The sequence below is a fragment of the Polyodon spathula genome, chromosome 8, assembly GCF_017654505.1.
Source record: "Polyodon spathula isolate WHYD16114869_AA chromosome 8, ASM1765450v1, whole genome shotgun sequence".
NCBI lineage: Eukaryota > Metazoa > Chordata > Actinopteri > Acipenseriformes > Polyodontidae > Polyodon > Polyodon spathula.
Genome location: NC_054541.1, coordinates 42,732,155 through 42,804,243, shown reverse-complemented (window position 1 = coordinate 42,804,243; position 72,089 = coordinate 42,732,155). Strand labels below are relative to the sequence as shown.

At 36.4% G+C, this 72,089-nt stretch overlaps 1 protein-coding gene across 2 annotated transcripts; it reads left to right on the top strand.

Moving 5' to 3' along the window:
* The first annotated feature begins 28,689 nt into the window (after window positions 1-28,689).
* On the top strand, window positions 28,690-61,923 carry LOC121319988 (sodium-coupled neutral amino acid transporter 4-like). 2 transcript variants are annotated; one of them, XM_041258034.1, is made up of 16 exons: window positions 28,690-28,796; window positions 41,200-41,450; window positions 41,991-42,084; window positions 42,168-42,283; window positions 46,797-46,870; window positions 46,982-47,074; window positions 48,054-48,135; window positions 49,443-49,525; window positions 49,627-49,685; window positions 52,084-52,344; window positions 52,440-52,519; window positions 53,362-53,462; window positions 55,464-55,588; window positions 58,913-59,057; window positions 59,902-59,999; window positions 61,296-61,923. In XM_041258034.1, exons 2-16 carry the CDS (start codon window positions 41,332-41,334, stop codon window positions 61,395-61,397), a joined length of 1,632 nt encoding a protein of 543 aa, XP_041113968.1. In that variant the 5' UTR covers window positions 28,690-28,796; window positions 41,200-41,331; the 3' UTR covers window positions 61,398-61,923. The 2 variants fall into 2 exon arrangements, with proteins under 2 accessions (XP_041113968.1, XP_041113967.1); XM_041258033.1 differs by lacking the exon at window positions 28,690-28,796 and adding an exon at window positions 38,811-38,934.
* Window positions 61,924-72,089: the final 10,166 nt, after the last annotated feature.

Sequence of the window (72,089 nt, the reverse complement as noted above, 5' to 3'; positions counted from 1 at the left end):
TATCATCTTTTAAAATAAAAATACAAGTTTGCTATAGCATGTGATTCTTTCAAAACTGGGCCTTATATAACGAACCGCAGACTTATAGAAAGGATCGAAGGACACAGAATGTAAGAGGTAAGGAATTATTTTGTCAGCTACGCTCACTTTAAACACTTAAAAAATATAAATTTTAAAATTCTGTTGTTTTTAAACCATATAGATATTTGCACTTTTACATATCAAAAATGTAATTAACCAAGTCAGCATTTGTCAGTTAATGTGCTTTTATGTTGATCGGAAGCGTGCTGTTTTATTCTGTGTCCCCCATTCATAGTTTTAGTACTACTTGTCGTCTAGCCTTAAAGCCTTAAGAGTAAGTATATGAGTTGGACAAGAGCTCCCTCTATTGGGTAATAATGATATTAATATATCCTCTTCAGTCCCTTTGTGCACAATTTATTGAACAATGTTAAGTTTTCTATCTATGTATCTATTTTTTTTAATGAATATATGTTTGTTCAAAGTTATGGCTGGGCAACTTCTCAAACTTCATCGAGTTCACACAGACTGTTTTAAAATTTCTAAAAGCGTAATAAAAAGAAAACTGTGATTGCTTAATATGTAATACATCTTTAAAACCTGTCATGACATGAAAGGCAATATCAAAACAAAGTTGTTGCTGTTATTCATGTGGAAATGAAATGCTTGTAATTAAAATCATTTCAAAGGATGAAGGCTGGAATGTATTCCCCTCTGCATTGGTCTCATTAATGTCTAGCTGACCGTGTATTGTAATATGCTGCAACGATTGCCCTAATTGGCACCAGTTTGCGACTCCCAGCAGTGTTTAAAAGCTCCACCAATTAGACTATAATTAGTATGAAATGGTTGAAATGTTGAAATGTATTTTCATGTTTTACATCCCTACTGCCATATTCCAGGTGCTCTTCATAAAAATGAATGCTGATCACACCTCAAGGGAGAAGTCCCTTGTATACTGTATGAGTATATAAGGCATGAGGTTGAGGGCAGCACCTCATTTCCAGTAGCAGTACCTGCATTGAGTCAAGTAAGCTTTATGTCATTTATTTATTTATTTATTTATTGGCTTATTAGGCATAGTATTTTTTATTTGATAACTGAGATTGTGTGGTTCTTCTTTTTTTTTTTTTTTGTCCTAGGAGGGGTGAAATGACTAAATAACAATATCTTGCTTCAGGGTCGTGGTTTCGAATTGCCTTGGGGAAATACAGCTCTTTCTCACACTTGCAAGGATGGCGACTCCTTTATTAACATTTTTTAAATGCACCAGATGGGACTAATTATTGACTTGTAAAAAAAAAAAAAAAAAAGAGAGAGAGAGAAAAGAGAGGATGCACAGAAAACTGGATCTCTTTTTATCATGTGGATTTGTCTCTTGCAAACCACTCCATCTCGAATGAAGTATCAAACATTTTTATGTTTGTGTCTCTGACCCTGGAATGCAATGTATTTAGGGGCAACAGAAAAATTTAAAAGCACAATTTAGGTTGAATGGATTGTTTTCCTATATTATGAATGACATTGTGAATGGGCCATTTGTAACCTTAAGCCTAACCCTAACCCAAACCCTAACCCTTGGCTGATGTCTTGCTCTGCCAGTGATTGACCCAAAACAACACCCTAACGCAATAACAGAAAAATACAGGGGTAAGCAGACCAATGCACATAACCACACCCAAATAATATTTCCAGAATAGCTTGATATATATTAAACTATCTATAGATTCCTCCCCATTCTGATTTACCTGCAGTATCAGAATTGTATATACAAAAAAAGGATTGTCAAATTCACTGGCATACGTGACATATACAGTGCTTTCTTTTTTTAATGGTCCACTAGATGGCATTCCAGTCAAGTTTCTTTGTACATGTGATCAGACTAGGATGTGGTAATATCGTATTGAAATTAGTATGAACATTAAGACTGATATAAAAAACAGCATGATGTATCCAGAGTTTTTCCAGAAATGCAAGTGAGGCTAAATTCTGTCAGAATGTGTAAGTGTATGTTCTTGAAACTGAAGGAGAGGAGATGGAATTTTTTTTATAGTGGGGGGGTGCTGAAAGCCATTGAACAAAACTATAACCCCCAGCACCCCTAGCTCCAGCGCCCCTGCTAAAGGAACTGAGAGAGAGAGAGAGAGAGAGAGAGAGAGAGAGAGAGAGAGAGAGAGAGAGAGAGAGAGAGAGAGAGAGAGAGAGAAAGAGAGATTGTACTATGCTTAAGGGCTAGCTGGCAGTGAGCACACAACAGCCAATGAATATGAGAACATAGTCTGGTGCTGTTAGGGCCTGTCAGTCTTTTCAAAGAAGGAAGACTTCAGGCTCTCATCGAGCAAACAGTGTATAATTTAGAGCAAAAATGTTTCTGTCTCATGGGAGTTTTCAGAACACTTATCTGTGCCCCTGGTGTTGTTGCTGTTTGATCCGCCCGTACTGAATCAGCAGTGACCATGCCCAGTGCTGCTTCTACTTGTGTGTGCAACCACAGTACTGCCCCTTTGTTTCTGGTCTGATTCTGAAAACAATACGTGTGATTTTTACTTTACGTTAAGCTACCAGCATGTTCTGACTGCTGTGCTGCAGGTACCTGACAGGTTGTGCCACTGAACGCTGGCATTGCCTACAAAATGGCAATGCCAGCGCTCACTTTTAATTGTGACCAAGCCACCTTAATTAAGTTCCTGTGTCATGAAGTCAACTGGGATCTAACCCAAATAAAAAACTTTTTCATGTTTTTGCTGCAAAAATTAGGGATGCTTTTCAATTTGCCGTTGTACCCGATTGAGCGAGCTGCTATTTCACATTTTACAACAGCAGGAGCTCTAAAACAGAGGATACTGGGGAGGAGCAGTAACCTGCTCTTCCTCATGGCTCTGAACAAGGACTTGTTTGGGGCTGTACATACATTTACATGGACTGAAAACACAAGGGAACAACCAAGATATAAACAAAAAGTGCTTACTTAACCAGGAAAGCACAATTCAGGTATGAGCAAGACAATCTGATGTCGAGTCACAAGAGTAAAAGTACCCAAATGAACACTTACAAACTTTTTACTTAATTCCAACTGACAAGCTTTATATAATATTTGTATGTAGTATTTCTTGTGTTGTGTTTCTAATCCTTGGCATCCAGCAGCCTATCCTTGAAGTGCAATGGAAACACATTGAGCGCTTATGAATAGGTGTTGCTTGTAACACAAGGCAGCACCAGTCCATAGTAAATCACTAATTAGATTTTCTGGTCCAATATCTTGTTTTCAGGTCCTGAAGGAGCTGTCCTCAATTGAGGAGTGACCTCCAACATTGGTCAGAGTTGGAGGACAACCAACCTCCCAGAGAATGGAGATACAGTTGCAAAGTAGGCAGTGGAGTGGCAGTGAAGAAATGCTTCCAGAACATTTTGTGAAAGGTTGGCTTGGTCTTTATAGGATTGGTTTGCCACACTCTTAGAGTTACAACAAGCCTCCAAAATAAATCTTCAAAGTAGGCATGCAAACAGCGAATAATGTTTCCCAAGGGGAAAGGCATGTGTCTTTTAAAAGAGAATATTTACCATTGGGCTTCCAGGTGCAGGCTTGAAATGTTCTCATTCATGTATTTTATTTTACAATTGTCTTGATAAACACTAACGTGTTCATGAGTGGGCAAAACTATGACTATCAGTTTGATAAACATAATGTACCTGTTTGAAAAAGCTTTAATGGAATATAAATAAAGTACAGTTTTCAACACTGTGCGAGGAGATAAAGCACTATCAGATAAATCAGCCCTAAACTCAATTTGTACTGTGACTGATGCTTAATGAACAGCTAATGACAAGCTGCCAGTGATACATTCTTTGTTTCCGGTATTGGAAAAAAGAGCAGTACAGGTTCTAAAATCAACACCGGAAAATTTGAGTGGATAGATATAAACATCAGAGGAAGGAAACGTGTGTTGTTATTGGTAACATCCTCGCCAAATAGAATGTCATGATAGGAGGCTTGGTGGAGTTATGGGTTAATAGATTTGCATTTAACTTTTGGAGGCTTGAGTTCAAATCTTGTTTAGTGAGGTAAATTGGTTGTTTCTGTCCACTGAGGGGTACCACAGAACAAGAAACAATAGGATTTGGCACATACTGGACACAGGATTGCATGGGCATGCAGAATGAACTGCTCCCTCGCATCCTAATGGAAGGGTTGTCAAATTCATAGAGAAATGTAGTCCTTTTTTGCGCACTTTTGGTGGGTTCTGCACCCTAATTGGGAAACAAGGAGACACTTATACCAGCTGTGCTTATGTGGTAAGGTGTTGGATGCTAGTCGAACAGGGGCAGCAGTTACAAAGAACAAGCACAAGTTCCAGAGCTGGACTGGGAGTTTAGGGCCACCACAGAAGAAAGGGATTAAACACGTTAGTTATTGCTTTTTCTTTGGTTTACTTTGTCTTCATTTTCCTGCCACACCCAAAAAGTATATCCTTGCATTAATGCTTCAGGAAAATGACACCAAATGTTGAAATGGCTCCACTGCTGGTTGTCTCATTCATTGTCACTATAACATAAAAGCACTGGCAAAAAAGAAATCCTAGCCGCAGCTCGGAATAGCTTGTTTGCAGTTTCCACATGTTTTCATGTCTTCATTATTGTGCACAGGTGTAAAAAACAGGGATTATGCAATGGTCCTTGGGATATCAACTAGGATAAGAACAAGTGTTTCCAAATATTTGGTTTTAACATTAAACAATACCGTATTGTTTAAAATTTTCTTGGTATATTTATATTTTTCAGCCTCTCAAATCAAGTGGCTAGTAGGTGTTTATATGAGGCATACAATCTAAAAACAGAGGAAGATATACGGCTGTTATCTTTTACTAACAGCTGCAAGGCCTTGTCTTGCAACCTATTTATTTTTAGTAATTTGCTCACATTAGACTTAAGCCTGGTGATATTTAACACCAGTGTGTCATGGCAGTGCATAGCTGGTGTGGGATGGTTTTCTTGAGCTCCAAACACTCTGTGTAGAAAATTCCATCTCTTTATATTAGTGTTAAAATTATTTTTTACAGTAATTAATTTCTAGTTTACCAATCAGTGTCAAGTTTGCTCGATGAAGACAGTATTCATTAATACAGCTAATCGTGTTTACTGATTTTAGTTGGATCACTTCATAAACAAATGTCTGCTTTTATTTTGAGACAACAGGTCTCGATTGGTGCCTAACAAATCGTTTGATGCCTTTCAGATGTACCATTTCAGATCTTCCATTTCTCACCAGTTACCTCTTTTGGAATCAAAATCATGTGGTTTATGCAATGAAAACAGAGCTATGTTGTTTTTAGAGAAGATTGGGTTGATATTTATTGTTTAAAATCTGCCAACATTTTATAGAAGGCTTTGTCACACACCCCAATAAAAAAACTGGTTTTGGATTATCCCTAATAATGCAGTTTTGCATAACATACCATTGTCTGGAGATATACTTACTTTATTTTTTAAGGATTCCATATAAAGTGGCCACCACCAACAAATTCATAAAGATCGATATAACCACCAACTGGATTTGCATCTTCAAGCTTCTGTTAAATGAATAACTGAACAAAATCAAATAGGGGAGGTTAGCTCAGTGCCAACCTACACAAAAGCATTTTAGCACCGCAAATTCATCTCCCATGATAATATGTCAAGATTTCATATGCCAGCTGAGAAAGCCTGTGGGTCATTATCATCAATAATGAAAAGGACTGGCTGGAGTGTGCTCGGGGTAAACCAGTACACGCTGCTAAGAATTAACAGGCACATACTTTGGATGAGCATGCAGCTGCTTTCCTCATCTTTTACTCTTTCAGATGTCTCCAGTAGCCATTAGAGTTTGAAGTATGTTATGATTGAGAATATTGGCCACAAACTGTAAACTTGACTTAAGGCTAGTGATCTAATAGTTCATACATCAATGATGTGTATATCTGTACAAAACCAATCATTAAATCTACTAGCTTGTTTTATAACAACAATCCTGTTTGTTCCATTTTTACAGAACAGATGCACAGCGTAGTTGATAAAAAAAGACATTCTCCAGGCTTAAACTGGGTCCCTTAGCTGGCAAATAAGCTTTTTGGAAGAATGTATTTGCTCTGAACTGATTCATAAAAACATCATGAAATTGGGTAATTGTGCAACAAGTTTTAGAACATGTGCATAACTCTTTGAACAAACAATTATGAACCCTACAAAGTCTTCTGTTTGTGTGTATTTGCATATTATTTGCTAACGTGATTTTGCCTGTTCTGTAATTTGTTGATTTTATCATTTATCATGAACACCTAGGATCAGGGGTTATCAACCTGGGGGTTGGCAGGACACCCTGGGGGTCACAAAATGGCTTCTGGGGGATAATGAAATGACTGCCGAACAAACAGGCCAGCTCCCTTTAATAGTTGTTAATTTTTGCAAATATAAGAAACAAGCATGGCTGTGATTCATATCCCCCTACATAAATAAAATATATTTTATTTAATATTGTATTCAATACAACAATGTTTTAAATGTGCCCATTTAAAATATACAAAATACAGTTCTAAATATGTTAAAGATTATGTTTTATATACAGTATGTAACATAACAATATATATTTAGCTTTTTAATTCTATGTAAATATGCATTCTTACCATTTGCTACTAAGAGCTACTAATTTGCTTTGTATACTTCTATAATATGTACTGAAGGGTAAACATTCCTTTAATTATCTTCCCATAATTACCCACTCTGATCTACATACAATTTGGTTGTTTCATAGCCATCCTCAAGCAATTACACTGTGAGGTTTAACTTAGCTTTATTATACATAATTGTTAGCAATTAATAACAGCTAAGACCATGCTTTGTGATGCTCATAGGGATATATTACTTCATGATTAGCGCCCTGCAAAATTCACAGGAGAATTAAAACGGCAGTATTAACTTGCAATTCTGTTCGAAACCTCTAGATGTCCATGTAGCCACTTCAGCTAAACTGATTAAAAGAATAAGGAATCAACACATTCAATTTGGAATAATTAGAAAATACCCCATAATCACAAGGGACCATTGTGGCTGTTCTAGAAATGGATTCATTTAAAGAAAAAGCCTACCTCGACACTTGCTGTTTTAGAAAAATTGATGCACCAACAAAATCAAAAAGCATTTCTTTGAAAGATTGCACGCAGCAATATCCATCAATATCCATCTTGTGTCTAAACTCTCTTTGATTGCAACACATAGTTAAGGGACTAATGGATCTTTTAAAACAGTTTGTAGGTCATAACATTAGACTTTACCAAACTTATAATAAAGTTGCAGAAATAATGAATACATACATTGAATGAATACAGCAGTGTGTTAAAACTTTTTATAAAGTTTATGGAAAATTAACGAGCTACCTCAACCCTGATCAATGCAGAACAAAACCACTTTTTATTTAACAAGCTCACAACTTTCTGAAGGCAGAAAGGATTTTTGACCCACAACATGTTTGCAGTTTGGATAAAGAAACCCTCCAGTCTGATTCTATTACAGGGTTTGATGTTTACTGTGAATTAGAAATGGAGGGATATCAGCTATATGCAACGGGAAACAGTAGTGCAATTTATTTGACCGAATTTTGGAGAAATGCACATTAACTCCCAATTTAGCAAGAAAAGCTAAAAGATGTTTGTCAGCTGTTACCAATTCTGTGGCTGCTGAAAGAAGTGTTTCTTCACGTGGATACATTTGCACAGAGCAACGTCAATCCAGGAAAGAAGACACGATTAAAGACACGATTAAACTTAAGCATTTAAACAAATGCTTAAGTTTAACAAGCTTAAGTTAACAATTAATATATTATATATAGAATATTATATATATATATTATATATATATATATATATATAATATATATATATATATATAATTCCTGCAAACATAAGTAACACTTTGTAGTAATGGGATGAGCAATTCAAATGGTTAAGGTAATGTAATGAGATGATTGTTTAATGATGTGGCTTACTGTGGAGGCTATATCGACACTGTGTGGCACAGAGGACTGATTTAACGATCAGTTAAAAAAACAAGTCATCCCCGAGGGGTGCACGTCGGACCTGCAGGTCCTACGTGGATATAGCGGAACTATCGCCTGGGGTCCCTTCGGTGGTTCGAGTCCAGGGAGTTCGAGTTCCCGGGGGGCAGCACAGGCCAGGGTGTCCTCAGGTCATCGCGAACCAGCGACCCTGGAGTCTGATCGGGTGCCTGCAGGCTTGCCTGTAAGCTGCCCAGAGCTTCGTTGTCCTCCGATGCTGTAGCTCTGAGGTGGCTGCATGGTGAGTCTGCAGAGTGAAAAGAAGTGGTCGGCTGAAGGCACACGCTTCGGAGGACAACATGTCTTTTTCTTCAACACTCCCTAGTCAGCGAGGGGGTGGTAGAAGTGAGCTGAGCCTAAAAAATAATTGGATACTCCAAATTGGGAGAAAATAATAAAAAATAATTGGAGACTACTAAATTTTTATAAAAAGAAAAAAAAGAAGTTGTGAAAAACACAGGGTCCTACTCATGATGAACCACCCCTATTGTTGCATATTTCTTAAGTAGAAGGCTTGAATAAGAAATACTGTATACAGTAAATTCAAATGCTGCAGGGTCTTCTGGTTTTTGTTTCAACTGAGCTCTCAATTACATAAGAAAACAAATGATTAGCTCAATTAGTCAAGATTAACAGATGTTCCAGATCTTTAGCCTTTAGCCACCTATAAAGCCTGCAGAATTGGGGCTCTTCGGGATTCTTAATTTATTCATCATGCTTGGACATAAATGCTGTGTCAGATGTTTTAATCAGATGTAGTTTGATCTGCTTATACTTCTCCTGTGTGTTTATGCAATCATGGGGTTGGATGTGTTCTGACTGCAAAGTGGTGACCGTGCTCCAGGCTATTTGGAGATGGTGAGTTGATGATGCAATTGATTATCCTGCCAATGTACTAGAGGTAAATATAACATGTTCTCTAATGTCTCCCTTTACAATAGAAGGACAGTTAGCAATGGAAAACAAACACCTGTATTTGTCTGCATATTACAAAGTACAAAATCCAAGCTAGGCAAACCAAAATATCTTTGGCGGAAGAAAAAGGGAACCAGTGATAATGTTTTTCCATGCTAAACAAAAGTAAAGGATATGAGTTTCACTTAGTTATAGTCCTTTAAATTTACTGTAATGTACTAAAATAAGCTTTATGCTAAAGATGCATGTGTGTTGTAGTCACTGACCTTTGTAAATGTGTGCCTATTCAGTACTGTATAATCGTAGAACCTACATGTGGGAATTTTTGAATCACAGAAGATCCTTATTCATCATCTATTCTAGATGTATATGGCAGATTGCAAGACCTTGCAAGTAACATTAAATGGGGCAAAATCTCACCAAGCTTAATGAGCTCTTATCAACTTCACCCTTGTACTGAGGTTGTTTTTTTTTCTCCATTACAGTGTGAAATATTTTTACTTTGCCTGAAAGAATTTTCTGACTGTGGTTTTGTATTGTTTCCCCACATCAGAGTAACCGACCTCCTGCTGCCTGAACTACCCTACTCCTCCATCCCTCCGGTGGGTTCATGTTCAAGGGTTACTGGGTCAGTTCCACATCCCCTTCCTTTTGTTTCCTTCGCCCATGTTTAGGTATACTTTTCTAAAGGGCCTGATACAGAAGTTTTGGCTTGTAAGGAGGGTGCATATCTGAAACACTTGTTAAGTTTAAATTAATCATTGTATTTCCAAGGACAGTTTCTTGCTGAACCAAATGTCCAATGCCAAGAGTAGAAAACTGTTAGCTTATGTGATAACAGTTAATGATTAGAACATATGACATGGGAATTTTGCTCTGTATAGTCATGTTGCAGAATTTCTGTCATAGATCTGTGTAACCTGGCATTAGCAGTGAATTATTTAAAGGACACACAATGGAAAATAAAAAGTAACAGTTTCTCATACTGTTCAATATAAAAAATAAACATTATAAACAAGACTCATTTTCTATATTTAACCTATACTGTTTTTTTTTTGTTTTTTTGTTTTGTTTTGTTTTTTCACATTTGTACACCTAAAGGGGTTATCATGGATTAATTATGCTTACTGACTTCAAGACCTTCAACATTAAAAGTTACTTTCTAGGAAGGATTATGAAAGCTTAGCTCAAACATACATAAAGTACATACAGTATACATACAATACTGTGCAAAAGTTTTAGGCAGGTGTGAAAAAAATGTAGTAAAGTAAGAATGCTTTCAAAAATAGACATGTTAATAGTTTATATTTATCAATTAACTAAATGCAAAGTGAGTGAACAGAAGAAAAATCTACATCAAATCAATATTTGGTGTGACCATCTTTTGCCTTCAAAACAGCATCAATTCTTCTAGGTACACTTGCACAAAGTCAGGGATTTTGTAGGCATATAGTCAGGTGTACAATTAAACAATTATACCAAACAGGTACTAATGATCATCAATTCAATATGAACGTTGAAACACAATCATTAACTGAAACAGAAACTGTAGGAGGAATAAAACTGGGTGAGGAACAGCCAAACTCAGCTAACAAGGTGAGGTTGCTGAAGACAGTTTACTGTCATACACCATGGCAAGACTGAGCACAGCAACAAGACACAAGGTAGTTATACTGCATCAGCAAGGTCTCTCCCAGGCAGAAATTTCAAGGCAGACAGGGGTTTCCATGTGCTGTCCAAGCTCTTTTGAAAAAGCACAAAGAAACGGGCATCGTTGAGGACCGTAGACGCAGTGGTCGGCCATGGAAACTTACTGCAGCAGATGAAAGACACATCATGATTACTTCCCTTCACAATCAGAAGATATCCAGCAATGCCATCAGCTCAGAATTGGCAGAAAACAGTGGGACCCTGGTACACCCATCTACTGTCCGGAGAAGTCTGGTCAGAAGTGGCCTTCATGGAAGACTTGCGGCCAAAAAGCCATATCTCCGACGTGGAAACAAGGCCAAGCGACTCAACTATGCACGAAAACACAGGAACTGGGGTGCAGAAAGATGGCAGCAGGTGCTCTGGACTGATGAGTCAAAATTTGAAATATTTAGCTGTAGCAGAAGACAGTGTGTTCGCCGAAGGACTGGAGAGCAGTACACGAATGAGTGTCTGCAGGCAACAGTGAAGCATGGTTGAGGTTCCTTGCAAGTCTGGGGCTGCAAATGGAGTTGGGGATTTGGTCAGAATTAATGGTCTCCTCAATGCTGAGAAGTACAGGCAGATACTTATCCATCATGCAATACCATCAGGGAGGCATCTGATTGGCCCCAAATTTATTCTGCAGCATGACAACGACCCCAAACATACAGCAAAAGTCATTAAGAACTATCTTCAGAGTAAAGAAGAACAAGGAGTCCTGGAAGTGATGGTATGGCCCCCACAGAACCCTGATCTCAACATCATCGAGTCTGTCTGGGATAACATGAAGAGAGAGAAGCAACTGAGGCTGCCTAAATCCACAGAAGAACTGTGGTTAGTTCTCCAAGATGTTTGGGCCAACCTACCTGCCAAGTTCCTTCAAAAACTGTGTGCAAGTGTACCTAGAAGAATTGATGCTGTTTTGAAGGCAAAGGGTGGTCACACCAAATATTGATTTGATGTAGATTTTTCTTCTGTTCACTCACTTTGCATTTTGTTAGTTGATAAATATAAACTATTAACATGTCTATTTTTGAAAGCATTCTTACTTTACAGCATTTTTTCACACCTGCCTAAAACTTTTGCACAGTACTGTATATATATATATATATATATATATATATATATATATATATATATATATATATATATATATATATATATATATATATTTTTCTTTTTTTTTTTTTTTGTTGTTGTTGTTGTCAGTGACTCAGAGTTTCATGCATTTAAATGAGGATTTTTTTCCACATATCTACACATCATACTTCACACTCTCCAAATAGCCTTCACAATAAATACTTCACAAGTTTTTATTGAGAAAAAAATGATGTATTCAAAATACAAAACTGAAAGATCATAATTGGATAAGTCTCCACCCCCCTGAGTTAATACTTGGTGGAAGCACAATTACAGCTGTGAGTCTGTTGGGATAGGTCTCTACCAACTTAGACCTAGATTTCACAATATTTGAACATTCTTTTTTACAAAACTATTCAAGCTCTGTCACGTTCCTTGGGAGCATTGATGGACAGCAATCTTCAAGTCATGCCACAAATTTTCGATTGAATTTAGGTCAGGGCTCTGACTGGGCTACTCAAGGACATTTACCTTTTTGTTCCTTAGCCACTCCAATGTAGCTTTGGCTGTGTGCTTTGGGTTGTTGTCTCATAAAATGGCTTGTGAAAATGACCAAAGATTGGCTGAGTGTGTTACATCAACTCTTAAAGCAAACTAGATCATGTAAATTCAAAATAAATACATATTGAAAAATATTTTAAAAAAACGTACATTTAATGAAACAAAACACCAAATAAAACCAGCTTCTCTCATCTCGCTGTAACTGCATTCAGCATTCCAATGTCACCTCTAAAAATATCACTTTCTCTGCTGCTGCATAAATAAAGCATTCCTATGATGCTCTATTTTGTCTGAGCTGTGATGCTGCAGTGATCATGGGATCCCCCTCTGTGCCCTAGATGCAGCTTGCTTAGTGAAAATTTCCACTGTTCATTCTGACACCAGAAAGTGTAGATAGAGGCGTTTCTTTACCTATTTAATTAAAAAACACATTTGACCAAGTGGCACTGTGGTTTTAACCGATGCATGTCTGTAACATTAAATCACATAATGCTTCTTAACATACTATATAGGAATCTCATAGCTAACATACAGGTCATATTTCAACATTGTTTTATAAATGGCATTCTGTCCAGTCTGTCATAAACTGCAGAGCCGCGTGTGCTTCCAGGCTGCACTTCAAAATAGTAATTTAGATTTCCTTTGTGTTCTGGGCTCTGTTGAATTGGGAGGCTAATTATAAACGTGTGTAAAGTACACAGCTCCAGGCAGACAGGACAGTATAAATTGGCAATCAGTGTCTAAGATCATCAGCTGTTCTAAGCGCCAGCCAGTCCAAGGGCCACAAGTCCAAGGGCAGTCTGAGCTGTGGCAGTCTGAACGCTGACAGGTGGAGCGAGGACTTTTTCCAAATCCCTCCAGATGGCTACTAGAGGCCTCATTCCTTCCTCGACACCTAACGTCAGGATCCCCTGGACAAAGCGTGCACACTCATTCTCCACTCCCAGAATGAACACCGGTAAGTATATGCTCCTCATACCCTTATTAACTGCTTCTCCCCATACGCTGCCTGTTACAAACTTGAAAATCTCCTTTTTCAATTGTCGTTCCCTGACATTTCTGCTTCTCAACGAACTCTGTCTAGCTGAAACCTGGCACTGTAATGTCATGCACTGGTTGCATCTAGCCACCTCAAAGGGCTATTCCCTCTTTCACAAACTTCTACTCTGGCTTGGTTCATGAGGGCATCAGGTTTGCCCGAGTTACACTGGTATTCAAAAATCCCTCCCTTGACCCAGCTGACTTCTCCGTCCCATCTCCAATCTCTCTTTTCTCTCAAAAACTCTCAAAAGGGCTGTAGCTGATGAAATATCTTATGGACAACAATCTGCTTGAATCTCTACAGTCTGGTTTCCGGCCGCATCACAGTACTGAAACGGCTCTGCTCCAGACTGTGAATGATTTCCTGTTCAATGCTGATGCTGGTTCTCCCTCTGTCCTTGTCCTTCTTGACCTAACAGCTGCTTTTGACACAATAGGTCATGGCATTCTTCTTGATCGCCTTCAAAAATATGTTGGAATCTGTGGAACCTGTCTCTCCTGGATGTCCTGTTTTTGTTTTTTAAGCTAGAAGCAGAGATGTTTCAAACCCAGTCGCTTGTGGTGTCCCCCAAGGATCTGTTCTTGGGCCCCTTCTCGAGGCCTGGGAGTTTATCAGTTTTCTTCAACTGAACACTAACAAATCTGAACTCCTTCTAGTAGGATCTAAAACTCAATTTAAGAATCTAGATATAGCTGCCCTGAACTCTGGCCTGCTTGTTATCCTCAAGCAAAATTGCGTCACGCTTGGAGAACGCTCGTTTAGCTTTAGCTGCACTTTCCTCTGTATTTAATATATTATGCTTTTTTTCCCCCTGTATATCATGTATTGTGCATTTCTCTGTATTTAAAGTATTATGGATTATTATGTTACTTCATCTTGTAAAGCACTTTGTGATGGTGGTCCACTATGAAAGGCGTTATATAAAACAGAGATTGATTGATTGATTGTTTATCTTTGCAACTGAACCTCTTTATCAATGTGCCCTCTGTAGTGCTTGTACTCTATGCATCGGTACTCTTAAATAACATCTCCAGTCTTTATAATTATTATAATTAAGCATAGAATTATGAAAAAATCTACAACAGCAAAGCTAACCCCTCCCACCCCCCAAACACATTGATGGTCAGAAACCACTGGAAGTAAAGTAACTGACTGGGTTGTAAGCAGTCAGGTTAGCTGATTTTCAGGAACATTGATTCGTGTGCACAAAACACATTGTAAACTACTGCACTGCAAGCACCTACTGCTTTCTGCCCACTTCAGAAGCACAATGCTGCCAATCCTGAATCTTAGCAGCCTGCAAAACACAGACTAACATCATATGGAAGCAGGTAGTGGTCCTTTTAACTTTTCATTAACAGACTTCTGTATCACAAATAGGTTACTATGCAGATTTTACAGATGAAGCTCAGAGGCTAGAGGTATCATGCTTATGTCAGTATGATAAAAGTCCCTTTTAAACTTGGTACTGATTCACTGTGAGGTAGATTCAATAAAACAAGACAGCACCTCAGTTATTTCTTTGTTCTATGACAGCATTCTTTCTAGCTCCACTGTATGCATGTCTTTGACATATGACATTTTGACTCTTGTTATAGTAAGTGGTGTCCCTTACAAAGGTTTACCACAGTGCATTTTCACAGTATTTCCCCATGCTTTTCCCATGGGTATACTATGCATTTATTATAGCTGGCCTTGGTTTGCCATGTTTTTTCATATGCTATTTTATTGTTCTCTGGGATTTACAATTCTTACCTATGCATTACAATGCCTTCGCTATGCTGTATTGGACTTTTCTATGCTTTTACTATCTTTTATAAGTGGTATTTGGAAGATTTCTCCTATGCAACTGATTCAATCAAACACTACATGGCACCATTAAATCAAATGTCATAGGAGAACACGTCCCAAACAACCTGTGTTAAATCTCTTCATTTATAATATATATATATATATATATATATATATATATATATATATATATATATATATATATATATATATACACACACACACACACACACACACACCAGGTCTTATGGAATTTTTTTCAATTAATCTACTAAAAGAGTTGAAGCATGTAACAACATAGTAATCAGGCACCCAGGAATGGTTTGATTTAGGGTTACAATATGATTGGGAGATGCTGCAGGTTTAGAAGGTGGGTCCCCAGGGTAGGGAGGAGTGTGGGGAAGATCACACCTGATCTGTGGGAACAGTCATGGACGTCAGTCTCTAGAACCATCAACACAACACTTTACAATACAAATAAGTGATCGAGTCATAAACGTCAAGGAGAGATAACATGTTAAGATGTGCCTTCTCTTGTATCCTCCCAATATTTCCATGGCTTTCTCACTCATCTTTTTTTTTGAGAATTACCAGGCACATATCCAATAACAGCAAGCCAAGCTGTAGAGTGAACAGCATTGCTCTAGAGCTGTGATAAGAGGATTGTTCTTACAATTCAGGGCTGAGGCTGTACCCACCCCTCACTGATCAGAAGCACTGGGGTTTCATGTTTTTGCTGCAACAAAGTACTGTTGACAGAGTGATTCAAAAGTCACATAGTCTATTGAGTATTCAGTAGAGCACAGCAAATCCATAGGAACTGAAAGCACTTCATGCCAGTTATAGTTATTGTTGTACAAAGGATGCTTGTCATTGTATGGAGACCAATGTTGGTCACACTGCACACTTGTAATCATGTTATGACAGTGTCCCTATAATTCAATTTGTCCATTGTCTTCTGTGGCTGTTTGTCAATATATACAGTGCCTTGCAAAAGTATTCAGACCCCTGACCAATTCTCTCATGTTACCGAATTACAACTGGTACATTGAAATTTTACTCTGTTTGATATTTTATTTTTAAACACTGAAACTCAGAATCAATTATTGAAAGGTGACAGTGGTTTTATGTTGGGAAATATTTTTAAGAAAAATAAATATCTTGCTTGCATAAGTATTCAACCCTTGTGCTTTGGAAGCACCGATGAAAGAAATTGCCCTAACGAGGACACAATTACCTTACCATTGGCCTCCACCTGTGAACCATGAAAGTTCCTGTCACATTTTCTGGATAAAAACCCCACTGTTGAAGGATCATTGGTAAGGCTGTGAATCTGAAAGAAAATGAAGACCAAAGAGCATTCTACAGAAGTTAGAGATAAACTAATACAAATGCATAGATTAGGGAAATGGTACAAAATAATATATATCCAAGTGAGCACAGTTGGATCAATAATCAGGAAGTGGAAGCTGCATCACACCACCCAGGCACTGCCATAAAAAGGCTGTCCCTCAAAACTCAACGCTTAAACAAGAAGAAGAAGCCACAAAGAGGCCAACAATCACTTTGAAGGAGCGACAGAGTTCAGTGGCTCGGAGTGGAGTAATGGTGCACCAGTCAACCGTATCAAGAGCTCTGCATACCACTGGCCTGTATGGGAGGGTGGCAAGAAAGAAGCCGTTACTCAAAAAGTACCGTCTGAAAGCACATGTGGAGTTTGCCAGAAAGCATGAGAGTGACCCAGCTGCGATGTGGAAAAATGTTTTGTGGTCAGATGAGACCAAGATAGAGCTTTTTGGCCAAAACTCAAAGCACTATGTGTGGCGCAAACCTAATACTGCCCATGCCTCAAGACACACCATCCCTACAGTGAAGTATGGTGGTGGCAGCATCATGCTGTGGGGATGCTTCTCATCAGCAGGGACTGTTCATCTTGTTACAATTGAAGGAAGAATGGGTTGAGCAAAATACAGGAAAATACTGCAAGAGAATCTGCTTCAGTCCACTAAAAAAACTGAAGCTTGGGAGGAAATTCACCTTTCAGCAGGACAATGATCCCAAGCACAAGGCCAAAGCAACATTGGAGTGGCTCAAGAACAAAAAGGTGAATGTCCTACAGTGGCCCAGTCAAAGTCCTGATCTCAATCCCATTGAGAATCTGTGGCACTATTTGAAAATTGCGGTCCACAAGCGTCGTCCAACCAACCTGAACAACCTGGAGCAAATCTGCCAAGAAGAATGGGCCAAAATCACTCTGACACTGTGTGCAAAGTTGGTACATACTTACCCCAAAAGACTTAAAGCTGTTATACCAGCGAAAGGTGGCTCTGTTATTAATGTGTGGGGGGGTTGAATACTTATGCAAGCAAGATATTTCAGTTTTTTATTTTTCTTAAAAAAATATTTCCCAACATAAAACCAATGCCACCTTACAATAATTGATTTTGAGTTTAAGTGTTTTAAAATAAAATATCGAACAGAACGAAATTTCAATGTACCATTTGTAATTCAGTAATATGAGAGAATTGGTCAGGGGTCTGAATACTTTTGCAAGGCACTGTATATATATATATATATATATATATATATATATATATATATATATATATATATATATATATATATATATATATATATTTTCAACTCTCTGAATTATTCAGTTTTTTTTAGGGGTAGTTTTATATAAGAGTTTAAATACTATATTAACCACCAACTAAGAGTTGTGTGAATAGTCTAGTGTTTGCACAGTATTGGGATCACACTCCGCTCTCGAATTTCAGTGTACGTTTAGAAATGTGATTTGTTTTTTTATGTGTATTGGAAAATATTGCCTGACTTCTGAAGCCAGTCTCCATCAAACTGAAGAAATGGTTTGTTGAATCAGGCGTTGGAATTTATTTTACCCTCATGTTAATATAAAAATAATTTACTACAGCAGTATATTGAGGATTTGGCTTTTCTATATTACGTGTGTGTTTAGTCCAATAGTTATGTGTGTTTTCCAGAATAATTCTGCTTTCCTCTCAGGATTTCTTGTACTGTAAATGAGTACAAAATCAAAATGATAAAATAGTATAAAAGGGGCAGATTCAATCAAACAATACAGGGGCTGACTTTTAGGCACTGGAAATTCAACTCTTGTGTCAAGATCCATTGAGGTCCTTCACAGTCCAATCCAACTTATTGTCAATACAGAACCAGACAACAATAATGCATGTCATAAAGCTGATATTGTACCCTCCTCACACAAACCTTTAGAGCAGCTCATACAAATGCCTTGTTATCTGATAACATGTTGCTCAGTGCAAAACAAAATGTTCTTGTGAAGACTTAAAATGTGCTGTACAATATTAATAAGTGATGCATGCAGATCATTTCAAGTCATAGTTAGTGCAACTGAGATAGAGGAATGTAACTGAACCACACATCTGGTTATGCGGAACACAGTACGCTTATTCAATACAAAAAAGTAAATATTATTCAGAAAGCAAATGCTAGATGTATGGTGTACAGGCATCCACAGTTAACAGGTAATAAACAACAATAAATCTTCTAGTTAGAACACAGTTGGCATATGGGTTTTATTGTTGCATAACAATACCACTGGAACACTGCTGACATCAGGTCAGCCTCTCTTTCAGTGAAAGGAAAATAATTCTCCCATTACACTTAGAGAAAGGAAACTGTGTGTGTTTTCAGTACACTTCCATGGATATTGCTCTTGGAGCAGTTGTGTGCTTTAGGTCTTTGTCTGTAGAAACCTGGATGTGTAGAGTGTACATTTGTTCTTTTTTTTGTAATTATTATTATTATTATTATTATTATTATTATTATTATTATTATAAAGCACCCAGTAGCAGCCTACTTAGGGATCTCTGTTACTGTGTTCCCTTCTATAGCCCAGTCCCTTCTGCAGGTTGCAAAGTGGGCAAGCTCTCTTATTGTTATGTTTCCCATAGATTAGTCCTGCTGGGTCACTTTTCTGCTGTTGTAATAATAAATTAATGACATACTTTTTGGTTATGAAATGGCTTCAGATTGCGGTTGAATAAATTAAAAATATTCTGGCGTTGAGGGACCTCAGGCTGTAAAGGACCTTTATTCCACAGAAACATATCTATTTGACAATTTCTGGTTTACAAATGAGCCATACTGTTGATATGTTGGGAATTCAGTACCAGCAAAGCTTTCACAATTCAATTATTAAACATCCCCTGTTATTTAATAATATAAACATGTAGTATGGATTAAAATTAAAACAGAAGAAAGGGAACGATACGTTTAGTATTTTCATCATGGAACCATTGCTACGTTCTGAGTTTAATGAATGCTTAATGTTTAAACTAAAATTGATGTGCTTAACTGCATGTATTTTTCAACTTTAAACATTTCTGACAGTATAATTAACCAACAGGATGTTGTTCTTCCAACATGTTTGTTTAGACACCTACAATAATAAACAAAGCTCCCATTCATGCCAGTTTGTTCTAGTCTACTATCAATAGAAACCAACAGGACTGATTGAACTCAGCTGGAAATGTGGCATAACATAACTTCACTGGAATCTAAGTAACAGCCTTCTGCAGTATAACTCATTCCTCTGAACACTGAACTACATTCAACAAATCTAATGGGAGAATGGTATGCCCCTTTATGGAATCCAGTGAAATCGAAATGGAAGTTTATACCATAGGCAGTTATACACATCATATAATAGATGTATGCCCCATCTCAACACCAAACGCCTATCATGACAGTAAAAAAGTAAAAACCGACATACTGAAGCTTTCTTCCCTTTTTATAAGTTAGTGATCAGCTAATATGTCAGCCGCACGAAGAGCACAGCGTGTGGTTTTCACTAACTCTACCGTGCAGAATATATATATATATATATATATATATATATATATATATATATATATATATATATATATATATATATATATATATATATATTTTTTTTTTTTTTTTTTTTTTTTTTTTTCTAAATACCTGCGTGTGATTTTCTTCCTATTCATCGGGACGCAGAACATTTGCTAGGAAGTCGGGACTGTCCGGACCATATAGGGACTTTTGGCATATATGGAATTGAGAACAAATTCCCAACATCAAACACACACGAATAATTCAGTGCAACTTGTACAAAGGTTACATTTAAGAGGTTTTAAAATCAAACCCTATCCCTTTTATTAGTTTCAGTACCACTGACCCATTAACGTTGCCTTTAAGGTTTACTTTTGTGTTGTCATGACAAAACCCCATTCAAAACACAATAAGGTGATTGGTTTTTCATCCCAGCTGTTTTCATACCTTGGGAATCAAAGAGTTATATATCATGTGCTTGTACAATGAACACTGGAGAATTCAGCATCTAATACAGTACCTGCAGCAGCTTTAGATTATCATCAAATAATTATATACATCTTTCATGTCACAGACTTCCATTCGCTGTTAAATGTGCTCCTTTGGTTTAGAAACTGGTTGGTAAATGGTAGAGAAGAAGGTGATAAAATGTGGCGATGATGTCACTTTCCAGGTGAAATGACCAATGAAGTGTAAGACTACATTGAAGCACGTCATGTAGCTTTCTATACCCTAATCTGGTACCACACAGTAAGTTAGCTTCAGCTTGTTTTTCCCCAGTTTTATCAAGTGGATTTTTTTTTTTTTTTTTAATATTAGTATTATTTGCATACAAATGCAGCTTGACGGTGGGGCAGAGCGTTTGACTTGAGTGAGTGAGTAGTCAAAAAAAGAAATCTGCAGAAATATTTCACTGAGCTTACATGTATCACTTAGGGCCAAGTTTACCTTTAAATATACATAAGTAATACATAACTGAGAGGAATCATCTGGGTTACTAAATGTATCTATGCCCTGCACTTTAATTAAATGCAACTACAGAGCTGATGCCTAGTAGTGGCAGGCTACTATACTGTACATTTCTAAAATTAATCTTCGACTCATAAATGCACCATCTGAGTTTGTTTCTATTGTCACTGTGTGTTAAGCTGGAATTATCAGGCTTAAAGAGTTATTTGGATGGCATTTATAACATTTTTGCACTTGTGCAATATTTTAAAACAAGAACTTGAATTCACCACTGTTGTAGAGCATTTGGATTACAGTATATATTTTTTTCCTGTAATGGTGTGGCCAATATTAGGACAACAATACTAGACGCTACAAGATGTCTGCTGTAATTGAGAACGTTATGTAACTGTCCAAGTGGGCCCCTTTGTTATCTCTTCTTTTGTATTGGAGTGGTGACTTCACTCATCTCTAAACAGCAGTCTTATTATTGCAGAAGTAACTGCTTTGAGTTGCAGCTTATTAGAAAGTAGTTTTGAAATCGTTTTTATTGTAAGAAGTTTTTTTTTTTTTTTTTTTTTACCAATGTATTTATTGTAAAGCAATAAAAAGGAGTAAAAGATTTCTACAACATGGTTTTTATATCACTTAATCTACAGAAGCTTAAAATAAATTAAAAAAAAAACAACTAAACATTCACACATTTTAACCTTCTCTTGTTGGCGTGCATAAAAAATAAGTTAGGCTTTGATATTCTTTTTCATATATGCAGTAGATGGGTATTCACTAAAAAAATTAAACAAAAAACCTTTAGAAAAATTGTTGTGTCAGAAGTAATAGGTGTTAAAAAAAGAGATGTGCAAATGGTTGTAATAAAAAATGATGCCTACATTTATAATACATAGATGTCAAGATAAGAGCTGTTTTGCAGGATAGGGAGAAAACAAAGTGTTTTGTACAAGAAACGGAATCTAGTTACATAAATAAAGTAGCTTTTCTTATTTCAAGGGCATTACAGGTTTAAAAAAACGCATCCAAATTAAGGTAAAATGCTATATCAAGTATTATTTTATTGTATACAAAAAATGATAAATCACATATGAGTAAATAAAGATTTATCAAAAATATAGTACATCCAATCCTGTATATAGTTGTCGCTCAGTGCTTAGAACATACTGTACATAATTCAAAAGTAAAAAAAAAATAAATAAATCTATAGTTCTCAGTCCTCTTGCCCAAACTGCACATGATGACATCTTTTATAATACCAGACACTCTACAAGTATTAACTTGTAGCTTTGGTAGCCCAGCACCAATCAGAATCAAAACTGGCTTAGTGGAAAACATGATCTTTTGTGAGTGGACAGCATCGAAACCTTACATCATGCCACTGTGAAATGGCCAGGCAGCAAGTTTAAAAGGAAGTTAGTGTCTGATACAGATATGAATCTGGTGTTCTCTTTCAATTATTCTTGTTTGGGGGCATGTATTTCTGGAGGTGCTAAGTTTGTAATGACCTTCTAAAACACTGACAGCACGCATAGTAGATGTTAGTCTTGCAAAGCTGTGCCTTCTTCATAATAACAATCTGTACTATGTAAATATCCTTTTAATCTGAATGTATTTAAATATATTGTCCGACAGTTTGTAAAAAGCACAAGTGCAAGTCCCTGATAAATGCATCTTTTTGTCCCCATTTCAAATAACTATTTCTATGGAGGCTCACACCCAGCTGTTCTTTTTCTATTTCAGGTAACCCATCGTGTCTGCTTTCTAAAGGAAACGTAACAAAAATCTTCCTGACCTTCCAAAAATAGGAGGCCATACCTAATAACCATAATCTAACTAACCAGGGTCACCGAGTTTGTAAAGTACACCATCAAACACAGGCAGAATCCAAAATAAGTACTGGAGTGAATGTCTTCGCTTTCTCCAACACTCTTTCAACCATCTGCAATGTAACTAAGATAAAGTATCTGATCTATGCTAACACTGAAATGTAAAGAATATGCTGTAAACCAGGGACAACAAGTCCCTCCTACCCCTACAGAAAGGAAACCCTGAGGAACCCTGGGCAAGTTACAGAAATAAGGTTTTCATACTATATAGTTCTCAGCAGTGCCAACAATGCATATACGGTAGAGTTCAGGATTGTGAAGAACCAAAATTTGAAATGCAGGTTTTTGCTGGTTACTAAGGTTTATATCTGGCAGCATTGTTATTTTAAAACTGGCAAAACTAGATAAACTACAGCAAACTTATTTGCTTTAGAACACAATGTCCAAAGCAGTGGCTCATGAACATCACGTTCTGTTACAAGACTGCAATGGGTAAATTAGGCCCAGTCTTAACCTGGACAAGGGACTACCAACTGAAGCCCTGGTTTTAATATTGAAGCTGCTACTTGGTTGCTATAGAAACTGATGGTTACTGAATTGAGGACAAGTGATGTGTGTATATATCCCCCCCCACACACACACACACACCCCCAACAGTCGAACATGAAGGACATTTGACAGACTTGGAAAATATACATGGTGACAAGAAAGTAAGTTTACCTCATCAATGATATGGTGCGTTGATGTGGTAAACTTACTTTCTAATCTATACTGTCACAAATTTGGGTTTCGCTGTCAAATCATTTACAGGATAAATCAACTCAAATAAACGACCTCACTTTCTTAAACTGTAGATTTTGAAACCAGCTTTTAGACCCAGAAAGAAATGTTCTAAGTATTACATTTTTTCTCAGTAGGGTTGCTGTCCAAACTTCATTACTTTCTTAAACTAGTTACCGTTCAACAACAAGTCTTTGATCTGACTTTCAAAGAACGATTCTAATAATTGGTTTGTTTTTGTTGTTGGAAATTACAACTGTCATGTTACTGGTATCTTCCAAATGTTAGAGGTTTACTGTTTTTGTTTGATTAAATAAGTTTTCTGCAGTGTGTAAAGAGGCAGGCGGCTGACAGCACATGCCTCAGAGGACAGCGTGTGTTCGTCTTTGCCGCTCCTGAGTCAGCACAGGGGAGGTAGCACTGAGCAGATCCTAAATAATAATTGGGCATGTCAAACTGAGAGAAAATAATTGGCAACAACTAAATTTTAAGAACATTTAAAAAAAATGCACTTCTTAGTTTTCTGGCATTGTAAAATCTTGTTCTGTCCTCCAATCATCACCTTGTGTTAAAGCTTTAAAACTACCAGTGCATTCCCCTGTCAAATCTAGACAGATCATGATAAACAATAGTAAATGCACTGTTAATAATCAGCCCTCAATGCCTAAAATTACTCCACAAAACCAAATCTCTAAGACCCCGTTCACACTACTGGGCTGGCAGTCTTCGACATCGGGATGGCAATTGTAAAATAGGGCTGCATCATTCTCAAGCCAGTAGTCGTGAGATGTGCTGGCGTTGAGCACAGAAAAGAATCCAGAGTTTGCTGTTGTTTACGTTTCGTTTCATTCAGTTAATGTTTAACGCTTCCTATTATGCATGAAGTACAGAACAGCACATTACCGTGAAATTTGTCTTTGCCAAACTCGTTGATCCGATCTTTAGGTATTGTTTTTAGCATTTTTGAACAACTCTGGATACTGACTGAAGTAAAGTGAAGTCTAATTTTCAACACTGAACTTGAATACCAGAAGAAGTTTTATTAGACAGGTATGTATAAATTTAAAGCAAAGTTGCCTGTGTTAATGTAGAAAATGAAGATGTAGATAATTTGAATTCTCCAGAGAGAAATCTCTGTTGTGCTCTGAGGAAGACCTACAGATCAAAATGCGTAAGCCATTGTTGTGTTAACTGTGTTTTTTAATATGTTCAAATAAAGACTATTGCTTTTATTGATAATTCTTTTGGGCTGAGGACTTAATTGAAACGGGAGTTGCTGTCTTTATTTCTCCTTCGATGGGATTTCTCACTGGAGACTTCCAATTGTCCAATTGCCTGTGTTAATGTTTATATATGGTACAAGGGTTATTATCAAAAAAACAAAAAAAAACCTTGCATGTTTTTTGCCTCTCCCCAAACGTCAAAAGAAAAATCATAGAAAATCCATGTTTTTCCGTATTATCATAGAAAATCAAACTGGTAATGTGATATGAAAAGGCAGCCTAAATCTGCTTTGCGTTCATACATATGTAAAGGCCGGTCCTGGGTCTCATCAAAATGGCAGCCTAAATCTAGACCAGCCCAGGGCTGCTTTTTCTTTTTTGGGGCTTTCACATATGAGAATGCGACCCTGAAACGGCCCCGGGCTGCCTTAAATCGCAAGTGTGAAAGTGGCTGACTACATACTTGTCAGGAACCTATCTAATACACAAGACAGCTGTTTACCTGTTAAAAAATAAACACACAGTTCGACAAACAAACCAAAAAGGTTCACACAGTATATTTTGTATTAAGATTGAGCACACCTTCAATTGGGCCCTCTCACACACGACAGCAGCCCTGAGCGGACTGGCTGCTCTCTTTATATACCCTGCACATGGGTCTAATTTACCAATTTGATTTTCTATGATAATACAGAAAAACATTGGATTTTCTATGATTTTTTTTTGTTTGTTTTACGTTTGGGGAGAGGCAAAAAACATGCAAGGCTTTTTTTTTTTTTTGATAATAACCCTCGTACCATACATAAACATTAACACACCTCCAGTGAGAAATCCATTGAGAAATCCCATCAAAGGAGAAATGAAGGAGAAATGAAGACAGCAACTCCCGTTACAATTAAGTCCACAGCGCAAAGGAATTCTCAATAAAAGCAATAGTCTTTATTTATACATATTAAAAACCAAAACAATGGCTTAAGCAATCTGGCCTGTAGGTCTTCCTCAGAGCACAATAGATATTCTGATGTTAGTCATTTTTGGATAAAATAAGGAATGCAATTTGATGTACTTGTATCTAATTGTAAAAATAATCAAATTCTATTGTTTTACAAATGAAGTGCTATGCAACTTGGATCTTTGAACTGACCCAACTGCACCAAGACAGAATATTAACCACATACAGTAACTCTACAATTATTTTAAGAGGATGTAATAAGGTCATGGGTAGAACTGGTACCGTATTACAACCACACTGGAAATGTACTCAGATGACATCTTCTCATGTTAATTGATTGAAAGATGTCTATATAAAAGGTCATGTGCTTTGTTATGCACGTTTTCTGTTTTCCTTTCTTTTTAACACCATACAAGCTTGTAACAAAAACAAACAAACAAACAAACAAACAAACAAAAATCTTAATTCAGAAGTTTATTCGGGATAATCAATGTACTCATTTTTTTCCCAAATATTTAAAATTGGATACTAGATACTATATACAAAATACAATACTATAGTGATATTTACAGAAAACATAAATAAGAAGGTTATCTTTATGAATATGCCTCAATTACGTACTAATCAGCTAATTCTTTAAAAAATTGAAAATGGCAGGCTATTCCTGTATACTAGATGCATGTCACTGGGTGCTCTAATAATACTGTCAATGGTGTAGACCAGTTATTAGAAACTCATGTTGAAAATGTTAGGTCAGTAAATGTTTCCTGTCATTTCTTTGTATCTGGGTAACAAAAACACTGTTACATAAAAAATAAAAACAAAACTGACTGGCCTTTTCTTCTCCTTCTTTTGTTGACATTTTAGTTTTACTTCCCAGGCCCACATCACAGCCTGCAGGCAATATTAATAACCTCCTGCTGCTGCAGGAAACAAGGCAGTGTAGAGTGACAGAATGATAGGAAGGCTTCAAAGAGAGAAGCAAGGGTGCAAAAGTAAGAAGATACATTGTAAAACTAAATATTCATTATAGCAATAGTACAGTTATAGTAAGTTGCTGCTCCACATCCACATTTTCATCCATTATTCTATGTCGCTGCTACACATTTTCATCCATTATTCTTGTTGGTTCTTTTTGCCAATTCTATTTATATATATATATATATATATATATATATACACACACACACGCACACCCAACCCTCGTTTTTATCGCCCCTCGATACAGTGTGGATTCGGATATATCTTAGTCCTGGAGTTGGCTCCCCATTTTTACAGTCTAACTGCATATGCCTTAGCTGCAATATACTGTACATAGACACTTAGAATTACTGTTCGTGATCTTCGTGATGTCAATTGTTAATCAGCTCAATAAAAAGTCACTGCACCCAATCTAAAGTTTGTCATTTTTCAATCACATCTAGTGAGTTTTATCCAAATATAAGTGATAAGTTTTTTTTGATGCTCAGTATATATATATATATATACATAATATATATATATATATATATATATATATATATATATATATATATATATATATATATATATATATATATATATATATATATGTATGTATGTATGTATGTGTGTGTGTGTGTGTGTGTGTGTGTGTATATATATATATATATATATATATATATATATATATATATATATTATACTGAAGTTATAAATGATTATTTTATAAATTAAAGATGTTACTACTTGGTTTGCTGAACCAAAACGAAATAATCAACTGCTTTTCGAAAAGTCAAATCCAACGGACGGTATCTGTATCATTACTCCCTCAGGGAAAATCCCTTTTAAGAAAGATACTCATTACCATCTCTTGGAGAACAAGGTTGTTCCATAATAAGTGTCTCTTTTTTTTATTGAACAGTCTCACGATGTAGTGATCTACCCACTAGATGGGATATCTAATTTATATATAAATATATAATAGTATATATATATATATATATATATATATATATATATATATATTATGCAGCCGTCCGTTTGAGTTCATTTGCAAACTGGAGTTGTGTCCTCAACAATTGTTAATGAAACTCAGTAAAGCCATTAAGAAAAAAAAAAAAAAAAAAAAACCTCAGAATATAGACAAACATTAGAAAAAATGTAAAGGGGCAGAAAAAACTATGAAAACTGAATTTGAACTCTTATGGAACAGATTGTCAGTGCATTTTCAGAGTGGTTGAAAGGGCCCCCCCTCTGGATAAACTCGTTGAACAATTGTTCTCTGAAAGCTGACAAACCCTGACGATCAACAAGTAGATCAGTGAACTTCAGGATCAACGTTGTTGATACTGGGACAATACAAACCACACGCTTGAGCGGCCAGCAGCATGTTTGACTTCAAGACTATTGCAATAGAAAGTACATAATGTAATACATGCAATAGTACTTACTGACGCACAAATTATTTGTTATGGAAATACCATTTAAACTGTTTAACGAATTGTCGCGTAATATTTAGAAGTCTAATTCCAAGAATAGGTGTATACAATAAATTAAGCAGTTTCTCGTCAGAAAAACAAAAACCTGGCGTTTTATGACTTTAATTAAGCTTTTGATTCACGCTCTCTTGTCACGCTGTGTCAAGTGGCATATCATCAAAGCTGTTGCGCTGGAGTGGCGACACACACACACACACACACACACACACACACACACACACACACACACACACACACACACACACACACACACACACACACACACACACACACACACACACACACACACACACACACACACACACACACACACCCACGTGAAGAAGCACGTTGTGCTGTTGATAAATATACATGAATTCTATCGCCTCTCTTCCCTCTTTCCCTGATTGGTTGCAAGGCTGTCCCGGTGTTCCATTTAATGGATGAAACACGATGCGAAGGGAGGGACAGGATCACATGGTGGAAATTTCCACTCAGTCTTCATGGGTCTCTTGATGCATTATTCACCCCTGCCTCAACACCAATTCCTGTTGCATTTTACAAACAAGGTGGGTTTCAATATAAGATTCTTAAGTAAAGTCTTACATCTCAATGCGTTGTTAAACAGTAATAGAATAGGCTGGTACTGCATTAGCTAGCTGGTAGTGAATTTGTTTCTTCATCCGCCTCTGACAGTTAAAAACAACCCTTTTGGAGATTTGACAGAATGCAAATCGCAAACCCAAGGTGCAGAGTTCTAAGGAGTGCTTTTCTATGGAAAACTGCATCGTATTCACTAAAACAATCTAGAGTGGACTTGACACCTTTTGATATGCCTTGAAACACTGCAATTGATGGCTGCTACAATTAAACATTTGAAGAACCCGCTAGGTGGTGGCGGTAGAATTGCGTGTGGGGTGTGGAGTGTGTTCTAATATTAATAATAATAATAATAATAATATAATAATAATAATAATAATAATACTTAAAACGATATTTCTATGTTTTATGTTTAATGAAAAGTTTTCTTTTGGTTTTTATAATTTTCAAAAGCAGATTTTATCACTTGTCTGTTGTTTTATTGATTGATGGTGCTTTGTTTAAATACACAGTAGTTATTTCACCAAATGAAATGAACTAACTGCAGCAGTTTCGAGTAGGGTAGCTTTATTTATGAATGTTGCGAGACTGTAATACACATGTGAGAGAGAGAGAGAGAGAGAGAGAGAGAGAGAGAGAGAGAGAGAGAGAGAGAGAGAGGTGTATCTCATGCTTTCACGATGTTACTTTATCTACAGCTAGATTAATAACTACACATTGTTGATGTAATCTAAAAAAACACACATTTTTAATGCTCAAATTAATACACGTGTTGTTTTATTTATAAAACAGATAATAAGTAAGCAGCAGAAAGAATCACATCTCAGAATATAATATGCCAATAATCTGTATCTGGCATTAATTGCATGTGCTGTCAATAAACCTTCTGGTTGGTCTGTGTTCGGTGACCCCCTTTGGTGGGTCAACAGTTTTGCTTATTGTGCTTTATTTATTATAATAGTTATGGCTACTATAAATTCAGTTTAATGCATTTCAGTATGTATTTCGAAATATTCCATACCATACTTTATCTTCAAATCGAGTTCCATTTTATGGAAGCTCATATTCCCAGTGGATTTAAGCTAACTATTGTTGAAGCGCCCCTTGTTTTATGCTTTGGGCGATATTCTGGAAGCTTCTTACATGGTTAAGTGATTTAAGACCCTGGGGTAAGTTTTTGTTTTGTTGGTAGTTTTAAAGTCTGTTTGGTTGATGACTAACCAGAAAGGTACTTGAAATACTGTGTCTTCACTGATTATCCACCTGGCAGGGTTATGACATTAAGTGCCTATTACTACATTACATCACAGTTTGTATTTGGTATGGCTTGGCACGCCATCCCTAAATGATGTTGTTCCACATACCAACATAAGCTCATCAGGAGGAGCTCGATATACAGACTAAAAAGTTAAACCTGAAAAAAACTTGTGTAAATAGAAGCTACTTTCCTCAGTTAGTTGTAATATAACCAATATGCCACAAATCTTGATAGAATTGCATAGACAGCAAGAGTGATGTGGACATATAACCTTTCTTTAAAAAACACACATAAGCTGCAGACAGATGTTACAAACTGATAACATAAGATAGCTGTAGCTCAGTGTACCCTTATAAAACCATTTGCACCATGCCAAATAATAGCAGTGTTGTAAAGCATTGAGAAAGCCTAGTAAAGCAAAAGCAAGCATGGTACATTTCCAACAGAAATCACAACTTCGAAAGCTGGGTTTAAAATGTTGATTAAATAACAATAGAGTACATAAACGTTGATTGCAGTCTGATGCATTTATGAGCATTTAATTGAATTACGCATATAGGGTTTTGAATTCATATACCCCTGTAAAGGAACAAAATCGGTCTGTAACATTCGGATGGGTGTTTAAAAAAAAAAAAAAAAATCACAATATGATGTTCTGTTCCTTGGCATGTCTGTGAAATGGGAACTGCAGTAGTTTACAGTGGATCATAGAAAGTATTTACATTTATAATTTCAGTACATAAATTGGGCAAATTCACATTAAATGTTTATGAAGTTTTTATATATAAGGACATATATGACATGCAGCTGACTTGCAGTTTAAAACACCCAGTTACTTTCACTGTTTAAACCATGTGTTGGTAAATCAGTACAATTTATCCATTTATTTTTTTAGCGTTAAAAACATCCAAAAGCAATTAAAAGTAACAGAATCTGCAGATCAGAAAACTATAAAAAGTAGGGTGTAGTCTCTTCAAACAGCAGACTTTCAGTGTGTTTCCTGTTCATAGAATAATACAACAGTATTGAGCAGATACGGTGAAGTAATAAACTGAAAGCCCCTGATCTTGCATCCACAAATTGGAAAAACTGTGCCTGGGGTCAATTTGTGTAATTTTTTTAAGTACCCTTATTGCCCATAGACTGGTGGTACTGTATCTGCACCTGTATTCTTTGACTCTGTTTTCCAGTTATAAATCAATGTTATTGAGCAGGAGCTTTTATTATTTGCATTGCCTCCAACAATACAGCACACCAAATTCTAATACTTGAATTGAGAAGACATAAAAAAAGAAAGAAAGAAAGAAAGAAAGAATATGACCTATTAAGTTCTCAGTGAAAGCAGACCCTTTTACTGGAAGCACATTGTGTACTGTCTGTATGATACCCTATGGCACCCCTCATGTATTTCAAGAATATAAATCTTCAAAGTAGGATAACAAGGGAAAATAGCAATGCCAAGTCATTTCTTACCTGTTGACTATACTAGAATGTATGTACAAGTACAGTTTTGTTTATACAATGTTAATACAGGTGTGTATTAGGGTGTCTCTTATTCATGTGCCGCTTGCCCAAACATAATGAGATTCCTTATACAATAGGAGACACAAAACACATTTACTAATAGCTTTCAGCTCACAATCCACTTTGTAGTGTTGAAGTAACGTGATAATAAGGACACCTTAAAGGGTCATCTTAAAGACATTTTAGACAGGTGGACTTTAAAATGAAAGTCATGTACACATACAAGGATTCGTCAGTGGCCCCTTTTGACAGATGGTCTTTAGTTGAAGGCCACTAACAGTGCCTAACTGTCAGATACTACCCTTTTCTGTTAGATGTACATTTCAGTCTATTGGAAACCCTATTGTACTGCAAACCCAGAAATAAGGGGGACTTTTTAGTGCAATATAACAGTCGATATGTGAGAATAAAAATGCCTGCCAAAAATAAGAATATTCAGTAATACAAAAATTAAAGAAATCTGTGTAACCCTGCGCAAAAACAATTTGCACTGTGACAGAATTGCAGTTGCTGTAGAGTTCTTTTCAGATCTTGCCATTCCCCCAATAAGAATGTTAAAAGTCAACAGGGAGAGTGGCGTTTTTGAACTGAACTTTTCATCAGACCTGTTTAGGCACATTAATGCTTTTAAACAAAGATTTTAAACAAAACAAAAAAGGTAATAAGTCGGTCTTTTTAAGGTGGAATATTTTAAGAGAATACTGTAGCTAGTCAGGTTGAATCCTCTGTAGTATAAATCCTGTAATTAAGCCAAAAGAAAACATTTTTAGTAGCTTTAAGTGTAAGAGAGCTTACCAAGTGGTGTACAGTTACGACTAAACAAAAGCATTTTGGCTGTGGTCTAATTTTACTTTAAAACCTTAACATGGACAGCTACATCTGTGCTTCTATTTCACAGTCAATTCATCTTTCTGTCATATTTCTTCACTATTTCCGACAAGCTGAAACTCAAGACTTCTTTAGCAATGAGAAGTGTGCAGCCCTCTCCTTCCTGCTCATATAACATGGATTGCAAGTGTAGTTGACTCGAAATTCAGTAGAGAAAATGATAAAATTTATGTAGTCTTCCTCAAAGTAAAATACGTATTATTATTATTATTATTATTATTATTATTATTATTATTATTATTATTATTATTATTCAGATAAAAATTAGTTATTTTAGCAGCAGTCATGTAGTCTTCCAATGCAGTTCAACAGTTATTGAATCAGTAGATTAAAAAAAAAATAATAATAAATTAAAAATTAAATAAATAAAATCAGTAAGATCACCCAGATACTGAAATGGAAGGAACAGGAAAGGACCATTGTCTAGTCTGGTTGGCAAACTTTAGTGTTTATATCCCTTGCGTCACGTAAGCATTTTTGGCTGGCATGCTAAATACCGAATGTTGTCCGGAAAGTGAACATTAGTATTTAACACCACAGACATATAACTCAACATCAAAACCACTTTTAAACTTGATTGCATATTGTAGTAATCTATGGCATACCTATCCATGGTATATTTTGAAAGAAATATCAGCAGTGTAGATCCTTTTATTGAATTTCAAACAGCAGAGGAATTACCGGTTCCTCTGTTCCTGACCTGGTTGGGCCACAGAAATAGCGTGAAGACGCATTGTCATGAAACACATTTGGCTGAACTGAAGGGAAAGGAGAATTCCTTTTGTTGGGCACAGCAAAACAGGACGTGTTTTCTTTTAATCAAGTCAGGAAGAGTTATGTAAAGAAGTAATTCCACCCAATTTTGCACATGTGGCAATACCCACTCTATCCACACAAACTCTACTCTCCCATTTCCTCTTTTGTTAGAACCAGTAGGAGCTGATCACTCTTGATTATGTCATATTGATCCTGATAGCATGTACTAAGATGTTTGCTAAAACTGCCCAATTTACCAAAACCATCCATGTTCTGTATCACATATGTGTTTTATCACGCTACAGTAAAACCTGTCTAATCCAGCCCCTCTACATACAGGCATTCTGTATAATTCAGCATCATTTTTGGGTCCCAACAAATCGCAGAACCTGCCTGTTTTGGAATCCGGCATGATTTTTAAGTTGTTATACCGTAGATGCAGTATTTTTTTTTTTTAAAGCATTCAAATGGTTTTGTGATTTTGCAATTGTTTTGATACAGGAATATATTTCATTCAGTAACTCAGATCCAGCACACAGTCTAATTCAACACAAGTGACACTGCATTGGACCTGTTTTTACTGTATTAGGGTATCACCATCATAATTAAAATGGAGCATTGATCCTCATTCCGGTGTCAAATTGGGACTGCCACTTACATTAAAAAAAAAAAAAACTTTGCCAACATGTTGAAAATGAGTGTGCTTAATAAGAACACAGTTAATAGTTACAGTACCCATTTGCAATACAACTTGCTTGCTTTTTCAACCCAGGCTTTTGTAAATGTGTTTTTTTTTGTTTGTTTTTTTAAAGCTTATTCAAATTGATACCCTCCTGTATGCATCAGTCTCAGAATATTGGGGCTGATTTGTGGTTTACGTGCATGTACATTCGGAATCCCGTTTTCTCTATAGGATTTTTGATGCAACTATTTCTATAACGTTAGTTCTCAGAGTCCTAATATTATTTAGACTGATTTGTTTCTGAGTGGGTGGCCATGTTGCATCAAAAGTCATGTTTAAGTAAATGGGAATTTTGTATCAACATGGGCACCACCATGTCACTTCTACTTCCTGTGGACAGAATGCCAGCCTGTAATTGTAACAAGGGAAATTCATTAAAATGAAAACTATTCGGTTGAACATAAACCGTGATGTCACATTACCGGCATCAGTTTAATCAGATCCCTCAGTTGCAGTTCTGCTGATTACAGTGCAGGGATAAGGTTTTAGGTACAGTGCATTACATTGCAAAACATTTGTGCTGGTTTGTTCCTGTGTCTGGAATATTTGTATTATATAAACTTAGCCATGTGTTCTTACTGATTTGAGCAGTGACTGTCTTGTGGCATTATGCTGTGTTTTTGATGTGGGGATCTTTATGTTTAAAATCTTCACATGGAGTTACATGGACTGCATAATGCTGAACTCTGTTTTGGACCAGTGTGCTGTTAGTAGGTATAGGTCTGTCTTTTTTTTTTTTTTTTATCTTGTGTGCTGCATGTCAAATGGTCTGATTGCGGTCAACACATGAAGTAATTAGGTATCAATAAGCAGCAGCTATTCATCTATAGCAGTGGTGCATAACTCAGGTCATGGAGGGCCGGTGTCCCTCCTGGTTTTTGTTCTAACCATACCATATATTAGTTAATTGAACCAATTAAGCTTCTAATAAGGTCCAATAAAGTACTTTAGGGTGCAGTTGGAATAAAAACCTGCAGGGACACCTGCTCTACAGGACCAAGTTGTGCACCACTGATCTATAGGCTTGTCTTTGAAATATCTGCATATAAATTGTCTAACACACAGATCAGCTGTTAGCCAATAGGTTAGGGCTCCAGCCTCACAGATTGCTGTTTCACAAGGTGGCCTTGTCTGTGATAGTTCCAAGGTTTTGTAATAATATTCCATAAAGCAGATGCGAACAGACATAGCTATTCTATGTGTTTGTTGAAACAGTGTGTTTTTTTTTTTTTTTTTTTTTTTTTTTTTTTTCATTTTATGATATTCATTAGCACTTTTTTTCAGCTAACTTTTCCTGTAGCTGTTTTCAGGATGTTCATGTGGTTCAAAAGAGTACTTGGAGATCAAACATTTCTCATCAGGGTTGTTTTGATGTAAATGGCAGGTCATTGGCATCCTTTTCTGTACGTTCTGTGGCTTTTTCAGAATGACTGAAGGGCAGGGAAGTTAAATTTGTCTGTGTTTACCACAAAAACAAGGTAGCACGCTATGATAGTAGCACTTATTCCTGAAAAAATTCAAGTACCACACCAGTGGGTGTCATTTCGTGGTAATTAAGGAGGACCTATGCTAATATTTCAAATCTCACCTCATTATATGAACCATACTATACTTTAAACTTGCATTTCATTAAAGGGGGGTGTTTACAACTGTGCAATTTTATAATGATATTACAGTAACATTAACTAATCATGCTCATGTGGGTTTACACCAGATATAACTGGAGCATTGTGCTTGCTTTTATTTATTTTGTTTTTTTATCTTTGAGGATGGTTGAATGTAACTATTTGTTAAATGTCTCCCTTAAGACTGAATGTGCTGTGTTAAACGTGTACCAACAGGCTACCACTACTACAAATAAAATCACTTCACTGCAATATGAACTTCATGTTAAATCAAAATGTGTTCGAAAAGATGTACGATTCTTAACTCTAAAGCAGAGGCTACTAGAATTCTTACAAAGTCTTTGTAAACACAATTTTTAATGCAATGCATGTTTAATTAAGGGTACGGTTCTACTGGCGCCTGACAGCCAACATATTAGCATAGCCCCTCCTTAATATCATAAATGACACCCAGTGGCAGGGCACTTTAGAAGTCTGTTGCATGTCAGAATAAAAAGGACAGTGTCAAGTGGATTTTATTTTCAGGAATATAGCGCTACCATCATAGCAGACTACTTCTGTTTGTGTTGTAAACATAGCCAGTGTTGTTTAAACAAGTCAACAAACATGCAGCAATGCATATAGACACTTTCTGGACTGTCTAAAATGTCCTGTCCTGCAAAAGCTTGGTGTAGAAAAACATTCTTAGTCTTGGTTCTGCTTTAAACTGAGCCACAATCAATACTGAGTTCAAAAACTGGTTATAACATATTTGAAATATACATGGAAAGTGAAAGTTCTAATTTGATCAAAATAAAAGACAACAAAGTAGATGCTGACCACTATTTCAGTTCACTAGCTGTGCTGCAATTTCGTAGCTAGAAAGTTCAGGGCTAAACTTTTCAAAGCCTAATCTTAATCATAAACAAACAAATATCCTGTTTCAAACTGTTCATGACGAACAAGATATCTGATTGAAATACGTTTACTGAAAAGTAGATTACAATACCTAGTTTACATGTAATAATAATAATAATAATAATAATAGGTGTTACGCAGGTTTAGGCAACATACGGTACTTACAATAATGTATCAATTTAATATGAGTGACAGTTTTGCTACAAAAATAAGCTGAAGTTTGTCACAAATGCCAAAAGCAGACAGACACCCGGGGGTAGGAATAACGAAGTGCTGCTGAATTAAGTTTTTCAGAAGATTTCCAATTGCTGCAACACCGACACCATGCTGTAATCTGCAGCCTGGCAGTAGGAACGTGCTACCCCCACTGTATGCCACCTGTTATTTCTCTATTGTTGTATGAATAACGAGATATGAATTATACATGTCTGGGGGCCAGATCTGTTTGTGCCAGTGAGGAAGAGGTGTATCTGATATTGAGAGGGACACTAAAAACTGTCTCAAATATCCTGTTTCACCAAACCAACAAAGTTTTTTGGGTACCTACAGCATACAGTATGTACACCATTCCATCCCATATAGGACAACTTTTATTGATCCTTTGCATTGATAACCAGTTATTTCAATGCATACACAGCAGTGCATTTCTAGTAAAACTAAATGGTGCTTACTTCTGTAAATACACTTTGACTGATCTAGCCTGTGTTACATACATTTATGGCAGGCAAATGGAACAGAAGTGCAGCTCCTGAACTCTGGGGAAAGCAGCGTAACTGGAATATGGAATAATGATGGGCAGGAACACGACGATTGTACTGCCTGTCTTACAGCTGCATTCAGACCCTTCCCTTTCACCCTCGGGGGGAGACATGCTACAACAAAGAAATGCGTGTTAATCATTTAAATATGGCAAGGGGTCCTCCTGTATTTTAGAAACCTTTTACCTTGTTGGCACTTCTAACAGGAATTCACATGTCCCAAACTGATTTTATGCAGTATGTTGAAGAGAGGTTGTTTTAAGGTCGCAAAAGATAACATGTTTTTTTCAGCTGTTATTCTCCATCAGTTGCATCACTTGTCTGCTCTGATTGTGCTTGTAATAAACTGGGGGGTGATCATGTGTGACAAAGATGACTGACTCTTGTATAGTCCTATGAAATGTAGTAATTTCATAAGGAACACCTGGTTAGTTAGTTAGACTTTCTGATAGCTTCATCTTTGGTGATCAACAGCAAAAAAGGAGTACCAGAACAGTTATAACATGGTTAGTCTTTTTAATGTATCATTTGGAGGATTTGATTAATTATTTGGGCATTTTATGGCATTTGTGTTTACTGTAAAAGTGTTGTGGTTGGCGTAAGAGCAGTAGATGCTCCTTACCATAACATAGAAGTTAATTTATAGTGCCATTTAGTATGTAGGTAGTACCTGGTCTGAATAGTGAATGGCATTGCCAGTGGTGTTTCTAAGATGACAGAAGAAACCTTGCTGTTGGTTTCTTCAGTATTGAATGCCATTTAAGATCTAATTAGTGTCCTTCATAACAAATTTGAAGAACACTTTCTAAGCGTAATTAAAATCAATTAAAGTGCTTTTCTGTAACTGTTTTACCTGCTTTGGTACTTAATGTGCAGCTTGAATGTTGCACTGTTTGACATTACAGTACATACTTTTTATTGGGAGAAAACAATTTCCTTGTTCCTGTGTTGAAAGGTGTTCAGAACTACTGTATGTTATTACTGTTATTGAATTGAGTTCTGTTATTTAAATGCATGCTGCACAGTACAGTTGTTCATAACATTATCATTTTCTACTTGTAGAAAACAGATGCAAAATGAGCATATAAAAATATAAATCTACAAATCTGTCCAGTTAGATTTGTAGTCACTATGTTCTGAATCCCAAATGTTGTGCAATACCAAAATACACGACTGGTGACCTTGGTCACAGCCCTCTGAGACAACCAGTACTGGCGTATTGGAACATTAACAGTAGATATGGCTGTTAATGAATGAACCCAAAAGTCACCAAGCATCAGCTTACTCATCTATTGGATGACATACTGTAGCCGGTGACGGCATTTATTGTTAGTACGTACTGCAGACGCACTAACGTGCTTTTTCACCAAGAATCCGCCCCAAAACAAATATCTGGTGCAATCCTGATGTTTAATCTGGGACGCAGTTTGCAATGGCTTGTTCTGTTGGTGACTATGGAAGTGGAGGGCAGGAGTTTAGATGCACTGATGATTGGCCCTGTCCGCACACACCCACTTGTCTTTAAAAGTGTCCCCTCACCTGACTGAACTAATTTAAGATACATTCTATTTCTGTCGGTTAGGGGCATTTGTCATTCCAAATCCACATTTCGAAGTGAATATATTGGAAGCAAAGCCTTTGAAGATTCCGTCCAGCAAGGTAATATTTAGATACATAATATACTCTGTGGATGCATAAAACTGATTTCTTTAAATAAAAGATTTACAAAGTATTTCTTTAAATTCCTTGTGAACTATTGTTGATGCAGCATTTTGCAGATCGAATAAATTGAGCTGAATAGATCTCAGATATAAGCAGATATAAGAAAAGGAGAATTTAAACAGGATTTTATTCGGTTCCATGATACTGGTTCTTTATGTCAGTGTGTACGTTATATCCCAGGTACATTGTAAATGGGTATGAAGCAGGTCTGGTAAGTGATGTAATCACATACAAAGACATAAGCCTGATATACGCTCCTTGCAAAGGTATCGGCGCTATGCTTCAGTGCGAGAGGGCGGGCGCGAACCCGGGACCTCTACCTATGTGTGAATTGCCTCACCCTGTGTGATGCACCTGCCTGCAGGAACCGAAAACGTTACATGTACATGAAAGTTAAACTATGCAGTATTGGTAATACTGGGCATTAACACGTTGGTCAAAATCTTTCTTGTAATGAATAATTTGTAGGCTAAGTTCTCAGCGATTGTATTTATTTATTTTATCTCATCAAGTCATGGGCTTGTTAGAACCTGTTGTCTATTTATACATTCATTTCATTGAAATACATTAGGTTGTTAGTGCTTGCATAACTTACCTTTTGAATAAGAATCTATAGTAGGCATGCATTGGTTTAAAGAGCCATACTATAGACAGTAACAGTTGTATAACCATTTGAATGGTTTAGTTTTCTTCTTAAAGAAAAGCAGTTAAATCGTGTATTGTGGTTCACGGATCAGTTTCTTTTCAATGATAGTCTCAGATTGTGCATGTGATAAAGTGGGGTGTTGGACAGATACTTCTTGAAATTTAGTAACAGAAAAAGCTGGCTGAGGCAGGTGTACAGCACACAGACTAGACTGCATTGCTACAGAGAAATCTCTGGATTGTGGCATGAAGATATTCAAATTATTTCATGGACCTGTGTTTTAATCATGCTCAGAGGTAAAAAGAGCATGTTCTTTTTAATGAAAACTGACTTGCCTTGAAAATGTACATGTTAAATCTCAAATAATTCTTAAAGATTATTTGAGATTTAGCCTATTCTTGCAATAGTTTTGTTGTTAAACTAAAGAATATCTATGCGTTATGGACAATAGTTTCAGCACAGTATGAAACTTTTTTTAAATGTAGTCTTGTGATAATTTATTGATGCTATTTATAACATTGTCCAGTATATTCTTTCCCAGTGATATATTTTCTACTTGTGTGACTGTACAGGGGTAAGGGGTTAACACAATTGGGTTTTGTTTTATATATTTTTTCCACAGTAGGTAAAATGTAACTTGTGTGAAAGATAAAGCTATTGCAGTCATAGGTATTTGAGAATAACACAGTGGTTATTTTTTCACAAAGTGCACTGTCTAACTCCAAGAAAAACAGATTTGTTTTTGTATTCACTTGTGAATATTGATTCAATCTTGCATTCAAAACATGTGCACTACATAGTTTTTCTGCTGGTTAAAAATATGCAAAGCTTCAGTGTGTTTACAGTGAAGTAACATCACAGCTTGACTTCTATATCTATTTATTATCTGGTTAAACTAGAACACAGATGAAGGAATTAACCAGCAGTTCACTGTATACCAAAGGTCTTTACACCGGAATTCAACTTGCACCATGTTTTGTGAAAAAAACAAAACAAAACTAAAACTTTACAACAGTTGTTTATTACTTGTTTTATAAGATTGTTTTAAATTGTGAATGATCAGTCTATTTGTTCATAGTGTACATTTGGGGAAACTCCCTACCTTGTGTAGGACAATATATATTGACACCCTTACAGTTTTGACATTAGGTACTACCAACTGCCTTGTGGAACTATAATTGTAATACTGTGTTTAAACAGGATTTCATGTTAACATCAGAAAGAAATGGGAAACTAAAGGCATTACCAGTGAAGCTGTCTTTCACATGCACAATAAAACCCAGTTAATATGAAAGTTACATAATCCTTACTGTAAAGGGAAACCAATAAAAGTACACTGCCAAAGAACCACCAACTAATGTTTTTCCAAGCACTCCACTGCTTTCTATTTCCTATATTTCTTTACAATAGGGTATTGTATGCAGCCTATGCTGGACAATGTCTTGATGATAATGACTTCCTTCACAAGTGCCTGACTTCCTTCATGAGTGTCCGACCATTTATCTGAGCCATGGGCAAAACTTCTGACAATATTATGTACTGCGCTTTGTTTACAGAACACGGTGCCGCAAGTTTGATTCAGCAGAACCACTAAGAAAACACCAAAACAAATACAGTAAAGCAGAGAGCACTACATACAGCACGGAATTCCAGTTTGAACAGTACACTCAAAACAGCTTCTTGTGGATATGGACCGCATGGAACTAAAGAAAATCAGCACTGACCCTGATGATGAGAGCAACAGTGCAGACAGCATGGATGGCGGCTTCAATGAGCCAATAGATTCAGAAAAGGCTACTATTAGCAGGTAAGGAGCTGCACAGCTAATACATGAAAATTTAAAGTAGATTCTAGAAATTTGTGTGGATGAAGTCTACGGACAGCTCTGCAGCCCCTTTCGAGATCATTTCTATTGGTGTAACACAACCTCTATAACCCAGACTTGCTCTTCCCAAAATATCCTCCTTTACAACAGCCTGCTGCTACTGTATCTCCCGTCCAGGGGGTCAGGGGGGGTAGTCAGTGGGGGTCAGTTGGAGGGGTGTTGAGTTGAGGCCTAACTGCAGACCACATTCCTCCTTACTATTCTTTACAACTATCTATTGCATTTATCACAGCTTATTCCCGGACACTAGACCTGTATACTGTATAGAAAATATTACATCTATGGAGGTCGATGTTGCGTCTTGGGTGTAACTTAAAATGAATCTGCAATTTTTGCATATTTGTGTTTTTTTTTTTTTTTTTTTTTGTTTGTTGTTTTTTTAATTATTTCAAAATAATTGTGTGCAAAACCTGAGCGTGAAATATTATACAACACAAGTTTTAACTTTTTTACTCTTTCCAGTCAGTTTGCTGATGAAGACGACGCAGAAAGTCAAAAGTTCCTGACGAATGGAGGTTTGGGGAGTAAGAAGTATGAGGAGTATCAGGAAGAATGTGTAAGTACAGTTGAACGCCCTGAACAATGTCATGCACTGTACAACTTGTTTTCTATCAACCGACACTGTGTTTTGTCTCATAGCACCCAGGAACCACTTCCTTTGGGATGTCAGTATTTAATCTCAGCAATGCCATAATGGGAAGTGGCATCCTTGGGCTGTCTTATGCCATGGCAAACACTGGGATTGTTTTGTTTGTGTAAGTATTTGAAAGTAAACACACAAGTTTCATTTATAATGCAATACAGTTTACTTTTTAATTTGAGTTTGCTTTTTTTAATAATACTGGAAATATTTGCTTTACCGATGCAGTAGGATATACCTGTCAATGGGGTGTTATATTTCAGAATCTGTTATTGACACAACAAAAATAATGTACCGAGTCAGAACATTAAGAAATGCTCCAAATCAGTTTAGTCAGTCTGGTGTTTAGTATTTCAGTGTGAAGGTCATCGATAGCATAGCTGATATGTTGTTCAATAGTTTCTCGTGTTATGTTTGTTGGTGAAGATTTGTACTTTAAGGTCAGTTGTAATTTTAGATTTTCAAAGTTTTCAGATGTAACTGTATGGCATATCCTTTGATACCATGTTTACTTAGATTAACAAGTAGCTGACATTTAGAAAAATATGTGCAAAAGAGTTGTGCTGGAGTTGTTCCTAGGGTCCTGTTCGATTTAAGAATTGTTCAGGGAATGTTTATTAAGAACTGTTTATTGAAGACCTTTTTAAGCTTATTTTGATTGAAGTTCATTTAGTTTTAAAAAGTTTATTTTGGAGGGGGTTAGAAGACCAAATTTATACAGTTTATTACCCAGAACTTTATATACAATAAAGGCTACATTTATATTTCAGCTTCTATGTTAAAATATACATATTATTAAAATCACAGATTTACAGTATTATTCTACTACAGGTTAGGACAAAGTGAAGATTTGTTTACTTTGTGCTATATAAAAATAGAGAAGGTCGAGATACTGGAAGTAAATTGAAAAATATTTAGTGCTTCATCTCAAACCACACAACCATCCAAGAATCACACAGTAGACATCAAAATAGACTCTGGTAGATTTCCATTTGGCTGCAGCAAACCATCGGTTTGCACCATGCATGCTGATGAGGTGAAGGTTGTATTGCCAGCTGAAGCTGAAATTACAAGTAATTTATGGGACACACTGCAGTGAAATGTACAGTGCGTTCTAATTCTGCAGCCAGTGCCCCAAGCAGCCTTCCTTTCTGCACCCACAGCACGGTGTACATGTTGGTGTTGGTGATGCTGAGTGATTCTCATGGTTTTAGGATACCGTTCCCTATACTGTATTTGACAGAAAGGAGCAGCTGATAGTGATTCTAATCTACAGAGAGGCTGAGCCTCGTGCTGTGAGTGCAGGGTTTAGATTTTTTATAAGTCTTTCTCTAGTTATTTATGAGAGGTAACTAAAGTTTAGGAAACAGAAATCCTTTTTTATAAGGATTAAACCATTTTAGTAACAGTTAAAAAATATGCCAGTACGTGTGGATTTCAGGAGAGATAGTGAAATGTGAAGTGACAAGACACCACCAAAATAATGGCACATGTTTAAATACTGTAATGTTAAGATCCTGCACAGCCCCCAAGACTAAGTTAGTCTTCTCCTCCCAGTGCAGAAAACTGTCAAATAAATTTGTGATTAATTACGTGCCTGTTAACACTAGCACTGAGGAATGCAATATTAGTTTTATAAATGTGCTGTGACTTTAACATAGGCATAGTTGTACTAATTTTGTAGGCAATTCACACTTTAGGCACACAAGTTGATTTTGTTTTACGTAAAGGCATACTGCTTACAACACCAAACTCGATCTAAACAAAATTTGGTACATAAGTTTTAAATAATTCAGAAAGGAGAACTGTGATTCAGTCAGAAGGCATTTTGTAAAAGCGTGCACGGACCTGCATATTGCTAGCATAGGATGAATTTAAGTTGGGAAGAGCTCTAATCGACTGTGGTTTGAAAATTCAAAGAGATATGGAGAGTTGAATTTGATTACTAATTACAGCCTGTCACGGGTGGCTTGATGGGTGATGTCAGCCCAGGAAGTTGACACACACTCAGTGGGTTGAGATGCAAATGCGCTCCTTTTATTTAATAAATAAACCAGCAAAAACACTGGAACAAAACAAAAGGCGTGGTGGCCCAAAATAAAGTTACACAAAACACTGCAAACACTGAATAAAACAAGTATCGTGCTGGTTTAAAATCAGCACACGTAGCAGTTGTCTTTTAGCTTACTTTCGTGATAGATCTCTCTAGTTTTTTGTTTCTTCACTCTCATCAGCCCTGGTTGGCAAAAGCTGCTGGTTTTTATAGTGGTTGAGGGATTAACCGGCCATAAATTACTTTGTTTGTCCCTCAACCACATTCTGTATGGGAATTCTAATACACGTGATTGACGGCAAATTTGTCAATTAATTATTAGCTGCCGACCTCGCATTCTCACGGGATGTAGTTTGGCAGAAACAAGAAGCAAACATCACCCCTGCCAAACTACATTTAACTATAAAATTACACAAATACATTTAGATAATAACAATAATAATATACAAATAAACACAGGGGCTGGGTGTATCCTGTCACACAGCCTTATAATCAACATCCTGATACTGAGTTTAAATGTGGTGGTCACTCATAAAAGACAGTGGGAGAGATACTGTCTTTGATTAAAGCTGAGTGTTATTGAGGATTCTCCAGTGGCAGCCAGGTTCCACGCCCTTAAGGGTAGCAACATGTTAAGCGTTGTTAAAACAAGCCCTAGGAGTGAATGTAAAGGCAAAGGGCCAGGATTATGACTCTGTGCCAGAGTGCATTTTGCATTATTTGTGTAAGGACAAAGTTTTATTTTCCTTTTAAAGATTGTGCAAATTTGATTTCATCACTATACAGTATGTTTTTGGCTACCTAGCAACAGTGTCCTACAGTGTTTCAGAACTTGTGCAGTGCTTGCCTAACCAGTAGTTTCGTCCAGACAGGCTGCGATGACTTTAATTTTTGCATTCAGACTGGATTTTCAGAAAGGTCTTCTCATTTTACCGTCCTTCCTAATCCGCCACGTACAAGAGGTCTCATCATAAAATGAGTGTCAAGCATACAGGTTGTAAGTGTATGTAACAGGGAGAGATCTGTGCTGACTCTGCTGGCGTGTTCACGGGCTGCAGGAAGAGGGCGGCAGTCGCCCAACAACCGCCTGTGAGTCATGGCAGTGACACGGGGAGGTGGGAAAGTGGGTGTGTGGACTTTCCCCCTCTCTGAATGGCTGAGAGGCGGGTCTTGGGTGATTGTTGGTCCTATAAAATAACGCTCCGTTGTTTCCTCAGGTCTGCCCACTTAGACGCGCTAAGAGTGCGGAAGCTTTGATTTGGGACCGGGAATCAGCCGGAAGAGAAATAAAGATTCACAGAGAGAGAGAGAGCGGGGAATCCTTGGGCAGACCCTGGCATATTGTGAAAGAGCAGGCTAGATAGCCGATAGAGTAGGACGGTGATCCGGGTCGTGCGGGTAGCTGCAACCGGGATAACGCTGCCGAGTGCAGCACCTTTTATTTGTAGTTTTGTTACTGTTTTGTTTTCCCTTGTTCTTTTCGCCTTCTGTTTTCATTATTATTTCTTTGAGCACCTGCGAGTGCATTTGCTGTTTGTGTACCAGCTGTGGTATTTCCGTGGTGCTGTCTATCATCGTTGATAGGCAGCCCACGGTCAACAGTGCCCTCTACTGGAGAAAAACAAGAACTGATCTAAAATAAAACTGGGCACCTGTGTGGTGTTTTCAAGTACACCTGTCTGTCTCCTAGTCAGTGAATTACCCACACCCCTTCCACAGTGTGCCACCTACACTTTCTGTTTGGAACATAGATAGGGTCATACCATTTTGATCTCATTGGCAAAAATCTCAAATACAAAAAGGATTAATCAATTTTGGTTTACTGAAAAATAATATAATAGCATTTACTTTGAATCCAAACTTGCAGTATAGCATACCATTTTGTATTCTGAAATCCATCCAGAAATAATAACAAAGGACTGCAAAAAGAATGCATTGTGAATGCCGAAACATAGGATTCATAGCTCACAGAAATAATTAAGTACTGTATTTGAGAAGACAGAAAGGACTAAGACTGTAGTATCTGCTCTTTGTTCTCTTTGAAGCCACGTCCTTCTGAATGTTTATCAACATGCAATACATTGTGCCTGAAAGGTCTCAGGATCTTTGAACAGACTTGCATATTTAGAATTTTTTGTATGTAATAAAATGAACATAACATATTTTTACCGTGATACCTGTATATCATGGACCCTATTCTTTTTAAATAAAAAAAGAACAGTAATAAATATCAATGTATTTTATTCATGAAAAATAGGCTTTCTTTAAATGCCATCATAGTATGACATACATGTTAACATTAAAAATATATATATATATATATATATATATATATATATATCTAATATATAATATATAATATATATATATATATATATGTTCGAATTGTTATTTTTTCATAATTTGTTTAACCCTCAAACTATTACAGAAAATTGTTCTTAACAATAAAAGTATTAAACAAATTGGGAGTTGAAGAATGTCTTTAAACAAGGAACAATGCTTGAACCAATTTCATTGTTTGCTGGATTTTCATCTGAATACGTGATTTTTTTTGTTTTTGTTTTTGTTTTCCCAGAATCCTCTTGCTAGGAGTAGCAATATTATCACTGTATTCTGTTCATCTTTTATTGCTAACGTCAAAAGAAGGAGGTTTGTTTATCTCTTTTTTTCCATAAGAAAAGTGCACACTAACTTTATCACATAAATATTTGCTACATACTTTATGGATTGTTTAACATAATGCTTTCTTTGTCCGTTCAGGGTCTTTAATATATGAGAAACTAGGAGAAAAGGCCTTCGGCTGGCCAGGGAAACTTGCTGCATTTTTATCTATAACAATGCAGAATATTGGAGGTAAGAGAAAGCATAGTTATCAGCTTATTCCTGGTTTGCATTGTGCTTACAGTTGATATTTTTATAGGCTTTGCCTGCAATGGAATTTCTATGTAATTCATTAAATTGAAATAGCAGTAATACTTCACGCTTTTAAAGCACGGTTATAAAATGTGATGGTCATCTTAACTAATGCATTCTTCTTGTTTAGACTCACTTTGATATTTTTCTACTTTAGTCATCACATCCTGGTGATTTTTTTTTTAAAGTACCCCTATGGCCTCAAAAGGGCTCTCAAATATGTTCTTGTGACCGTTACCCTGTTTCCCAGCAGCAGTCTGCCCCCTGGTGGGAGGTAACAAACACCACTTTTATCAGGCCACGTAGGCTTTAAACTGAAACAGAACAGAATTGATTTACAAAAATGATTCTGAACAAGAAGAATGCCTTAGTTAAAATCACTGATATTCAAGAAGAAAAATACAACCCAACCCAGCTCATTGTTCTTAATTAGTTCATAAGACATTGCATGAATATAAGACTCCCTGCTGGGATGTGATCTTGTGCATTGGAATTCCTGCAAGTTCTTGCAATAAAGGTGATGTGTACCCAATTTAAATATATTTACAGTTACAAATAACATTAAGTACATTTAAAAATAAAAGGCTTTGGGAATGAAAGCAGTATCTTTTTGTTCTGCCATTTGCTGTCTGGTCTTGAAGATTGAATTTCTTACTTCCCACTGCTTCTCTCTCAAGTAGTAGCAGAACTTGTTAGTAGAGGACCTCAGAGAAATGTCAGTAATATACTATGCAGCAGGATCAGCTATGTATTAGTTAACAGAATTTATATTTAAATGGGTTATGTTTTTGGGTAATTTATATTCAAATGAATTATGTCTTTGAGTCGTGTATTTTTTTGTTTTTATCTTCACTAACGGAAAGTGCATGGGACTCTGTTTTTATTGTATTTTATTATTTTCATGGTTTTTGTTCTACAGCTATGTCAAGCTACCTCTTCATAGTGAAATATGAACTGCCGGAAGTAATCAGAGCATTCTTGGGCCTGGAGGAGAACACTGGGTATGTTTAAATGAAAAACTGTACATGTGGTTTGATTCACAGCAGCAATGTAATTACTAAATAATGTCTCTTCAAGCTTGATGTCTAATTCCAAGAGAAATCTTAAGGTCCTGTACATAACAAACAAAGAGTATTATTTCCAGAGACACATTGTTGATTCCCATGTTTTTTTTTAATTTTGTATGCATTCAGAGAACTGTTAGATCGGGCCATAATTGGAGCCTCATGCCTCATGTAGTTAGCTACCCAGCAACATTGCAAGACTAAAGTTCTTTCATCTGTGTTTGTTTTGTAATCAGAAATTTCAGAATTTAATTAAATAAATGTCTGTCTTCTTGATTTTAATAATAAATTTTTGTTAATGTTATATTGCTACCGCATGTTTTCAATTATATTTGAAGGTGTTTTATTTATTTTTTGCTTTTGAATAATGAAGTGTTTACAATGCCTTGATTGTTGATCATCACCTGTCTGGTATTCAATTTGGAAATTTGTGGAGGATTGCATATCTAATTATTTCAATGACTTTATGAAACCAAATACATGTCATGTTTAACGCTCAAGGCTATGAAGAAGCATACACAATTCGAATGTAGTAGTTTGGAAAGAGGGGTCCAATTAAATTGTAATGCCCTTTTTGGTGGGGCTCTCTTTTGAAGGACTGATTTTATTCAGTTTTTTTTTTTTTTTTTTTTTTTTTTTTAGGCCTTTCTTCATTTTGACGATGGCGTACTTTTAAATCCACAGGAGGGGCACCTTTTTGTAGTGCCTGTTCCTTGTAAACAAACAATATTTAATGGCCATGTGATACTAATTAAAATACTCCACTTCCAAAAAGCCAGATAACAATCAGCATGGGAAAATGAAAAGCTATCTTTTATCAGTTTACTGAAAGACATCCTCCACCCTCACCCCTCCTCCTAAAACCGTGACCAAACAAAACTGGCAGCATTTTTTAGAGACCTTAGGAATGTGTTACATTAATGCCCAACTATGTTGCAAACAGACTTGCATGATGTGTATGAAACCAAGTGGAACTTCTGACTATCTAAAACACACAGAGTAACTAATTACACAACAGCGCTAACTGTCCTGTTTTAAAAACGTAAAGCAGCAAAAATAACTCTATTCATAAAGAACATGTCAGACAACTTCAGAAAGCATTTAGTTTATTTTTAACTGTACAGCTAATTTGAAACTAATAATTTTATACAGATAAGCAAACCTCGAACTCAAAACGGGTTGTATATAAACTCAGATGAATGTTGCAGTCCAGCTTCATTGATGTTCTTTTTTTCTTTTAACAGAGAATGGTACTTAAATGGCAATTACCTTGTGGTGATTGTATCACTGGCAATCATCCTTCCTCTTTCCATGCTTAAAAGTCTGGGTAAGCATCTTCGACTTCCAGGTCTTGCTATAGTGTTCATTCTTTGCTTTCTAATTGTTCTCTTTTTTAAAATAAAATATGCAATTTTTGTTCTTGGATAGGTTACCTTGGTTATACCAGTGGCTTTTCTCTCACATGCATGGTGTTTTTCGTCGGAGTTGTAAGTATTTCATGTTAATATCGTACATTATTTCATGAGAAGTGGAATCTCTCTGCCATTCACTTTCATTGGGATTCCTAGTCTGGTTTAATGAATTATGTGGTAAAATAATGCCATTTGGATAAACAGACATCATAAGGAGTCCATTGACACCGTGGCAACAGCATTCTGTCGCCGAGCGGAATGACTGATTTCTGTTAAAGTAAAACTCAGAAATGGCACTTAATTTATTTATTTTTTAAATTAAAAAAACATAACCTTAAAACTCAAGGAACAAAGGACTTGTCATATAACTAAAGAGTCCGTCGCCTGTGCTGTAGTTGAAGGTAACGGGCCCCCTCACTAATATAGTTTCAGAATGTAGTCTCAGGAAGACTGTTACCCCCTAGTATACTCTGTGTGCTCTGTAGTTAGTTATTCATTAATTATTGTTGGCATTAGAAACCTAAAATATTTTATAAAATACAGTAAATTAAGCTTTGTTGTTTTATAAGATGTCTACAAGGTGAATATTCTTCAATGATAGCCCATAGTTACCACTATATGTCAGGGAAGGCCTGTAAAAATATATTATTATAATTATTTCTAGTTTCAGGTTATATACTGTATACATTTTTGTAAATATATATATATATATATATATATATATATATATATATATATATATATATATATATATATATATATATATATATATAAATATATATAGTGCCTTGCAAAATAATTCAGACTCCTGACCAATTCTCTCGTATTGCTGAATTACAAATGGTACATTGAAATTTCGTTCTGTTTGATATTTTTTAAACACTTAAACTCAAAATCAATTATTGTAAGGTGACATTGGTTTTATGTTGGGAAATATTTTTAAGAAAAATAAAAAACTGAAATATCTTGCTTGCATAAGTATTCAACCCCCACACATTAATATTTGGTAGAGCCACCTTTTGCTGCAATAACAGCTTTAAGTCTTTTGGGGTAAGTATGTACCAGCTTTGCACATAGTGTCGTACTGTTTTTGGCCCATTTTTCTTGGCAGATTTGCTCCAGATTGTTCAGGTTGGTTGGACGACGCTTGTGGACCGCAATTTTCAAATAGTGCCACAGATTCTAAATGGGATTGAGATCAGGACTTTGATTGGGCCACTGTAGGACATTCACCTGTTTGTTCTTGAGCCACTCCAATGTTGCTTTGACCTTGTGCTTGGGATCATTGTCCTGCTGAAAGGTGAATTTCCTCCCAAGCTTCAGTTTTTTAGCGGACTGAAGCAGATTCTGTTGCAGTATTTTCCTGTATTTTGCCCCATCCATTCTTCCTTCAATTGTAACAAGATGCCCAGTCCCTGTTGATGAAGTATCCACACAGCATGATGCTGCCACCACCATACTTCACTGTAGGGATGGTGTGTCTTGAGGCATGGGCAGTATTAGGTTTGCGCCACACATAGTGCTTTGAGTTTTGGCCAAAAAGCTCTGTCTTGGTCTCATCTGACCACAAAACCTTTTTCCCACATCGCAGCTGGGTCACTCTCATGCTTTCTGGCAAACCAGACGTGCTTTCAGATGGTACTTTTTGAGTAACGGCTTCTTTCTTGCCATCCTCCCATACAGGCCTGTGTTATGCAGAGCTCTTGATATGGTTGACTGGTGCATCATTACTCCACTCCCAGCCACTGAACTCTGTAGCTCCTTCAAAGTGATTGTTGGCCTCTCTGTGGCTTCTCTCACAAGTCTCCTTCTTGTTTGAGCGCTGAGTTTTGAGGGATGGCCTTTTCTTGGCAGTGCCTGGGTGGTGTGATGCAGCTTCCACTTCCTGATTATTGATCCAACTGTGCTTACTGGGATATCCAAACACTTGGATATTATTTTGTACCCTTTCCCTAATCTATGCATTTGTATTAGTTTATCTCTAACTTCTGTAGAATGCTCTTTGGTCTTAATTTTCCTTCAGATTCACAGCCTTACCATTGATCCTTCAACAGTGGGGTTTTTATCCAGAAAATGTGACAGGAACTTTCATGGTTCACAGGTGGAGGCCAATGGTAAGGTAATTGTGTCCTTGTTAAGGCAATTTCTTTCATCGGTGCAAACTGGGAGCTTCCACAGCACAGGGGTTGAATACTTATTGATATTTCAGTTTTTTATTTTTCTTAAAAATATTTCCCAACATAAAACCAATGTCACCTTACAATAATTGATTTTGAGTTTGAGTGTTTTAAAATAAAATATCGAACAGAATTAAATTTCAATGTACCATTTGTAATTCAGTAATATGAGAGAATTGGTCAGGGGTCTGAATACTTTTGCAAGGCACTGTATATATATATATATATATATATATATATATATATATATATATATATATATATATATATATATAATTAATTTCCTGTGTTTTCAGTTGATCTACAAGAAGTCCCAAATCCCCTGTCCACTGCCTCTTTTGGACCCAATTGGAGCAAACCAAACCCATAATACCAGCATGCACATATCTCCAGCTATCTTGCACAACAGAACGGTTCATTCTGGTGCTGACTTCGCTATGGAATACTCTCATGGCAAAACAAAAGCTCCTGGAGAGCACAGCAATGGGGTGGTTTATGAACCTCACCACGACAAGGAGGACATGTGCAAACCAAAGTACTTTGTGTTCAACTCACAGGTATGCAGGCCTTTTGAAGGACATTTATTTATAGATCCTCTGATCCTAATGCACGCTGTGTTACTGAATATGTGTTGAATTTTTTTGTTTTTTAGACAGCTTACACAATACCAATCCTGGCATTCGCATTTGTGTGTCACCCAGAGGTGCTGCCAATCTTCAGTGAATTGAAAGAGTAAGAATACCCTTCTTATTTATGTACCAGTATGACTGCATTCTGCCATGATTACAAAGAAAGTGCATCACTCACCTCTGTATTCAGCAACGAAAGGGTAGATTTGCAAAGCTATTTACTCCAAGCTGTCATTCGTGCATTATTTTCTTATAAAATATATAACACTAATTATAATTCTAAAATGATTAATAAACAAATATTAACCGTACAAGCCCCAAAATGTAATTCCTGAGACGGTTATTTCAGGTTTCTGAACAATATTGGTTGTGTTTTTTTTGTTAATGACAAGGAGTAAATAGGTAGCTCAAGGTGCTTTCAAATTTCATCTGTTGTATTAAAACAAACCAAAAAGAAAAACAGAGTAAGGTCGATAAACAAATCTCCGGTTGTAAAGTTTGATATTCAGTCTCGAGACTTTTAATGAAGCCAAAAATGGTTTAATAAAGTAAGTTTTAAACAAGTTAAGATTGTTAACAGTAGCTTTGAAATGAATTGACTACCTGTTAGATGTTGGAGTGGGTTTGAAACCAAAGGACATGAAGTAATTTAGTTACCAGAAAACAGCTGCAATCCCTGTGCTGATATTCATAAAACACATCACAGTCTTGCACTTGACAAAGCATCTGCTGGATTTAACAAAACTGTAAAATGTGTACATCTGTTATCTCCATAATTCCAATTCAAACAATGTTTCCATGTAAGCATTAAGCTGTGAGATGTGTAAGAAGAGAGTTTGATGTTTGCACTCTCCCGTGAAAACTCCAGTAGAGTAACCATCTGTATAACATCTGAAGCTCTTTAGAGTAGATTTTCTAACAGGATCTTTTCCTTCTACTTCCCAGCCGTTCGCGAAAGAAGATGCAGAACGTTTCGAACATATCCATTACTGCCATGCTTGTCATGTACATGTTGTCAGCTCTGTTTGGCTATCTTACTTTCTATGGTAAGTAAATGTATGATGGCACTTGTCAAAAATGCTTTCATTGAACTCCTATTCATGATAGACCCAAGCCAGTTGCAAGAGAATCCATCATAAGTGGTATAATGAAAATGATGATAAAGGATAGCGTAAATTTGGGTTTCATAATGAAAACATGTTCGGAAATTGTTAAATAAAATCAACAAATCTCAGGGACATCTATGCAGTTCTAAAAGAAGCCTCACTCTTAATGTTCAATTGTGATTGTTTTTCAGTAGGGTACTCCCAGTATAAAGTGTTCAGGTGAATGGCTCAAACAGTCTTACAAGTTTATCCTTAACCACATACCTTTACTTTCTGAAATTATCAGCCTACATAAATAAGTACATCTGCTGTGGCAGTCTCATTAGCATGCTTAACAAGTTAGGTATATTGTTTTTAAAAAAACAGCAGCAAAAAAGAAGAAATTCTAAGGGTTCAACTCATGACTTACTTCAATAATTTTTTTAATGTTTTGATAGATGGGAGAAAAAAACTAGATTTTAGTAAGTTACTGTATCAATTGTCAAGAAAACTTGCATAACTTTATTTAATCAATCAAACATCATACACCATACATTGCCAATTTGAAGCAAGTGGGATGTTTCACATTCTTTGCAAAACCCCTCCTGCGTACCTATTTTAGATATTTAGGCTGAGTCAGCCCTGGCTTGAAGTCAAAACCCACAACCATTTACCTTGCAGACACTTGTTCTAACCTCAGTGATGTTTAACTGGTTTGTCACAGCCCTCACCTTTTTGAAGTGCTTCCTTTAAAAAAAATACTAGATGTGGTCAATACCACATGTATTGCAATATAATGTTGTTGACTTTCATAGTACAGTAATCCGTCCCATATCCGACTGCGGTGGGACCAGAGTATGGGCGAATATGTAAAGTCACATGAATGAATCCTGTTTTAAATACCATTATAAACAGCTGTAGTAATGACTATTCACACATTTATTGTTTTGAGATTCAGCTTTTATTAGGGAGCGCCCTTGTTTAGAAAGATACAGTGTATTAATGCCTGTGACAGAGTAGCTGTCTGCAGTGCGGGTGCGTGCATTCGCTGCTGAGTGACAGGCAGGAGATCGCGATGGAGGTTGAAGTTGACACGCCCCGCAGTGCAAACAGGATTGATTTTTGTCAAGTCGACAAACTGAACAGCTAACGTGACACTACCAGCAATGGCAGCACACAGAGCACATACAACAGTGCACGAAAACTTTGGTAGGAACTACAATATCTGAACAATCCTGTCTGTTCAATAATAAACTAACATTGCTGAAGATGTTGATCATGGCAGATAAACAGTTAGGGCAGATGTGTGACTGACGGATACGAGACGGATTACTGTATCTTTGTTTTTTTTAAACAAAGAGAAGAAATAGATGATACACCATGAACATTCATGGAATACTGTAGTTCTTCCATGAAAGAGAATGGCTGAGTTATTTACTACCATCATTGTGTGAATAATCACATTTCTTCACTAGTAAGTACAATGTATGGGGAAAAAAGATGTTTAAAGTTAAATTAAATAACAGAATTCAGAGAATATATTCAAGCTCTGCGCTTAGCAATGCAGTGTAATTTGAAACAGTGCATTTGCGTGGTCATTCTGTCTTCGGATTTGAATGAATGAGAGATAGACGAGATCCTGTATATAAAAGTAATAGTTCTCTCGGCAGCATCAAATTTAAAAAAGTTATTCAAGGCAAGATCTCACAACACTTGTTAAGTAACTGGTAAAATAGTATGGTGTATAAAAATGTTTTTAATTATTACTTTTAATTAAAATAAACTGCAGTTACAGCATTAGTGCACTGGATGTGTGTTTTATTATAAATCTTTTTTTTTATTTTGCATACTACAGTATGATGTAGTTGTAAATATGTATTGAAGAGGCTGCTGGTTATTGTTTTTCATTCATGTTGCTTGTGCGAAACTTTCATCTTCCTTTTTATTTATTTTTAATTGTAGGTAACGTGGAAGCAGAATTGCTTCATACCTTCACCAAAGTATACAGGTTTGACACCCTGCTCCTCATGGTCCGCCTGGCAGTATTGATAGCTGTCACCTTAACTGTCCCCATTGTCCTCTTTCCAGTAAGCCTGCATCTTACCTTAAACAGCACATATCATGCATCAGCGTAGATTTGTCACTTTGGAGGAATCTCCAGAATAACTTCCTGGGTTGTGAGTGATTTGCAAAATGATTAGCTTGGTATTAAAAGCAGACTAAACAGAGCTTTCTGTCAGATTTCAGAAAGGATTTCAATACCAGTGTCCATGCCGTTTTATTCATTCTAGGTACAGAGGTTCTTCACGAAAGCTTGATTGGTGTCAGAACATTGTTATTACTGTGAAATGTTACAGTTAAATATTTAATTATAGCTGTGGATAGATAGATAGATAGATAGATAGATAGATAGATAGATAGATAGATAGATAGATAGATAGATTTGGTAATTGAATGCTTCTGCAAGATGTACTTTTTTAGTCTTTGGACACAGTGTTGTTTTAAATGGTTCTACAGGCTAAGTGACATTTTTAGGATATATGGGTTTATGAATTACAAATTGTTCCTTGTTTACAGTTCTGTGAGAACATACCTTCAGAGGAGGCTTGTACATAATCCGATTCCTCTAAACAAACGTCTGAGTGCAACCACAAGTGCAAATTGGACCGTTTCATATTTTAAAAGCAGCCAAACAGAAAACATAATATAGAACACAACACAAATGCCAGATTATCAGCATTCCAGCTCTCAAGTCGATGTCAACATTTGGGGGTATTTTTGATTGCTTTAAATAGGTCTGTGCTGTGCTTTGCTTGGTCGCTAGCCACACTATAACAATGGTAGATACATTGGGTGTGGCTCACAAGCAGGTTGAAAGAAAGGGGGCTGTGGTTTGGAATAGAATTACACAGCATGTTCTCAGCTTATTCTCTCAGGACTCCCTAACCCAGATAAAGAACGGAGCTCCTCAAAGACCAAATTAGGGAAGCTTGAACTAATACATAGAATATTTAACTATCATGCTGTGTGTGCTCTTCTCGAGTTCTGCTTTGTCTCAAAGGACACCTATGCTGTTCTTTCCTGGTAAATACAGAATCCATTTAAAACTAGTTCTCAGGAAGTTTTTTTCAATAGGCTGTCCCCTTGCTACTTACCATATTTGGATCTGGTCTTTATTTCAGTAGGAGTGCAATGCAAATGTAATGAACAGCTCCATATGATCACTGACAGTACCCATCAATGGGAGCCAGATAGCATTTTCAGGCGAAACAGTAATCGCCATACAGTCAAAATATGTATTATGGTTGTAGTGTAATATGGATAGCGTTTCCTTTATTGCCTGTTACTTTGGAATACAAAAAAAACTGACACATCCCTGTTTCCAACTCTACATAAGAAATAACAGGAAACAGCCAGCAGGAGGCACACATTCACTGTTACAATTACAATTGAGTAGTCTCAAGAACAATCACATGGAGATCAGTCACGGTTTAAGTGGTGTTGGAGCTTTTTCACACCCTTGTGTTTTGCAGTTTGCTTAGAAAAGACAGAATGTTCCAGTCCCTCAGCACTGCTGTTCCACATCATCATTTAAACATACCAAAAAGGAAAGTACTTCCTGTAATTTGTATACCTATTAGTACTTTCTGGAACAAACCTTAGATAAATCGGCTTCCTACAGCTGAATACCAACACAGAGAAGTAATGTCCTTTTTGCAGACTGTTGTCAGTTTTTTTTTTGTTTTGTTTTTTTTACAGAGCTCTCAAAACTGTAAAGGGCTCTCATTCATTTGTAAATAGTCAGGTATTGAGTATCTGGTGCTTTTCATCAATGTGCAGAAGAAGTTTAATTTATTTTTTTGCAGAGACGATGCTTTAGTTCTGTTTGCCTTCGGCAAGAATCTTTTTAATAATGAGAGGCTACAGATCAAAGAGATAGACCGGCTGCAGTGTGCTTGTTACTGAAGCTGATATTCTTGCAGGGCTAAAATATTTCAAACTGTTGTGTTACAAAAAAAATTAATTGCCATGATTACCATAACTAAAGTAGCAACTTCAATATTGATGCATATTCCAACACAGGCTTCGACAGGTCGATGTTATCTTTTTATTTTATTTATCTATTTATTTGGGATATTGGGGGATTGGAGGCATTCCATAAGATTGAATAAAACTAATTGATACATTTCGCTAGCTTCTCTGTTTTCTCACATGTGTATTACATTTTTAAATCACTCTTTTTTTTTTATCAAAGTCAGTAAAGAGCTTTGTGGTCATTATACAAAGGTCAATAAACAACTGTAAATAATATGTCTAATGGTAAATATTATGGTACTGTTTCTGCAATTCTGGACAGCAACAGCACTCTGCTGCCTTTGTCATTAAACTTTTGACAGTGGTCAGTAAAACATGCTATTTAATGGGAAATATATTGGGGGGAAAGGGTACTTGTGCTTTCCTCTGTTAAAATTGTGATGTTTTCATTAATTAAAGTATTATTATTATTTGCAACAAAACAGCTTTTTAAATATAGTGTTTTATTCTTAGCAAAACTATCTGTGCAATAGTGTTCTACAGTATAACTGCACCAGTGGTGCATAAGCCATGCTTCCTATGGCTGATGCAAGCTTCACTTGCAATTGCTTGTCTCTCCCTTACAGCCTCTGTTTGAGTTGCGATGACACTTGACCCCATATTTCTCTTCAGCCCCGCTCCTTAAAACTTCTCCTGGCCAATCATTGAGCAGATTGTTGGGTGTACCATTTGCAACTCTTGAACTTTCACCTACTTAAATTCACAATGGAAGGGGCTAATTCGTTCACTGCCTGCAATGTGTTCCATTACTGAATCACACAAACCTGACTGCAATTTAAAAAAAAACTACTGTGTATGTAATCCCATATCTTAAAAAAAAAGAAAAAAAAAGAAACTATTTGAAAGCAGACACTGTTTTATTTTACAGAACTATAGACCCTATTTACAATAACACTAAAAGTACTAAAAGCAAAAGACAGTTAGCTGCAGAAAGTATTGATGGATGCCTATGCTATACTACTTCTGTCATGTAAAATACAGGGGAAGACTGTTTGTCTAGTGAATACAATATAATTCAAGTATGACCAAAAGTACATAACGATAATAAAGCACATCATCATCGCATTAATGTCTGAAATACTATTGCAATTGATTTAGACAATGGACACATCTATATACAGATAGCTTGAAGCTTGAAAAAAACTGTTCAGTCTACTCTGCAGAAAAAATGTCCGCCTATAAAATATATAGTTGAAGATATATCCACACTGTCTATATATGGCTATTTCTGTTGGCATTGTTTAATAACGTGCCTTTGTTTTAGTTGTTGAACTACTGTGAGTCTGTTTTTTATTCTTATTATTTTCCCACTGTAGATCCGATCTTCGATTACAGCCCTATTATTTGCCAGGAGAGAGTTCAGCTGGGTCCGGCATTTCCTGATTGCGGCAGTCCTGCTGGTTTTTAACAATCTTCTGGTGATATTTGTGCCTACCATTAGAGACATCTTTGGTTTCATTGGTAAGTTTAATTTTGTTTGTTGGGCCCATGTTTCACTGTGCACCAGTTTGAGAACCAGTAATTGATCTATGTGGTAAAAAACAAACAAACAAAAAACACACAAGTAGGATATTTAACTGGTTGAAGCATTTTAGAAACATACACAGCAGATGCTATTTCTTTTTAATGATGTGGTCAGTAAATCATGGTTAATGTAAAGTATGAACATCTGCCACTGTTTAAAACCACTAAAATAAGAAAGAGGTTAACATGCCATCAATGTAATTGTAAAAAGTACAAGAAAAAGAACACTGTAAAATATAAATAAGAAAATGTTTTAATATACTGTATATGTAAGACCTTGCATCATTCAAGCAACTTTTCTTAACGTATCTTAAATATGTAACAGTGCAGATAAATCTACGAGAAATCAGAGAAGGAAAGAATGTTTCCCTGTATGCAAATAGTGTTATTTAGTTCAATGCATACATTTTAAACATCCTGTATTAACAGCTTCTTGGGGTTGTAACAATAATGGTGGTTTTTGCTGGCCTAGGAATCAGCCTGCAGATAAATGAATGATAGCTTCTTGCTGTACAGCAGCTGTGAACAGCTGTTAGCTGGGAGGGGGTGTTGCATCACTTACAAGGAAGGAATAATTAAAGTCAATGACAGCCAAATTTATTTTTGATTTTGAGCAAATCTGCATTTTTGATGAACCATGTGGGGGCAAAAAAAAAAAAAAAAAATTAAAGAAAGACTTGCTTAGGAATGGCTTGAAATACCTCTGAATTGCTTTTTGTGCACAAGTCTCAGTTTTTGAAATAGATATTGGCACTTTATAAATCGACTTTTCTTTTATCAGGTTCCTCTGCTGCGACCATGCTTATCTTTATCCTTCCAGCTGCGTTCTACATTAAACTAGTGAAAAGCATACCTCTTAAATCACCACAAAAGATAGGGGTAAGTACAAAACAAACAACCAAAAAAAAAAAAACAATTTGGAAATTAATTCACTGTTCCTTCTAATTGTGATGCTATGCTATGTTATGTAAATCATTGTTTATGAAGGGTCTTCAGCAAATGTGGCAGATGACCTTTGGTTTAAAGTAATTCCTGTTAAATGACAGATTTACGTTATTGTAGAGAAAGTATAGAAGAAGAATTGTTGCGTGTGCTTCCTTTTATAATGATAAAAGAATAACTGGATTCAAGTGGCATTTTAATTGATTATTTACCTTGTTGTTTTTTTGGCCCTTGTAATCATTCTGTGTAGTTCTGGCTGCTGTTGCTCTGATGTTGAGTTCTCTTCATTGTTCTTTGTACTCTATCTTTACCTGGTTCAGAGCTCTCTCTCAACTTCCCTGAACAAGCCTAACTGCCTGATGTTGATCAGACTTCCTCATTGCATTCAAGTCATGTGACAGTGGGACCTGACAACTGACATAAATGGAATAGGGAAGTCTGTTCATATACTCCAAAGGGACACGTTAAATAATCTGCACATTAATCCTCATGCCGAGACTTCCTTATACAAATAATTATTTGTGGTACTGCACAGCTTTACTAACAGAACTGCTATGCATTAGTCAACACACCCTGACTACTCATGAGCCCAGCTCAACCAATGTTTAAAGAGTGTTTTTGTGCCGTGCCATTTTGAATCAACCGCTGGCATGCAGATTGCTTAGACACACCTTTACGTCACACCACGGTAGTGAACAGTTTGATCCAAAATGGCGACACAGGGATGTTTACCTTAACTCCACTTTCATTAAATCTTGCCCTCAGCCACTTAGCTATTTTTTCTGTGTTTCAGCGACGGCAGTGGTGAAGATGTTTGTTTGTTTGTTTGTTTTTTAACACAGAAGGTGGAATGGAGGTCATTTTTCTAAACAGTATGATCTGTGAGCAGTGAAAATACTTGTGCAACAACAAAAACATAGCTAATGTTTTTAAAGAGACATTTACAATTGTACACAAGATACCTCAGCAGCAAGTAGGTAGAATGTGTTTAGGAGTGTTTCAGGGCTTAGCATAAATGTCTCGGAGTACGAAATGAAGGGGGTTATTTCCTAGTGTTCCTGCAAGGACGACAAGTTAGTTATTTGGCCATTTACCCCCTGCAGGTGATGAGACGGTGCAACCAGCATGATAAGCCAGCAGATGGCTGTCAACTGCATGGGAAGAAAAAGAGAAGGGCAATGTGTACTGTATGTATGCTGCATAGTACTGACTCTGCCTTTTCTCAATCTTTAGGCACTTGTGTTTCTCGTCGTGGGAATTATTTTTATGATCGGAAGCATGTCACTCATTGTAAGTGACTGGATTCACAACCCTCCCGGTTCTGGTGGCCACTAACCCATTTGGGTTGAAAAAACAAGTATACACTGATGACTTGAAGCTCTGAATGCCATTCTCCAGCAAGCCCTCCACCTGTGTCACTCGAGGAGGGAGGTGTCGTTCCACGCTCATGTTAAAGCAGGATCCAAAAGACTGTATTAGTGTAGTACCAGTGTTCTTTCGAAGAAGAAAAAACACGTATCCTCTAGTGATAGGGGGTGTTTCTATTTATGTTTTTAACAAAATTAATGCTTTTGTTTACTTACTGATTATTGGGTAGATCTACTAAGTTGGGCCAGTGCATTGCCAACATACCGCAGTTTGCATTTTCGTTACGACAGTTTGCAAAATGCACATTTTGTCGTATATGCTAAGAACAAATATGTTAATGAAGAGATTCACAATATACTAATTTAAATATTATTTGCGTCGTCTTAGCAAGACCTCTAGCGAGAGTTGAGCGACAGAGGGTTTGCTGCAGCAGAGGGTGCCCGAAAGATAATGTCTGTACATGCAAGGGTGCAAGAATCAAAATAACTTTGTTTTTGTTAAATGTAAATGGCCGTTCCATTTTATCAATTTTAATACTGTTATATATATATGATATATATATAATATATATATATATATATATATAAATATATTATATATATATATATATATTATATATATATATATAATATTTAGGATATCTTAGGCAGTTTAATCCTATAAGATTCTGTAGTGGGTCCCCAACCTTCACCATGATAAATCATCAGAAGGTAATTGCGTGAATCTAGCATGCCTTGCAATAGCTTCACTTGAAATTTAAAACAGGAATGTTCGGTGTTCTACATTGTTTCTATAGGACACGCAGCCTTTTTGCCTTAGGTCTCAAACATACCAGAAAGTGAAATAATGCCAGTAGGTTACCCTTATTCAGCATGCTGTGCAGCCAAGAATTAATCACAAACAGTAGTGCAGTCTTCGCTGCGGACTCCGAAGGTAGCATCGCATTGGCTCTTGCTCTCCCGTCAGTTAGGGAGGCTAAACCAGCAGGGACTGTTTCTCCTCATTGCGCTATAGTGAATCCTGCTGGCCAGGCTCCTAGTAAGCTCAAAGGCGGACGTACCTCTTTGCTTTAGTTTCTATATTCCATATTCTCACTAAGCTGGAGGAGAGAGGATTGTTGTATTGTAATGGACGTGCACTGAACCTTTGGGTCTCCTGATCCATGTGGTGAATTGCTGAAAAACAAATTCGGCATTCGAAATTGGGAGAACTGTAGGAAAAATAATAGTTGGACACTTTTTTAAAAAATCACAAAAACTACTATATTGTATAAATGTTTTCATATATGTCTCTCTGTGCAGATATTATTGTAGTCTAATTTAGTTTTATTCTTTTTAATATTATTTTTAGGTCATGGGTGTTTTAGTATTTAAATACCACTATATCAGTGTAGTGTGTGTGTGTGTGTTTTTTTTTAATTTTCCATCACTAAAAAGTTGTTTGTCTTGGTGTAAAAGGTCAAAAGAACTGAGCAAAAGAATTTGTTTTGAAATCTTCAAAGATAGTTGTTAAATTGTAAACATTTGCCTAAATGTTTACGCAAGCTTTTACCAGCAACAATTTAACAGATGCAGATGCCAAATAAACACCTTACGTTGAAGCTTAATATTTTTGTCCCAATATCTTGCCACGGCCCTGCTACAGTCATATTTTGCCAAGAAAGAGTTACAAACAAGCCGAGCCAAGGAGCGTGTCAAATCTTGCAAGCCAAAGTGGACAACATTTATAGATCTTTTGTAGATCTACATATACATGTAACAAGTGGATATTTCAAATGAAATGGCTTAATGTTACATACATGTTTTAGATTACATACATGGTCTTTTTTGACGATTGTATATATACTGTAAATAATGTTTTCTGTAGTACACTTTTTTTTTTTATAGTTCAGTGGAGGTTATAAGGGATTGTGCCACCAGATTCTCCTTCGAGATATGTTTTGAAAATAAGATTGCGGTCCATGTAATTGTTACAGCATAGTAAACCTAGATTTACTGTTACATTGCTGTTTATTCAGTAAAAAATGGCCAAGCGTGGGTTGCATTGCCGTGTTTCTCTACTGCTGCCAATGGTAAAAACATGACTCGTTTACCTAAATAAACAAGCTGCTTCTCTTGGTCGAAATATATTGTGTAATATAAGTGAGTTCAATGATTATCCAAGTTGTACCTTAAGTGACTTCAAATGACATACGCAGTTGTGTTTTTACTCTCATTGTATGATGTTTACAATCACTCTGAGCAGTTTTTACTCCATGACTGTGTTCTTAATGTTTTATCTTGTGATATTGGGAAGGTGCTTTTGACCTGAATTCAGAATCTGCCCTTCAAGCTCTAGTTGCCAGCCATAGACATAAGTAACACAGGCCAGATCAGCCCAATGTAAAAGGTCAGTAAAATAAAAAAACAATATAAATGTAATTTGAAGCTACTTAAATATGAAAGCACTTTCCATTTGTTTCGTAGCAATGCACTGTAAGCTTGTGATCGGCAATGCAACTCTGGACTGCCTGTATATACAGTTGTTTTTGTACCCTACCAAGGGGAACCCTTTTAGACAGTAACTATATGACAACATGAAAGTTTTGGCGTACTTCATCCAGGATACTTGTACCTGTTATATAAGCCCTACGTGTTTCATGGAAAATACTTGAGGAATCTTGGATGAGATGGATTAAAGCACACTCAAGTTATGGCAGGCAAATTTAATATTACCATATATCTTTTCCTGGGTGGTTTTTTTGGGTTTTTTTTTTTGTTTTACTCTTTCAGCAAGTTAGTCTGCAAAAAGGCAACTTAGCTTTTAAACTTGTATATGCTATATTACATATCTAGTAGATAAAGCCTTATAAGTCTTTCAGTTATCAGTTACCATTGGACCTGAATGTGGTAGAAGTTTACTATATGTTTTGTAACATATCCAGAGACTTCTAATAACAGTTTTAATGTTGTATGCTGGAAGTTTACATGTAACTACCATGTTTATAAACCATTAATTTTATTTAGGAATATTTTTTAGATGCCTTATTGGCGTTTCCTCATAGATGGTTCTGAAAGCCAACAAGCATGTTAACCAAACATGCAGTTATCATGTTGCTGCTGTTGTAAAAATACAAATGGCATGAATACAGTAGTTTTGTACTCTAGTTTTTTTTGTTGTTGTTTTCTTTTTTTTAATTTCTCTGGTACAACTATAACTCAACCTGTGCATTTGTTGGAACAAAGGCTGTTTTGTATTAGGGGAACAATTGCAATATATACAAGATGTACAATAAACATTTTAAAAACAAATATATCTCTTGTCTTGCGTCTTGTGTTCAGTACTCCATATGAATAGAAGAAAAACCAGCAACCTAAAAAAAAAACAACATAACCTGTATGTCAGTACATGGCACTTGGCCAGGGTTATATCCACACATCTATAATACTAAAACGTATAATCAAAATAAAGTGAACACTCATGAAGGCACTATAGTTTGTCTGCTGTGCATTCTGTGCCTTATCTAGGTGATGAAGAGTATAGAGCAGCACAGAACAAGTCATGGTTAATACAAAAATGTAATATTTTTAAAAATGCTCGTAGGGGTGCTGTTAAAGCCCATATAACTTGGTTAATTAACTATGAGCAGTTTTAAAAATGTGTGTTTAAGGCCTTCGCACCTTAACTTGTCATCTCTGTGATTTTAACACTCTGGGCATTTTTCATTTTTTGTGTCATTTTATTCCCTTTGGCTAGTTCAGTACCAATACCAAAATTCAGCACTGTGCATGGCCTAAATAAGCCATAGCATGTGCAGATGTACCCAAAGTGACTATATGACAACCCCACAAATGTTTCCATACAGTTCATCCATTTAATTGCTATTTACAAAATTTACTAATGATTCAGATGTTAGACACTTATTAAAGAGCAAATTGCTTCCTAAAATGAAGTGGTATATCTCTTATCTTTATTTTTTTTATATAGTGCCTTTCATAGTGGACCACCATCACAAAGCACTTTACAGAGGCAGGCTGTGAACTGTGCATTATATGCAGATTCACTTACAATAGGACATTGATTTAACATATCATCTGCAGGATGGAGCATAAGGAGATTAAGTGACTTGCTTAGGGTCACACAGTGAGTCAGTCAGTCAGTGTTAGAGGTGGGATTTGAACCAGTGACCTTCTGGTTACAAGCCCTGGACTTTAACCACAGGACCACACTGCATCCTATAGTACTATGGTAAAAGCAAAACAAAGAGTGATGTTTCAAAGGTAAGTTGCATATTGTTAAGTAAATTGTGCAGTAAATACATATTCTATGAATGAGACAATGGATAAGGAATTTTAGACATTTTAATTAAAATATTTGGTACCATAACCAGATAGCTTGCAGTAGACATTCTGTTAAATCCTAAATTAGCTTAAAGTAGTACATTCATTTTAGAATGATTTATCTAAACCCAATAGAGCACATTATCTTGCTTATGCAATTAAAAAATTATCTGGAAGAAATATTCAATAAACATATTTCATTTAAAATGAAAGCACAATGTTTATTTTTATATAGCACCTTTCATAGTGGACCACCATCACAAAGCTCTTTACAAGATACGAGACTGCGTAGTCTAAATCTAAATCACGTCAATTAAAGATTGCGCAATCCTGCAAATCAGAAAAGATAAAGATGAGGATTTGGCACAACAACTATGACCAACTCTGATTAAAATGTCAAATTTAAATCTGTTTTAGAAGGTTGTATCATATTCATTTATTTTGGTTATTCTTAATAACATTCTGTTATAATTACAAAGAGCAGTACACAGAAACATTTCGAGTTATCCCAGGATTACCCCTCAAGAAAGTAGTTAAGGCAATCCAGATGGATTCCCTGGTGCTATAAAATGCTCTAAAATGGTTCATAGTTTTGTATAGTTTGATTGGTATTAGTAAAACTGATCTTTGGTACCAAATTACTAATGCTTTGCATTTGCATTGATCTTCAATGGAAATAGCTTATTATACTCAGAGATTTGTGGATTTATAAACCAAAAGACTATCTGTAATGTCACAGAAAACAGTGTGTCCATGTGCCTACGTATTTGTACAATTATTCGGTAGGAGTACATTTAAAAATTTGAAAAGCAACTTATTCAATTCCATGATAAATGTTTAGATAAATTATTTTTGTGTGTGTTTTTGTTTTTTCTGAAGACACTGAGAAAGACATTTAGTATTTCTAAATTTACCACAGTATAGTAAGCAAACCTCTGACATGGGAATTGGAGCATGCAGACCTGAAGAACAGAAAATATATATATTGTATTATTTGGTCTCATCCAAGAGAAAAGAAACACAGCCGAACATTGTCTGATCTGTTAAAGGGACAGTAAATTCGAATTTACAAAACTCACATCCTGAACAGATATGTAACACTAGTGTGTGGTTTGCTGGGGCTGGCAATGCAGCCTGAGAATTAAGCCGATGACCTTTCACTACTTTGAAAAAGGTGCCACTAAAGTTATGCAGTGGTGCTCCTTTTACCTTTAATCTGACATCAGATGAAACTGTGAGATTTGCTTTGATCTTCAGAGATCTGAAAGGGTGAGTTAAAGGATAAAAGTTTAATAAATCAATTTTATAAACATCATCTTGAATACAGCGTTACTCATTGCTTGTTATGAAAGAACCACACTTTAGGAAAATAATATTTTATAGTGATAAAATTAGTCACAGGATTAACTGATACTGTCAAAATTTCAGCCACTAAGAAAAAAAGCACAGCAATCTGATTACGGCTCTTGTGATGACTAGAATATGTTAGTTCAAGTTTCTATTATGAGATAAAAGATAACAGTTGTATAAGATTCCTTTGGAGTATAATTATAAACATCACTTAATCTATTTTAAAAACTATTTAAAAGTAAACTATATATATATATATATATATATATATATATATATATATAAGTTCAACATGCTTTTTTATTTGTTTTTTTGTTTCGTTTTAGTATTAGTCTTTTGATTTACATATCAGAAAAAAAAACATCCTTTAAAGCTCCCTTGCTTTTTTCCTGTGTAATGTACTATTTTTCATTTATTTCACACTTACACATGGGGATCCAGAGGCATTGCCACTGCCATTGCTATTGACCCTAATGATGCTGACAACTTAACATGAATGGTGGGTGAGTCAGGTTCAACATTTGCAGTAATCCCAAAAAAGCAGGTCACAGTCCTGCGCATGCTAATCGCTGTAGATTTAGATTATATAAGACAGCAGTTATTGGGGTGGAGATGGTAAAGGCCACTTGCCCAGTGACATGTGTGGTCTGGCCGTCAACTGACCATTCCTCTCAAACCTGATAGGAACAGCCAAGTCTATTAGATCCCCTTGGAGGTCAATGATATACTATATTCTATTGCTTTCACCACCTGTATTTGGATCATGGTCACTCTGAAACCAGGTGTGGTTCTAATCTATTTGTATTTTATTCATGCCCTTTTTGAGAGCTTTTTGGCAAGACATAGTACAGTGTTCAAATCAGTTATCAAACAATCAACAAAAAGATACAACATGCAATACAAAACATGAAATAGAAAACAGAAATAAAGCATAGTTGACAGGGTAGATCCAGATCAGTTTGTTCTGATCAATTTACAAAAGCTTGCTCTGTGTACATATGAAAACATGTTATATCTGAAATATATACTGTACAGATTAACTAAATCATCATGTATTTATTTCGAATATGGGCTAGGCTGCTGCAGAAGTTGGACAAATGACACTTATTATATAACAACATGACAGGGTTTGTTTTAAAATGAGTTAGCATTAGCAACCATTTTCACATGCACACCAGTCTTCACTGGCTTGGGCTCTGGGCCGTTTGAGAATACTGATATGCATATACTGTACTGATATGCATTCCAGCAATAAGCAAACACGACTGATGTCAGAGTGGAAACAGGGACAGAGATCTACAATTGTCCCCATCTGAAAAATACTTCTGATCACAATCAGTCAATCAATCAATCTTTATTTTATCTTTCATTGTAGAACACCATCACAAAGCGCTTTACAAGACGCAATAAATGCAAGAAAGTCAATAATACTTCAAATACAGAGAAATGCATGATAAATGATATACAACATCAGTTCTCTGCCAGCATGGGTGGGTGGGAATGTTATTGTTCTGTAATCTCATATACCCCCAAGGAACAATGTGCCCATTTTCAAGACGTATTAAATATGTACTGCCATTTGGTGCTAGGTTTTACCGCGTTTCATTTATGTGCTGTAAATGTGTTACATTATAATAACAATTTTTATATAGCGCCTTTCATAGTGGATCACCATCACAAAGTGTTTTACAAGATATGAGACTAGGGTGTATGAACTATGCATCAGCTACAGAGTCACTTACAACAACGTCTCACCTGAAGGACAGAGCACAGGGAGGTTAAGTGACTTGCTCAGGGTCATAGAGTGAGTCAGTGGCTGAGCTGGGATTTGAACCAGGGACCTTTAATATCAGTCTGTTTCTTTAACCACTGGACCACACAGCCTCCTCATTATATATCTATTTACTATTATTAATATTTTATTATTATGAAACCTGCAGATGTACTGTGAGTGTTAGCTGCTTTCATCTTCCAGCACCTCTTTGAAATGTGATGTAAATTTAGTAAAATGATACAGAATCCAATTGATTTGAATGAGTGCATTCTAAAAACAGTAGTCTCTGACACTAACCTTTGATGTTTCAGTTGACTAGATAATTCCACTGAAAAGTGTAGATCCTTCAAAGAAACCACAGAAATCAATGGTATGGTACAATGAATCACAGGCAAGAAATTCAAAGCCCCTTATAGAGCTGTTAATTACAAAGGTGTAATACACAGGGATGCAACCAGTTTAGTTGAATGATCGTCAATAATCAATCCACTGCGAATGCTTACTTATTCAACAGCAGGATGCAAAAAAATGTGTAGACTTCAGAAAACCCTTCAAATACAATGACAGATATGCCGGTGCATATTATTATGCATAGTAATATATGCATTGAGAAAAGGAATAGACTGTAACTGTTAATTCGATTAATAGAAAACAACAATAAAACTATATTTTAACAATTGTCATCCAATTTTTTAACAACGAGAAAGGACAGCACATGTTATTGGGTCCAAAAAGGGCACCCAGGTGAAAAATTGATCAATTAAAGTTTAATTGAGGGTCATAGCCATGTCAATAAATAATCAATTCATTCATTCATCTCTGACACCCTTTATTGGCCAGTAATAGGATCAACAGATTTTTGGAGGGAGTTCAATTAGAAATGTTATGTAGCATGCTAATCCCATGCAATTAATATACAATATTGGCCTAATAAAAGTATTTACTTAGATTGGATATGCTATCAGCTGCAGTTGTATCTCTTCATAGAAGTAGCATTGCTATTAAATTGAGAGCCATGTTATAAAAAAGAGTTTATCCATGCATTATATTTTGGCTATATCTACCTTAGGTTAGGATTTGAGAGCTTTGCTGTCTTTGGTAGATGAACCAGATAAAAATTAACATTCTTATTCGTTGATGCACAATAACATTTAAAAAACACATTCTTCACAAATCCTTTGTGTGAGGCATTGTTGTTAGCATTTAGTGCTTGGGATTTTTGTCCTGAAAATGTTCCACCTCAAGTTCTTATGCATTCCCAATTGGCACTATATAAACCAAGCAATGCAGGCTCCCACTGCCCCACACTACTCCAGTGCTGTTCAGTCAACATGCCTAATGGAGGTTTTACAAGTGGAACAGTTCTCAACACACAATATGCAGTTTCTCTCTCCAGATTAAGCACTAACCTTTTAATATTGTGGTAAAACTGTAAGAAACTGACACAAGCTGGCAGACGTTGATATTAATGTCTTCATGCTGATGAAGGGAGTCGGAGAAACATTTGCCTACTACACTAATAGTTTTTGCTCAAAATGTATGATGGTTTGAGTATTTGAAGTATGGATGAATGTGATTCTTGGTGGTAAATCTCCCTCTCAACCTGCGAGGGTGCTAGTAACGGGAGCAGAATACTCTGATTACATGAACTGACACTTCGTTCCGAGGGTTAAAAGGAAGTTGGTCATGTAGAAATGAGACTGCGGTTCGGTGCACTAACTCATTGACCCAGAGAGCAAATGATGTGGCAGCTGCAGATCATAAAAAACAGCTGAAAACGTTTATCAAGGGGTCATGAGTGATGGTGTAAAAACCTATAAATATTACTCAGATTTCTACCTTTCCTATGAATTCTCACACACCACCTGGCAATCGCTATTCTGCCAATCAGACATTTGGGCAAAGTTCAAATACATCTTCTAATTCCCTCAAATTGTAGGGCTTGTCCAAAACTACTGAATGCATTTAAAGTCAAGCATTGATGCCAATTATTTTTCTTAATTGTGTAAATAAACTGCGATACTGAGGGCTTGGGTATTAATCTAACAAACTAAATAGCTCTTCCTTGATGTGATTCTAATCCTGTACTCCAAAAGGAGCATCAAAGCCATGCAGAAGTCCACTGTGCATTTCTTTCTTTCTTTTTTATTTTTGCTGATGCAGGGAATCGGGATTCCAAAGGATCTTCCTGCAGCTGAAAGGCAGCCTGCAGTCAAGGCTGTGACATCAGCATTGAGAACATGTGAATATTGCTGCATGTGGAGACATGCTGCAGTGCAGGTATTCCTCCTTGCATCCAGGAGGACAGCAGAGAGATCTAAGGATAGAGAGTGTGGTGTGGTGCTAGTGCCGATTACATGGATTGCCATGTGGCACATCTTATTTTGACAGGGCAAATGCGAGACAGTAAAGCTGTGTCCATTTGTAGTTAGTGCTGCCGGCATTGGAAAAAAAAGAATCTTCAGACAAGACCATATGGGCTATGTGGCAAAAGCTGGGGCAGTGCCAAAGAAAGGCTAGTGATGCCATAGCGGGTTTATTCCTGTACAGGCATATCTGTGCGCAGGCCCTTTTGTGCTTAGTGAATGTCTGAAGTGTAAAATATTTATTGTGCTTAGATGCTGTAGACATTAACATCCGTCAGGGGCCACAACCCTGACTCACATCCATCTCAGTTTTGAAGTGGATTGAAATGTTACTGCTTCAGGATAAAAATAGAAGCTTTTATTCACTGCAGAGTGTCATCTGGTCTAATTAACAACTGTTTTTTCTAACTATAATCTACTGGAAGACTTTTTAGTAGAGGCTTAAAAGTGGTGCATTTTAATAGTTTATTTTCTGCATCCTCAACAGGGTTCTGCAAAATGTATGCCAGCAGAATCCTGCTCCATCCCTGTATGTGTGTCTCCTTTACTGTGGTAATCCTGATATGTAGGTCAGATGTATCAGAAACAGGTACACCATGTACCATGACCTAATCTTTCTCTGGTCTATTGTATTAGTTCTGAAGATGTCTCAGCAACCATAACAAATTCAATTCATTCTGTATAAGGTTTAACAGTAAGACAGCTGGATCTATGCTTGATGCAATGAAATGTGTTACCCTGAGGAAATGGTGAACTAAAGATTAAAGAGTCTGAATAATATTGTATGCCTCTGTACCTTCAACATGTGGTAAGCAGAATGGTATTTTTTGGCAGTCAGTCCGATAGCTTT

Bases quoted from the DNA above. Each gene is read 5' to 3' on its own strand.
- LOC121319988 (XM_041258034.1), top strand. From the start codon at position 41,332: ATGGACCGCATGGAACTAAAGAAAATCAGCACTGACCCTGATGATGAG. The intron at 42,284-46,796 runs GTAAGTATTTGA...TTGTTTTCCCAG, and splicing joins ACTGGGATTGTTTTGTTTGT to AATCCTCTTGCTAGGAGTAG. The intron at 48,136-49,442 runs GTATGTTTAAAT...TTCTTTTAACAG, and splicing joins GGCCTGGAGGAGAACACTGG to AGAATGGTACTTAAATGGCA.